The 55573-nt window shown below is 61.5% G+C and overlaps 1 protein-coding gene across 1 annotated transcript; it reads left to right on the top strand.

Moving 5' to 3' along the window:
- Positions 1-650: 650 nt before the first annotated feature.
- ARHGAP33 (Rho GTPase activating protein 33) lies at positions 651-50390 on the top strand. Its single transcript, XM_075122953.1, is given in 25 exon segments — positions 651-822; positions 6266-6367; positions 10481-10575; positions 14113-14197; positions 14755-14841; positions 15204-15341; positions 15820-15912; positions 16590-16712; positions 17022-17099; positions 20417-20483; positions 21450-21518; positions 27650-27811; positions 28376-28478; positions 29334-29478; positions 32540-32622; positions 33042-33149; positions 33400-33545; positions 37019-37217; positions 37408-37505; positions 43132-43206; positions 43588-44232; positions 46659-47011; positions 47634-47882; positions 47884-48741; positions 48743-50390. Coding segments are annotated over 25 exon segments (4365 nt in total). The 5' UTR covers positions 651-696; the 3' UTR covers positions 48821-50390.
- The last annotated feature ends 5183 nt before the right edge of the window (positions 50391-55573 follow it).

Here is a 55573-nt window from a genome sequence, read left to right as displayed (position 1 = left end):
AGGTTTGGGCCCTACACTACAAGAAGGATGTGGAAAAATTGGAAAAAGTTCAACAGAGGGCAACAAAAATTATTAGGGGACTGGAACACATGACTTATGAGGAGAGGCTGAGGGAACTGGGATTGTTTAGTCTGCGGAAGAGAAGAATGAGGGGGGATTTGATAGCTGCTTTCAACTACCTGAAAGGGGGTTCCAAAGAGGATGGATCTAGACTGTCATCAGCTAACAAGGAGTAATGGTCTCAAGTTGCAGCGGGGGAGGTTTAGGTTGGCTATTCGGAGAAACTTTTTCACTAGGAGGGTGATGAAACACTGCAATGCGCTACCTAGGGAGGTGGTGGAATCTCCTTCCTTAGAAGTTTTTAAGGTCAGGCTTGACAAAACCCTGGCTGGGATGATTTAATTGGGGAGCGGTCCTGCTTTGAGCAGGGGGTTGGATTAGATGACCTCCTGAGGTCCCTTCCAACCCTGATATTCTGTGATTCTAACTGGGGGGACTGGCTGGCTGCCGGGGTGGGGGCTTTCCCTCTAGAGACGCCAGCCCTATCTGGCCCCAGGGTAGGGGCTGGGAAGCTCAGTGCCATGTGCTGATGCTGCCTGTTGCCCCCAGCCCCCCCGTGGTGCCCAGGGCAGCTCTCTGCAGGCAGCCTGGGAGGAACGGATCAGCAACTCGACTTCCCCTCTAAGCAGCGCGACAATGTGGTTTAACCTGTGGGTTCCAGCTTCCTGCACTGGGCGGCCCGAGGCAGTGCAGAGTCACAGCTCCCCAGGCCCCACACTGGAGCCCCTGGTGCCCCCGGACACGGGCTCTGAGCCACCACAGGTAGGAGGGCCTGGGGGGATGCTACCAGTACCCTGGATGCCTGGGTCCCATGGGCTGGGCAGCACCAGCTGCAGAGTCCCGAGGGGGTGGAGACACCACCTGAGTCCGAGGGATCCTGGCCCGCTTGTTCAGTGAAGGCTTTCCTGCTCTGTCGCTTCCTGGCTCACGCCCCGCTCGCTTGGTCTGCCGCCTGCACCCATTTGCACTGGCTGCCCATCAGGGCAGTGCCTGGCTGGTCTCCTGCCCCTCCCCATACACCTTCTGCCAGGGGCCTCTGGCTGGCCTCCTCCCCATGCAGCCCTTCGCTCCCCTGCTGCACGTGCCCCTCCATCCACCCTGCCATCTACCCCTCCCAACGTGCCCTCTCCATCCATCCATCCACCTGCCCCTCTCCACACGTCCCCTCCATCCATCTACATGCCCACTCCACCTTTGTGAACTGGTGGGGGACAGGAGAGATCCCAAAGGCCTGGAAAGGGAAACATCGCACCTGTCTGTGCATAGGCACAATCTAGGAGCTCCTAGACCAGTCGGGGAGAGAGATTGGCCCTTAGCAGGTGGGGTAGTGAGACCTGACTGTTTGGGGCACATGGGTTTGTCCAGAACAAATCATGTCCATGACCCACTCTCCTCTGACAGGGCCTATCCTTGGGGAAGGGGGGGTGGTTGACATGAGCTATTGCCCCTTCAGTGAGGCTGTTGATATTGTCCCACGTGACCTACTGAACAAATCAGGGCCACGCAGCCTAGCCGAGTCTGCTTGGGGGCAGGTGCCCATTCCCAGGGGGTCGGGTCGGTGGTTGGCACCGAGTGGGGCCTGCCAGGATCAAGCCTGGCTCCGGTTTTGAGCACTATCTTCATCAGGGATTGGGCTAATGGCAGCTTGTAGCGTCTGCAGACAGCACCCAGCCAGGCGGAGCACCAGTGCTTTGGGGGACAGGATTCGAAACCCAAGTGATCTGGAAAAACGGCCCAGGAGACACCTGCTGAAATTCACGGAGGCCACGTGCAAAACACAAGGCTAAGGCAGGTCGATGCAATGCTGCCTGGTGCCGCTGCACCACCTCCATGAGCGGGGTATGAATGTCCCCGGGAGCACTTTTGAGTCTCCAGGGCACTGTCTGTACTGGGGTTAGGCCAGTGCAGCTGCCTCGCTCGGGGGGATTTTCACACCCCCAGTGGTGTGGTTCTACTGCCGCACGATTTGAGTGTAGCCCTGGTTTGAGGGGGAGCCACTGCCCAGGTGCCAGCTCGTGCTGCCAGCCTAGGAGAGTCCTGCAGAGAAGGAGCTGGGGGAGAGCTGTAGCTCACGAAAGCTTATGCTCAAATAAATTTGTTAAGCTAGATATAGGTCACCAGAGTAACACTAGTGCCAAGCCAGCGCCCGTGGTTCCAGCTGGGCCAGCAGGGGCCTGGGGCCAGACAGGAGCCACTCTGCAGCCGTGCCGAGGAGGCCTCGGTCAGTGTCCTGGGTCCGGTTCTGGGTGCTGCGCAACGGGGGTGAATGTGGCCGCTGGCAAAGCCACAAGGAAAGCAGCAAAGGAGGAAAGGGCTGGACCCCTGGGCTGGGAGGAGAGACTGAAACCTGGGGCCGGGAAGCTGGAGCTGAGACACTGGCTCTGGCGTGTTGGCAGGGCCAGGCGCAAAGGGCAGCAGTGCCGCGAGGCCAGCTAAGGTTGGACATTGTATGTGGGGAGCTTGGCAGGTGCCCTGGGGCAGGACAGGAACCTAAGCAGGGAGTCCTGGCGCAGGAGGCTTCTAAAAGCAGGGCAGACAGAGCCCTGGCTGGGCTGGATGCCCTCTCCAGGTCCCTTTCAGCCCCACATTGCTATGGGTCTATGATCCCTCCATCTTCCCCCCTCCACACATCCACCATCCTCCCACCAATCTACCCTGCCCCACATGCACCCTCCATCTGTCCTTCCCCACACCCACCCCTCCCTCCATTTGCCCCCCATGTGCACCCTCCACCCCCCATTCTTCCCCACACCCACCCCTTTCCCTGACACATATCCTCTACCTCTCAATCCATCCGTCCATCCTTCCCCACATCCACCTCTCCCTCCATCTGCCCTCCCACATGCACCCTCCACTCACCCACCCCTCCGCCCCTGCCCACACATATCCTTTACCCCTCCATCCATCCATCCCTCCATCTGCCTGTCCATCCATGCCCACGTGCAGACGTCTGTCTATCCATCTGCACATGTACACCGCCCCCATTGGCCCTGCTCCCAGACATCTACCAGAGTCACTCTGGTTCCTGACGCAGCTTCTTCTTGCCTCCCCGGGCCACAGGGGACCCTACTCCACGGGACTGGGGTTTCCTTCCACCCCACGTCTGTGCAGCTGGCATGTGTGTGCATGTGAACACTGCCCCCCCTTATAGGGGATGAGCCCAGCTCTGTGTGTGTACTGACCGCTGCTGGAGGAGCTGAGTCCCCCTCCATATGTGTGTCTGTCACTCACTGCCCCCCAGCCCCTCTCCTGCGAGGGGGTCCTTTCTCCCCCAGCCTCCTGGGAAAGCCCCAGCCCAGCTGTCAGCCCATCTGCCTTCCCAGTGGGCGGGGTGGGGGGGGGCGAGAGGGAAATCCCTTGTCCCCACCCCCCTTCCCTATACAGCCTTTTTTTTTTGTCTCCCTCCTTTCCCACCCTCCCCACTTGCACTTCCCCCTCTGCCTGTCTCTTCCTTTTGCATTTCCTGCCCTGCCCTCCACCCAGCCTTTGCGCCCCCTGCCACCAAGATCACCAGTGGGGAAACAGTGAATGTCAGGGACACTGGACTTTGGAAATCATGAGGAGGCTGGCAGGCCAGCTCCCCCCCCAATCCAACCCCGTGATTGGCTCAGGCTCTCAGCAGACCCAGGCAGCGTTGCTGGGTTGGTCACAGGTGGGGAAGCTCCCCATTCTCTCAGCGACGGGCACAGGCTCTCAGCAAACCCAGGAAGCTTCTATCCCAGGGGTTCTCAAACGGGGTTGGGACCCCTCAGGGGGTTGCGGTGTTATTACATGGGGGGGTGCGAGCTGTCCGCCTCCACCCCAAACCCCACTTTACCTCCAGCATTTATAATAGTATTAAATATATAAAAATGTGTTTTTAATTTATAAGCGGGGGATGCACTCAGAGGCTTGCTGTGTGAAAGGGGTCACCAGTACAAAGGTTTGAGAACCGCTGGTCTGTCCCAACCACTAAGGCCAGAAGCTTTAGCAGCCCGTGAAAGCTGAAGTTCTGTGGGACGTGATGGCACCAGCACAGCCAGAGACCACGTGGGAGGTGACGGAGCTAGCTCACAACTGAGACTCTGACAAGCAGCTGGCTTGGGGGGTGGGACTGGGGCATGAGGCCTTTCCCTTCCAGGGGGCACCAGCTTCAATCCAGCCCCAGCCTGTGCTAGGGGGTTCTGCTCTCTGACCCCCCAGCCTTGTTCCATCTGCAAACTTGGTGCGCAGGGCACTGTGCCCATGACAGTGGGACAGGCTCAGCCAGGCCCCCAGACATACCTGGCAGAGCCCCACAGTGCTACCGCCCCAGCCCTGCTCTCTGAAACCTGCTGCCCTGCTTGGCGAGTCTCAATCCAGCTGGGGCTGCCCTGGCGCTGATCTTGCAGCCTCGGGCTGGGCAGGGATGTGGGTGGGGAAACCTCCAGAACAACCTGCAGGGGGCTGCAGGGACCAGGGTGGGGGATCAGCAGGGGACGCTCTCCCCTTGCAGTCAGGGCTGGCCCCAGTGTGGTGTCGCTGGGTGGCTCTTCCCCAGCTGCCCCATCCCAGAGGTGGCTGCATCTCATTAGTGGACGAGCATCCCTGTGTGGAATTATGTGTCGCTATTCCCTGGCTGCCCTGCCCCAGAGGTGGCTGCATCTCAGCGCCAGGAGAGCCTTCTATGTAAGCAGTGGTGCTGGACTATTGATAAAGAGGACAGTTGTGGTGAGCACGAAGGGCATCCTAGTGCAAAAGGCATGGGGGGATGTGCATGGCGGGGCAGAGTAGCCTTGTTCACTGGGCACAGGTGAGTGTACCCAGGAGGATGTAGGTCAGGGGTGGGCAAACTATGGCCCGCAAGCTGTTTTAATCTGCTCCTGCTGGGGACTGGGGTCTGGGGCTTGCCCCGCTCCAGCCAGGGAGCAGAGACGGGGGCTGCTCCACACAGCTCCCAGAAGCAGTGGAATGGCCCCCCTCTGGCTTCTACGCATAGAGGCAACCTGTGCCGCACCCTCAGCTCCCTTTGGCCAGGAACTGTGGCCAATGGGAGCTGTGGGGGAGGTGCCTGCGGATGGGGCAGCAAGCAGAGCCACCCGGCTATGCCTCCGCGTCGGAGCCGGAGAAGGGCCATGCCGCTGCTTCCAGGAGCTGTTTGAAGTAAACGCTGCCTAGAGCCTGCAGCCAGAGCCTCCCCCCGCACCCCAACCCCCTGCCCCAGCCCTGATCCCCCTCCTACCCTCCAAACCCCTTGATCCCAGCCCAGAGCACCCTCCTGCACCCCAAACTCATCATCCCCATAGAATCATAGAATATCAGGGTTGGAAGGGACCTCAGGAGGTCATCTAGTCCAACCCCCTGCTCAAAGCAGAACCAATCCCCAAATTTTTGCTCCAATCCCTAAATGGCCCAGCCTCACCCCAGAGCCCGCACCCCTAGCCAGAGCCCTCACCCCCCCCAGCACCCTTCCGTCCCAGTCTGGAGCCCCCTCCTGCACACTGAACTCCTCGTTTCTGGCTCCTTCCCAGAGCCTGCACCCCAACCAGATCCCTCACCCCCTCCCGCACTCCAACCCTAATTTTGTGAGCATTAATGGCCCACCATACAATTTCTATTCCCAGATGTGGCCCTCGGGCCAAAATGTTTGCCCACCCTTGATGTAGGTGCACAGGGCCCAGCCCAGCGTGTGTGGCAGGGAGGCGCTGGCGCGAGACTTGTGAGTAAGCATGCACAAGGGGATCTCAGTGCCAGGAGCACAGCCGTGCCAGCCTGCACCCAGCTCACACTTAGCTCAGAATACAGTCCCCAGATTTAAAGCGCCAACAGGATCTGGCGACCCCCAGCCACTTCCTTCTGCAGTTCCCAAATGTGGGCAGGAAGCAGAAGCAGTATCTGCAGGAGGAGCGAGATCTGATCCAAGCAGCTTAGACCTTTGGGGATGCTCACCCAGCACTGATGTGCAGTCACCTCAGGGGCAGCTGGGGAACAGCCGCACTGCTGCACAGGGACGACTTGCCCAGTGCTGAGATGCAGCCACCTCTGGGTTCAGGGCAGCTGGAGAACAGTTGTGCATAACACCACACAGGGACAGCTCACCCAGCGCTGAGAGGCAGCCACCTTTGGAGTGGGGCAGCTGGGGAACAGCCACATGTAAGGCTGCACAGGGACCTCTTATTAGTGTCCCTGTGTGGCAGGGACCCTGGTCACAGCTGGACCCCATCAATTGACCCCCACCCTGCTTCAGGGTCTCCAGCCCCCCACCATGGAGCCCCGTGTGCGGCGCCGATTCTCCTTGGTGGACAACAGCCAGCAGAAGTGGATGCCTCGTCTGCGCTCGCTCTCCACGGTAGGGAGCAGAAAGGGAACTCGGCATCCCCCGGCCCCACCATGGGCACAGTGAGTGCTGGGGGGCAAGGCAGGGATTCCTGGAGGGGTCTGGGAGCTGCACCCCAATGCTGCTCCCTGATCTCTCCCCAATGCACAGCCCCCCAACTTCTCTGCCCTGAACCAGATATGCAGTCCCCCTCCCGATGAGTCTCCCCAGATTGGTAACTCCAAACCCAGACAGCGCACCCAGCCCACACAGAGCAGACCCCCAGACGGAGGCAGCAGGGACTCCCTCACTGACTCACACAGGCCCCCTTCCCTGCACAGCCCCCCAATCCCTCCACAAATCCTCCTGACCCTCAATACTTTCCATCCCCCCAACTGTTAGAGACTCCATGACCCACCCCATCACTTGCAGCCCTGCTTGGAATACTCTGGCCACCCCGTAGCCTCCATCCCTCCCCTTCCCTTCACCCTGATCTGTTCCCCCCACAGCCCCCTCCTGCACCCTACAGCTCCTTACTCCCCCCACCCTCATGCCCCCCATGCAGCCCCCAATTGCCTCACTTGTGTCATCCCCTCTCCACACCAAATACCCCTGGCACTGACACCCCCCACACCCTAAACTGTCCTGTTCCTCACACTGGGTAGAGAGTGGGCTGGGGGGGGCTCAGGTGGGGAGGAGGATTTGGGGGGGTCAGTCTGTGGAGGGCTGGGGTCAATCTGTGGGGCACTGGGGCTCAGTCTGTGGGGCACTGGGGCTGGGGGTCAGTCTGTGAGGGGCTGGGGGGTCAATCTGTGGGGGGAAGGGGTTGGGGTCAGTCTGTGGGGGGCTGGGGGGTCAATCTGTGGGGGGAAGGGGTTGGGGTCAGTCTGTGGGACACTGGGGCTGGGGGTCGTCTGTGGGGGAAGGCTGGGGGGGGGGGTCCTGATGTATCCTGTGCTGAGAACGCAGCCGCACACAGTGACCTAGGAGCATCCTCCCCCGGGGATTCCCACCCCCGACACTGCCACCAAGGGCCTGGGCCTCAGGAGGGGAGTGGGGGGCTGGGACTCCAGGGTTCTCTCCCTGGCTCCGGGAAGGGAGTGGGGTCTGGTGGTTACAGCGGGGGGGCTAGGACTCCTGGGTTCTCTCCCTGACGCGGGGGGGGGGCTGCGCGAGCCGGGCTAACAGAAGCCCCTTTGTGCGGGTTGCCCAGCTGCTGGCGCCTGGCCCATTGTGCCTCTGCCCCTTTGCATCTCAATGGGAACGTACCAGCGGGCGCGGCCCTCCCAGCCCCCCGGCCCCAGGGGCGCTCCCTGGGGCACCTTCCCGGTGGGGCCGGGCGTGGGGGGCACCCCTGCATCCTGCCCCCCGCCCTCCTCTCCCAGGAGCTTTTCCGTTCTCTCCTTCCCCAGGCGTCGGGGTGGGGGGCTGCCAGCGCGCGCGCGCTCCCCCCTCCCCGCCTCCTTCCCCGGCTCCCCTGTCTGTCTCCGTCCGCCTCCCCCTCCACGCCCCTCCCTCCGCCTGGCTCCTTCCGTCCCCCCATCCCTCCGCCTGGCTCCTTCCCCCGCTCCGCGGCTCGGAGCCCGGCGAGGCTCTGTTCTGGGGGTAGGAGCGCCCGTCCGTCCCTCTGTCCGTCCGTCTCCCCCCCCCGCCCCGGTGTGTGTCTCCTCCCCCTCCCCGTCTGCCTCCTTCCCTCTCTCTCCAGCTTCTCCACCCTCCCGCCCCATTGTGCCGCTCTCCACCCATGGCCAGTGGGAGCTGACCCCCCCACCCACGCTCCCTCCCTGGGGGGCTGCGGATGGGGGTCCTGTCCCTGCTAGATGCCGCCCTCCCCTCCGCATGGCTCCGGCCCTCACCCCCGGCTCCTCCTAGCGGTCCGGAGACACAATGGTGGTAAGTGGGGGGGGGGGGGGTTATTGTCTGGGCTGACGGGGAGGGGTCCCCATTGGATTGTGCCCCCATGTTTGTTTAACCCTCTACCCACCCCAAAATGCTGCTCGCCCTTCCCGGCTGGCTTCGGCGCCAACGCTCCCCACACATGCACCTGTTCCTTAGTCCCACCCCCATCCCAACCCCCATATATATATTTAGGGTCCCCTCCCCTGCACCTCTAATCCCTCTTCGGGGCATCTCTCAGGTTGGGGGCTCTATTCCAGTGTGTATTTAGGGTCCCCTCCCGTGACCCCACAATCCCACCTCGGGGCATCTCTCCGATTGGGGGTTATGGAGTTTTAGGGGTGTCTTCGCCCCATAAACCTCCCTGACCATAAAGATTTGGGGGGAAGACACAGTGCACACCTCTCACACTTTTGTGAGGAGATTTTGCAGGGAATCCCAGTTCCAAAATCCCCACACCCTCAAAATCCTCTTTTGGGGGGCCAGGGGAATCTCCCCTATAAATGCTCCAAGATTTGGCAGTCCCACTCCCATGCTGTAAGTATTTTGGGGCACCCAGTTTCTCTCATCAGTTTTTATTTGGGAGGGGGCTATAATTTTTCCAGCTGTCTTGCTCTGTATTTTGGGGTCTTGGCCCCTTTCTGCCTGAAATCACCTAGCAGCCAATCTTAGCCTCCCATGAGGGGTTGTGCACCCCACTTTTGCACAGGAAATGAGGGTCTCTGTTAATCCAGTGCGGGGATATTCTGCCCCCTAACCCTGAATGATGCAGCTAGATGGGGGAAATGAGTACGCACACCAGAGTTGTGCAGGGAGAGAGCCCCAACCCCAAACTATTGGGGTGGGTTATAAGGGGGCCAGATAGGCTGGGGGTGGGTTATGGGGGAGCAGCTCACCGAGGTATCGGAGATGCAGCTAGGTAGGGGTGGGAGATAAGGGGGTCAGCTGGGCTGGGGAAGAGGGAGCTGGGTTATGGGGGGCGCCTTGTGCTTTTCCTGGGTCCCCGTGGGAGGAACTGGGCCATTGCAAGAAGCTGTTATGTAACCCCCACCACGTGTCTTAACCCCCCCCCCGCCCCAACGTGGAGGTGGCGGGAGTGTGGGGGGGTGTCTCCTACGCAACCTCTTGTGAGAGGAAGGGAGGCAGTGGGGGAGCAGGGATATGGCCAGGTGTTTGGGGGGGTCAGTTCCTTGCGGGGAGATGGGAAGATAAGGTGCGGGGGTGGGGGTGTTACACTCCTGTGTCTGTCTCACCCTTTGTCTTCTTTCTCCCTTCCCCAGATCTGGTCTGTCGGGCTATGCCCCACAGAGCCCAGGCGCCCCCTTCCCCCCATGGCATCCCCCACTCCCACCCCCCCTTACACCCATCCCACTTGGAGAGAAGGGCCAGGCCGGGGTTCTGGGCCTGACTCGGTTCTGAGGCCATTGGGGCTCCCCCACTTGCAGTCAATAACCGGAGCATCCATGCAGCTGACAGAGAGGATGTGGTCTCCGATCCAGCCCCAGGGCAGGGAATGGGGCCTTTCCCCGCTAGTGGGACGCCAGCTCTGATGCAGTCCCAGGTTGATTTGGATTTTGGGTTGCAGTTTGGGGCTCCGTATGCATTTGGGGCTGTAGGGTGTGGTGACTTCTACCCCTCCTGAGCTGCCTTTGCCCATGCCTGTACCCCTACCTCTCCATCCCTCAACAAGGTCCTGCCCCCAAATCTGTCTGGTGGAAATAGAAGGGGAGATGTCCCTTTCCCAGCAATCCCCCAGCCTCTCTGCACAGTGCCAGGGATTTGGGGTTGATGGGGTGCTTTCCCAAAGGGTAAAATGGGGAGCTGCAGGGAGTGGTGGGGGTCATGGCAAAGAATATCTAAGCAGGCAGCTATTGACGGGAAACCTGATCCATGGAGATTGTTGCTCCGCAGGCTGCTAAAGCTAAAGGGGATGGGATTACATGGCGCAGGGGGGAGAACTGGGATGGTTGGCGTGTAGCAGGGATGCAGCCACCTCTGGGGTGGGGCAGCATCTCAGTGCTGGGTGAGCTGTCCCTGTGCAGCATTATGTGCAGCTGTTCCCCAGCTGCCCTGCCCCAGAGCTGGCTGCATCCCTGCACCAGACAATCTGTCCCCGTGCAGTGTTATGTGCGGCTGTTCCCCAGCTTTCTCCCCTGTGAGGTGGCTGCAACTCAGCACCAGGTGAGCACTTTGGGCTCCTTTTGGGGGATGGTAAATTGGGGCTGAGGTCTGTTTGATTTGCCGTTGCAGGCCCGCAGCACGGACAGTCTGGATGGGACAGGGGATGGGCCGATCCGCCCCCTGGGGAACACAGCCACCAGCGTCAAGGGGAAAGCCCCCAAGAGGTAAGCAGGGGGAGCCCTGCTCTGGGAGGGGCACCCCTATTGGTGAGTGTGGCATGACGTGTGCCTAGCCCGTCCATGCAATGGGGGAGTGAGTGGGTTCTCCGCTGGGGTCCCTGTGGGCTGAGCGGTCACCGATGGGAAAGGAGGGTTCAGATCTCAGGCTCCCCTCTTGGGGGCACGTGTCCCATGGGAGTCCAGCTAGAGAAACAGACAATTAAAGGGACAATAGAAAGGACAGCATCCTCTAATATGTGGGCTGAGATATAGCTCCAGGGGAAGGATGGGGCTGTGTCTGGGTGCCAGAGAGTCCGAGGGGCTACGGTATAGTGCAGGGCCAGGGACATGTCTTGGTGCTGGGAGGCCCGGGGAGGGGGATGTGTCTTGGTACTGGGAGGCCTGGGGGTCTGGGATATAGCAGAAGGGAGGATGTGTCTCGGTACAGGGGGTCCCAGGGCTGGGATATAGCTCGGGGGAGGAAGGGGCTGTCTGGATATCGGGGAGTCTGGGGCGCTGGGATACAGCGCGGGGACGGGGATGTGTCTCAGTGCCATGGGGGCTGGGATGTATGGGGGGGTTCTAGGTCCTGGGGTTCCAGGACTGGGATATAGAGAGGGGGCGTGTCTAGGTGCTGGGAGTGTCTGGGTGCTGGGAGGTCCCAGGGCTGGGATATGGGGGGGTGTCTAGGTGCTGGGGGGTTCCAGGCCTGGGATATGGGGGGGCATGTCTGGGCACTGGGGGGTCCCAGGGCTGGGACATAGCGCGGGCTTGTCTGGGTGCTGGGGGGTTCCAGGGCTGGGATATAGAGGTGGGTATCTGGGTGCTGGGGGGATCCCAAGGCTGGGATATAGCAGGGGGCAGGGGAGAGACTGGGCTCTGTCTCGCTGTTGGGTACATGGCTGTTACCTGATTAGGATATTGTGGGTGCTTGGAGTATTCTGGGGGTGCTGTATGCTGGGCAGTTGGAGTTTGAGATATAACAACAGTGGGATATAACAACAGGATAGTGTTCTGTCTGCTGTCGGGGTCCCCAGTTGGGATTGGGGTACAGCTGAGGGGGGATGGGTTCTGTGGGGTGGGGTACAGCAGAATGGGGATGGGTTCTGGGGGGTTGGGGTACAGCCAAGGGGGATGGGTTCTTTGGGGGGTTGGGGTACAACAGAAGGGGGATGGGTTCTGTGGACAGTTGTAGTCCCTGGTTGTGTATAGCAGGGGGTTGGGATATCATGGGGGGGTGGAGTACCCAGTGCTGTGTGGGTGTCAGGGTGTCAGGTTACTCTATGCTACCTGGCATACCACGTGGGGTTGGGTACCTCATGGTGAATAGGATATCATGGGGAGTTGGTACCCCATGTGTTCTCTGGGGTACAGCGGTGTTGGGGTTCCCTGCGGGTGGGTATGTCGTGCTGTCTGGTGTACAGTGGTGCTGGGGTACCCTGTGCTGTGTCCAGTACCATGGGGGTGGGTACCCCATGCTGTCTGGGGTACAGCAGTGTTGGGGTACCCCAAGCTGTGTGGGATACCATGGGGTGTGTACCCTGTGGTGTGTGGGGTACAGCAGTGTTGGGGTATCCTGTGCTGTCTAAGTGTTGTCATAAGAACAGCCCGGCTGGGGCAGCCCAGAGTCCGGGGCCTGGCAGGGGCCTGGGCCAGGGAAACAGAACAGGGCCAGGAGCCATCCAGCCCCTGGCTGCCAGTCAGCGGCTCAGGGACAGCGCGTGCCCGGCCCCTCCTCCAGGAACTTAGCTCGTTCTTTGAACCCTGTTACACTTCTGGCCCCCCCACAACTGGCGGTGAGTTCTCCAAGCTGGCTGTGCGCTCAGTCCATCCTTCTGTTTGTCTGAAACCTGCTGCCTGGTAATTTCCCTGGATGCCCTTAGCCCATGTTAGCTGAAGGGGTAAATAACACCCCACAGTCTCTCCCTCCACCCCAGACAGGCTTTTAGAGCCCTCTGGCCTACCCCCTCAATCCGCTCATTTCCAAGCTGAACAGTCCCAGGCCTTTGACTCTCTCCTCGTCCCCTGTTCCCTTCCCTGCACTTTGCCCAGGTCTCTGCTAGGCAGGGGCCTGGATCTGCAGGCAGGCAGTGTCCCCGGGGTGGTGTCCTGGGATAGTGTCCCCAGGCAGTGTCTGTCACAGAGTCACCGGGCGATGCTCTGGAACTGCTCCGTATGAAGCCAGCCGGGACTCTGAAGGAGCCTCCTCTCTGTGAGCTACGCTGTCTCCAGGGCAAGAAGCTTCGACCTTCTCGGAGCATTCAGCATCCCCTTCCACACCGTGCACTTCCCGCAGTGAGTCTGCTGGGGCAGGGCTCCCGGGGAAGCCAGAGGGCCCTGCATCCCAACTCCACAGACAGCAGTGACTCGCAGCCAGCCGGTAAAACAGGTTTATTATTCGACAGGAACACAGCGTAGAACAGAACTTGTTAGCAAGTCCATTTTGGGAGTCTTGGGCCAGACTCCCTGGACTCCCCCTCTTCCAGTCCCCGCAAGTAGAGTTCCAGCTTCCAGCGACCCGAACTCAGATACCCCTGTTGCTCCTCCTCCTTCTCTTTGTCTCGCTTCCCGGCCAAAGAGTCAGTTGGTTGCATCCCCCTCCTGGTCTCAGGTTAGGAAGGGCACCGGCCATAGCATACGTGCAGGCAGCTGGAGCAGCCTCACCTGCCCCAGAGGTCTCAGCCAAAGTCACACACCCCTATTCCCACCACTGAGGTATTGGTGCAGCACACAGGGAAACTGAGGCACACACAGTATTCATGCAAAACAGTAAGACTCACATACAACATAATAAGGGAAAATCCCCCCTTGGTGGTGGTGTCCCCAGCGGTGTCCCCGGGCAGTGTCTGGGGCGTGTGCACCCGGGGTTCACACGGCGCCGGTGTTACGAGATTTTTCTCTCTGATGATCTGTCCCCGTCCCAAGGGTTTCTGGTGCTGCGCAGTTGCAGAGAGCAGCCCACATGGATGCCTGGCTCTTGCTCAGTCACACCCCACCCTCCTTCTAAATAGTGGGATTATTTATCGTTGGGTACCACGGCATGTTGGGGTAATCTATGCTTTGAGGGGTACCATGAAGGGATCAGGGTACCCAGTGCTGTGTGGGGTACAACAGGGATGGGGTACAGTGGGGTGCTTCATGAGGCACACTGGGGTACAGTGGGGACAGTGGGGTACAATGGGGGTGCTGTGGGGTGCAGCGGGGGTGGGGTACAGTGGGGTGCTGTGTGGGGCACACTGGGGGACAGTGGGGACAGTGGGGATGGGGTGCTGTATGGGGTACAGCAGGCGTGGGTTACAGTGAGGTGTTGTGTGGGACACACTGGGGGACAGTGGGGATAGGGTGGGGTGCTGTGTGGGGTACAGCGGGTGTGGGGTGCTGTGTGGAACACACAGGGGGACTAGGGACAGTGGGGGTGGGGTGCTTTGTGGGGTACAGCAGGGTGGGGTTCAGTGTGGTGCTGTGTGGGTTGCAGCAGGGGTGGGGTACAGTAGGATGCTGTGGGGGCACAATGGGGTACAGTGTGGTGTCCTCTCCCCCCAGGCTGTCCATCACCCGAGCCCATTTCCCCAAGCTGGCTGAATGCGCCCACTTCCACTACGAGGCCGTGGACTTTGGACACATCCAGGTGAGCAACCACCGTGGCCCCCTGGGGAGCCCCAATCCCTGATGCCTGGGTCCCCCCTGGAATCCCTCTTCCTGTACCCCTGGTCCCCTCCCCAGAGAGCCTCTTCCCCGACTCCTAAGTCCCATCCAGGCAATCCTCTTCCCAGGTGCTGCCCGAGTCCTTTCTGGGCGAGGATGGTTGGTCACCCGGATGCCTGGGTCCAATTTGGGGGGCTTTTCTGGTTGCCTAGGTCCCATGTACAGGGACAGGTGGGGGGTCATCTCCCAGACAGCTGGGTCCTTGGGGAGGTGGGAGCGTCTCTTGCTGGAGCAGAAACTGTGGAGGGCTACCTAGACATTGGGTCCCAACTGGGGATCAGATGCAGGTTTGGTGTCGGGTTGGGGACTGAACTCCCAAACGCTTGGGTTCTCTCCCAGACACTTGGGTTCTCTCTCCTGGGATAAGGGGGGACATTCAGGGGATCTGGACTGAGCATGCTCCAAGTGATGCCGGGGAGACAACTTGCCCCGGATGCCTGGGTCCCTCAAGGGCACCTCTCACCCACTGTATGCCCACAGCTCCTGCTGGCCTCCGAGCAAGGGGAGGGGCTGCCTGGTACCCTGGGGGACGGGGAGCTGCTCTTCATCGTCCAGGTCACCTGCCAGGTGAGTGGAGCCCCCCTCCCAGCCCCCCATTCCCAATCTTCCCCAGAGCCCCCCCTTCCTGACCCTCCCATTCCCAACCTGGGTCCCTCCTCTCCAGCTGGGGTCCCCTCTGCCATGCCAACTGCTGAGGGGGAGAGGGGACCCACCCCCTCCCCTTTCCCCTGCAGTCCCCCCTTGGTCCATCCTGTCGTGCCCCACAGTGGCACCCCACACAGTGCCACTGCTCCCCACTTTCCTTCTTTAGACCCCCAGATCCATCCCCCACTCCGTCCTCAGCTGCCACAGCACCTCCCAGCCCCACCTCACCAGTGTCCCCCTCCCTCGCCCCCAGCTGACATCCCACTTTGCCTCCCACCCCGCAGGGGAAGACGTGGCCCGTTCACCGCAGCTATGAGGAGTTCTGCAGGCTGGACGGGCACCTGCACTGCTGCATCTTCGACCGCCGCTTCTCCCAGCTGCCCGAGCTGCCACCGCCCTGCCAGGCCCGGGAACAGGCTGAGGTGAGTCATGGGGGGTGCTGGGCAGAGCTTGGGGACTTGCTCTGTGCCTGTTCCCAGGCTGCCCCAGCCCAGAGGTGGCTGCATCTCAGTGCTGGGCGAGCCATCCCCGGGTGGCATTATGTGTGGCTGTTCCCCGGCTGCCCTGCCCTAGAGGTGGCTGTATCTCAGCACTGGGCGAGGTGTCCCCAGGCAGCATTACATGTGGCGGTACCCCGGCTGCACAACACCTGAGGTGGCTGTATTTCAGCACTGGGCGAGCTGTCCCTCAGCATTATGTGCAGCTGTTCCCCGGCTGCCCCACCCCAGAGGTGGCTGCATCTCCGTGCCAGGCAAACCTTCCCTGGGCGGCATTATGTGTGGCTGTTCCCCAGCTGCCCTACCCCAGAGATGGCTGAATCTCAGCACAAGACGAGCCTTCGCTGTGGGGCAGACATGAGGGGGGTGGTTGCCAGGCCCTGACTCTGCTTCTGCCCCCTAGATGCTGGCCCCAGTCCTGCGGCAGTATCTGGAGAAGCTCTCTGCCATTGTGGACAGCAACATTAACTGCGGGCCCGTCCTCACCTGGATGGAGGTGAGATGGGGGGGCAGGAAAGGTAGGGGCTGTTCAGCACGGGACCCGCACCCAGTCAGACCCATGGGCCTGTTCTGCCCACCATCCACCCCCACACCGGCCCCCAGCCCTGTCCAGGCTGGTAACCCCACACACCCCCGTCAGACCCACAGGGCTATTCTGCCTGGCATCCACCCCCACACCGGCTCCCGGTCCTGTCCAGGCCGGTAACCCCACACACCCCCGTCAGACCACAGGCCTGTCCCGCCCCGCATCCACACCCACACCAACCCCCGGCCCTGTCGAGGCCAGTAACCCGCCACCCCCGCACCAGACCCGGCCCCTGTCCAGACCGGTAATCCCACACCCACACGGCCCAGGCCGCGCAGCATCCCCCCACCTCCTCATCAGACCCATGAGCCCATCCAGCCTGGCATCCACCCTACCCCTGGTCAGACCCACAGCCCCTCCTGCCCTCCCCCCTGCCAATCAGACTTACAGTCCCCCAGCCCTGTATCCCTCCCATCAGACCTATAGGCCTTCCAGCCCAGTATCGGCCCCACCCCTGACCACCTACAGCCCCCTCCTGCCCTCCCCCCCATCAGACCCAAAGCTCACCCCACCCCCCCAGATCAGACCCACGCCCCATCCAGTCTTCCCCTTGCCACATGCTCATCCTTGCACCTCCTCTGTTGCAGATCGATAACCATGGCAACCGGCTGCTGGTGAACGAGGAGGCCTCTATCAACGTCCCAGCCATCGCGGCCGCCCATGTCATCAAGCGCTACACGGCCCAGGCCCCTGATGAGCTGTCCTTCGAGGTGAGGTGTGGAGGGGCACCACCAACCCCACAGCCCCCTTCCCCTCTGGCTGGAGCACTGTCCTGGGGAAGCTCACAGCACTGGAGCCCCCTTCCAACCCAACTGGGGCACTGGCCTGGGGAATCTCACAGCACCAGAGCTCTTTCCCCTTCTGACTGGGGCACTGCCCTGGGGAAGCTCACAGCCCTGGAGCCCCCTCCCGCTCTGGCTAGGGCACTGCCCTGGGGAAGCTCACAACTCCAGAACCCCCTCTGGGGCACTGCTCTGTGGGGCTCGGGGTCCCCCTGACTGTCTCTCTGCTCAGCGCAGGTCGGGGACATTGTGTCAGTAATCGACATGCCCCCCAAGGAGGAGATCAGCTGGTGGCGAGGAAAGCACGGATTCCAGGTGGGTGTGGGGCTTGGGGAGGGTCTGCGAGGGGGAGGGGGAGGGCTTCCTGCTGGACATTGCCCCCCCATGCCTGGGTCACCGTGGGGGGGGGGGCTGCATGGGAGAGCCAGGGGCATGGGGGCACATGGGGGGGTGGGAATGCAGGGTGGGGGGCAGCTCGGGGCATGGGGAGTCGCCGCTCCGGCTGAGCTGCCCCACTGGCTCCTGGGGTCTGGGCAGTGTCTGGTCCCTGGTCCTGCCACTGGGTCCCCCCAGCACGCACCCCATGGCTGACTTCCCCCCCGGCTACGGCAGTGAGCCCCCATGGCGCAGATGCCTGGCAGGCCTGGCACGGGGCGTCACGCAGGCTTAACCATTGCTCACTAGCTGTCCAGGTGGATGCTTGCCATCTGCACTGCAGTTGCCTGGCCCCAAGGAGGCGAACCCACTTAGCAAGGGAATGAAGCTAAACGGAATTCAGGCTGCTTCAGTTTGGGAGGAGGAACTGAATGCGATTTAACTTGGGCTTGGTCTACTCTGAAAATTGATCCTGGTACAGCTCCCTCAGTCTGGGGTGTCAGACCTTCCCATCCCAGGCCAGAGCAGAACAGACCCAGCCGTGTCGACAGAGGAGGGCTTCCATCGGTGTGCCGTGCTGGGTGTGTATGTATGCGCCTGCAGAAGAGCCTCTGTTGGCGTAGGCTGCATCTACACCAGGGGGCTCTGGGGGCAGAGGGTCTGTCATAGCCATTGGCACGCAGGAACGGGCATCCAGATTCACGGGTGGAGGGTTAATTCGGATTTAGTGTTGGTAAATTAATTTGGATTTGCTGTTGTTAGGTTAATCCGAATTCGCAGTTAAAGTGGTTTAGGAAAGGAAATCTGGATTCACTGGTGATGGTTTAATACAGATTCATTATTAAAGTGGATTAGGTCAGGAAATCCAGATTTGCTGTTGGTGGGGTAATATACATTCACTCTAGGTTGGTTAATCCAGATTCACTGTTGGTGGGTTAATCCAGATTTGCTAGGAAAATGGATTAGGAAAGAAATCCAGATTTGCGATTGGTGCGTTAATCTGGATTCACTGGTAGTAGGTTAATCCAGATTGGATGTTAAAGTGGATTAGTTAAATGGCGGTGTGGAAGTTGTGACGGAGTCACAGGCCCGATGTGCCGGACATGCTCTGTATGAAGCCAGTCAGGACTCTGGGGTGGCGTGACTCCCCTCAGGGCACACTGCCCACAGCAAGGAGCCTCCTTGGCTATGGCCTTCCTGGTCTGACCTCAGAGCATGCAGCATCCCTGTTCATACCATACACTTCCCCTTGGCGAGTCCAGCTGGACAGGACCTCTGGGGAAGTCAGAGAGCCCTGCACCCCCACGCTGCAGCCAGCAGTGACTCTCAACCAGTGAGTAAAACAGAAGGCTTATTAGTCGACAGGAACACAGCAAAGAACAGAGTTTGTTAGCACAGAAATCAGTGACTTTCAGCAAAGTCTATTTTGGGGGGACCCCGGGCAGGATGCCCTGGACTCCCCCGTCTCCAAGTCCCCCAAAGCTGACTGCCCAGCTACCAGAGACCTGACCTCCAACACACCTGTAGCCCTCCCTCCTGGTCTTTGTCTCGCTTCCCGGGCAATGTGTCCCCTGGTCACACCCCTCTACCGGGTCTCAAGTTATGAAGCCATAACATATGTGCAGGCAGCTGGAGCTGCCTCAACTGCTCCAAGGGTCTCAGCAAAAGTCACACACCCTTATTCCCACTACCAAGGCATTGGTGCAGTACACAGGGAAACTGAGGCACACACAATATTCATGCAAAACAGTAAGACTCACATAGGCTCATGTACAATGTAACAAGGAGGAAAACTCCACTTCATCACAACGTTTTCCTTCCGAATGGGAGTGGGCAGCAGCTGGGTGAGCGTCACTCCCTTTGGAAGTGGATTAGGAAGAACTGCTGCCATTGGGAGGCTAAGCACCCACCCAGGGGCTTAATTCAGTTTAAGGAATGCACATTGAGTTCACACCTTTGGCTGCTCCAGATTCAGCCCTGGGGTTCATCGTGTCCAGTGGCCTCCATCATGTCACATGGACAGATCCCCATGCCATCCGGGGGGTGGGGCAGGAATTTACCACACGGGACGAGTGGGTGTCCGTCTTGGGGTAGCGTGTGGGGATCCTCCTGTAACAAAGCAGCCTTTGGCAGGACACACTGAGAGTATCAGTTCAGGACAAATTGCTTAGAGCAGGGCAGTCACAGCCCGAGGCTGGAGGTTCCTTCACTACTAAGGCACACCAAACCAACCAAACAGAGAGGACTTTGGTTTCACCGCACTGGCTAACCAGAAGTCACACAAGCAATTCCCTCAGGCACTCCAGTTTCTTCTCAGTATCACCACCAGTGCCCCTCATTGTGGGGACAAATGGTTATGAAAACCAATACCCCAGTAACCAAAAAAAGGTTCTCCCGATCCCAAAGGACCAAGCCCCAGACCCAGGTCAATATACAAGTCAGATCTTACCCACAAATCACGCTGTTGCCAATCCTTTAGAATCTAAAGGTTTATTCATAAAAATAAAGAAATATAGATGCGAGTTAAAATTCGTTAAAGAAATCAATTACACAAAGTAATGGCAAAGTTCTTGGTTCAGGCTTGTAGCAGCGATGGAATAAGCTGCAGGTTCAAATCAAGTCTCTGGAGAACATCCACAGCTGGGATGGGTCATTCAGTCCTTCGTTCAGAGCTTCAGTTTGTAGCACAGTTCCTCCAGAGATAAGAAGCAGGATTGAAGACAAGATGGAGAAGATGCAGCTGCCTTTTCTAGTCCCTTACCATGCAGCCTGTGCGTCCTTTGTTTTAAACACAAGCTGGCCAGCACACGGCTTGAAAGCCTCAGAGTTCTCTCCATAGGCAGGTCCCTGCTGCCTTGCTGAGTCCTAAGGTGTATCCACCTTCTCTCAATGGGTCAGTTGTGTAGCTGATGGTCCATAATGGGCCATCAAGCAGGCTAGGCTGTGCTGATGCCACACTGTCTGGGGTGTCACCCAGCATAGCACAAGTTTGAAATACAGACAGTATAGAGCCAATACTTATAACTTTAAATTAAAAAATGATACAGGCATATAGACAGCATAATCATAACCAACAGATCATAACCTTTTCATAGACACCTTGCTTGACCTCCTTTGTACAAGATTTGGTGCCACTATAGGACATTGGTTGCAACAATGATCTACACAGTCACAGTTCATGTCAATACATCACACCCCCATGTTCAGCTATTGGGGGTGGGGCAGTGGACCCTGACTCCATCTGTCTGTCTCGCCAGGTCGGCTTCTTCCCCAGCGAGTGTGTTGAGCTCTTTCCGGACCGCCTGGCGCTAGGGCTCAAAGCAGGTGATGCCTGGGTCCCACAGCTGGGGTGCTGCTCCTCCTGGCCTTGGGGACTTGGGGGGGTAGGGGGCAGGGTGTTTAGGGGGAGACAGGGTGAGGGGTGCAGGTGTATGGGGGATATTGGGAAGCTGGGGTGGGGGCAGGGAGTTGGGAGGAGATGGTGTGTTGGGGTAAGGAGGGGGTGGGGTAAGGGGTGCTGGATTGTGAGGTATAGAGGAGGCGGGTAAGGGGTGCTGGGGTTTGGGGGCACGGAGGGGACGGGGTGTAGGGGTAGGGCAGGAGTGTGGGGGGACAGGGTGTAGAGGTTGGGCAGAGGGTACTGGGGTGTGGGTGCATGGAGGGGATGGGGTGTAGGGGTGGGGCAGGGGGTGCTGGGTTATGGGGGTATGGAGGGGACGGTGTTAGGGGGTGCTGGGGTGTCAGGGTACAGAGGGGATGGGTTGTGGGGTGTGGTAAGGGGGTGAAAGGGTGTCCGGGGGTTTGGGTTGTAGGGGTGTGGCAGAGGATGTGGGGGTATGGAGAGGACAGGGGTTAGGGGGCACTGGGGTGTCAGAGTACGGAGGGGATGGGATGCAGGGGTGGGGTAAGGGGGTGTTGGGGTATGGAGGGGACAGGGTGTAGGGGTGTAGCCAGGATTGTGGGTTATGGAGGGGATGGGATATAGCAGTGGGGCAGGGGGCACTGGGGTGTCAGGGTGCAGAGCGGATGGGGTTCAGGGATTGGGTAAGGGGGTATATGGGGGTTGGTATATGGGGGCATCCTTTCCCCCCTAGCTGGGGTCTCCCCAAGGACTCCAGGGTCTTTCCGGCACTCTGCAACACGTCTTGGGTTCTGGTGCTCAGCAGGGCTGGGCCATGTCTGCTCCATGGAGGGGCGACCCAGGGTGACCCTTATCTGGGGTGCTGGGGGGGGGGGGGCTCTGTCTCCACCATCCCAACCCCTTTTCTTCCCCTCTGTTCCCCCCAACAGACACAGACGGGATGGGCACCAGCATCCCTGGGGTCCTCACGCCTCAGGGGCCCCTCTCCCCGACGTTGGGTAAGTACAGCTGGTATAGAGGGCCTAAACAAGGGAGGCAGGGGGAAACACTACAATAACATTCTGCATCCCAGCGCTGGGCAAGCTGTCCCCATGCAGCATTATATACAGCTGTTTCCACTTGCCCCGCCCCAGAGGTGGCTTTGTCCCAGCACAGAAAGAGCCGTCCCCATGTGGTGTTGTGTGGCTGTTCCTGTCTGCCCTACCCCAGAAATGGCTGCATCCCAGTGCCAGGTGAGCTGTCCCCGTGTGGTGTTATCTGTAACTGTTCCTGTCTGCTGTGCCCGAGAGGTGGCTGTGTCCCAGTGCTAGGCGAAACTCCCTGTGCGGGTTTCTGTGCGGCTGTTCCCGACTGCTCCGCCCCAGAGGTGGCTGTGTCCTAACGCTGGGCAAGCTGTCCCCGTGTAGCGTTATGTGCGGGTTTTGCTGGCTACCCCACTCCAGAGGGGGCTGTATCCCAGCGCCAGGCGAACGGTCCCTGTGAGGTGTTATGTGCAGTTGTTTCCGGGTGCCCCACTCCAGAGGTGGCTGCGTCCAAGCACCGGGCAAGCCGTCCCCATGTGGTGTTATGTGCAGTTGTTTCTGGATGCCCCGCCCCATAGGCGCTGACTTCTACTGGTGCTGGTGGGTGCTCGACCCCCTTCTGCCCCCAGTCCCACCCCAATTCCACCCCAGCCCTGCCCCCTCCTGCCCCCATTCCAACCCCTTCCCCAAATCCCCACCCTGGCTCCGCCTCTTCCCTGCCTCCTCCCCTGAGCGTTCCACGTTCCCCTCCTCCCCCCTCCCTCCCAGAGCTTGCTACAGCTGTTTGGTGGTGGCAAGCACTGGGAGATAGGTGAAGGAGCAGGGATGCGGTGCGTTCAGGGGAGGAGGCAGAGACGGAGGAGGAGGAGGTGAGGTGGCCTGGGTGCCTGGGAGCTTGGCTGCCTCCCAGCACCAGCCGAGCTGTACCCGTGTGGTGGTATGTGCGGCTGTTCCTGGCTGCCTTGCTCCAGAGGAGGCTGCATCCCAGCGGTGGGCAAGCTGTCCCTGTGAGGTGTTACATGCGGCTGTTCCCAGATGCCCCAACCCAGAGGTGGCTGCGTCCCAGTGCCAAGCAAGCTGTCCCCGCGTGGTGTTATTTGCTGCTGTCCTTGTTGCCCTGCCCCAGAGGTGGCCAGACAAGCTGTCCCCAAGTGGTGGCGTGTGATGCTGTTCCTAGCTGCCCTGCCCCAGAGGTGTCTGCGTACCAATGTTGGGCGAGCTGTTCCCATGTGGTGATTGTCACAGACTCCCAGGTCGTACCCACTCTTGGCCCTGTACGGTCCCTGGGGGGAACCCCCTTCAGTGAGACAGCCCTTCACAGGGGTCCACTCTGTCTTGGGGGTTAAGCCCCTCCACATCCTGGAACCGCACCTCTGAGCCTTAGCACGCCTGACTCTCTCCATGGGCCCCCTCAGGGAGTCCATTCGCTCTGGACCCCCAGGACCTCCGTGCCCAGAGGGAGTAATGCCCCCCGTTCTCTAGACCGGAGCGACTCTCAGCCAGTGTAACACAGGAGGGTTTATTGAGCGTCTGAACCCAGCAGAGGAAACTCTCAGGGCCCTCAGGCCTGGCCTCCCCCAGCACAGCACATCTAAGCCTCCCCTGCATCCAGGGGGGCTCTGCCTGCTCTCCACTGCCAGCCCAGAGAACTCCTCCTTCCAGCTGGGCATCCGATATCACCTGCCCCCAAGCCCCGCCTCTGTCCTTTGTCTTTTGTCCAGGTAAATAGGGTCGCCTGGGGCTCCTCTCCTCTCAGCCCTGCTTTGTACCCCTCTGGCTGGTCAGCTGACCAGGGTCCACTTTGCACAGCCCACTGGCTGTGGCGTCTGAGCTGGGCATCCCGGTCGCCAGGTCACCAGTATCTGGGGTACCCATTCTCCCGGCCATTGGCCAAGGTCCCAAGTTCTGTCGGCTGATCCTCTGTAACAACAAACTCCCTCTTCCACCACCTCGTTAAACCAGTAATGCCCAGGGAAACTGAGTCCCACCCCCTGTGCATGCAAACCATTGAAAAAACCACGAAAATCCCCCACTTAGTCACATCTCTCCCCCCTTCGAGTCTGAACTGAGCGGGGTCACTTAGCCAGTGACCTGGGGAAGTTCAGGGCCCCCGCCCCATGATAAAGCATGGGCTATAACATTGGCACTCCCCCACACATGGACTTCCTCCATGTCATAACCCTGGAGGAGAAGGCCCCATGTCAGCAGCTTGGCATTAGCCCCTTTCATTAGGTGCAGCCACATCAGGGGTGAATGGTCAGTGTACACAGTAAAGTGCCACCCAAATAGATACGGCTTCAGCTTTTTAAGGTCCCACACCATGGCCAGGCGTTCCTTCTCTATGGCTGCATAGTGCTACTCCCGGGGCAGCAGCTTCTTGCTCAGGTACACAATGGGGTGTCTCTCCCCCTTAGTATGAGTTTGCATCAGCACCGCACCCAGCCCGGTGTCTGAGGCGTTGGTGAACACCAGGAAGGGTTTGTTAAAATCCAGGTTTACCAGCACCGGGCTTTGGATAAGTGCCCCCTTCAGCACACAGAGAGCCCTCTGGCACTGCTTGGTCCAGACCATCTTGTCTGGCTTTCCCTTCCTACAAAGCTCCGTGAGGGGAGCTGCCAGGGAGCTAAAGTGGGGCACAAACCTCCGGCAGTACCCTGCCATCCCAATGAAAGCCTGGACCTGCTTCTTAGTCTGGGGAGCAGGCCAGTCCTTGATTGCCTTCACTTTGGCCGGCTCCAGCTTCAGGTGGCTGCTCCCCACCTTGTGGCCCAGGTATGTCACCTCTGCCATCCCTACCTTGCACTTTCCAGCTTTTATGGTCAGCCCTGCATCCTGGAGGCAACCCAGCACCCTCTTCACTTGGGACACGTGGTCCTCCCAGGTCTGGCTAAAGACACAGATATCGTCAATATACGGTAGAGCAGTGCTACTCAAAGTTGTGGTCCACGGACCAGTGCCGGTCCGCGAGCCATCAGCTGCTGGTCTGCGCACACGTTGGGGGAAAAAATTGCTGGTCCCGCACATCAGAGAGCTTGAGAAGCACTGGGCTAGAGCAAAGTCCTCCATCCCCCTTAGTAACTGATCCACCAGGCGCTGGAAGGTGGCAGGTGCCCCCTTGAGGCCAAAAGGCAGGACTAGGAACTCGAAGAGCCCGGGGGTGGGGGAGGTAAAGGCGGATGATATTAAACTGGGAGGAGGGTAGATACGCTGGAGGGCAGGGATAGGATACAGAGGGACCTAGACAAATTGGAGGATTGGGCCAAAAGAAATCTGATGAGGTTCAATAAGGATAAGTGCAGGGTCCTGCATTTAGGACGGAAGAACCCAATGCACAGCTACAGACTAGGGACCGAATGGCTAGGCAGCAGTTCTGCGGAAAAGGACCTAGGGGTGACAGTGGACGAGAAGCTGGATATGAGTCAGCAGTGTGCCCTTGTAGCCAAGAAGACCAATGGCATTTTGGGATGTATAAGTAGGGGCATAGCGAGCAGATCGAGGGACGTGATCATTCCCCTCTATTCGACATTGGTGAGGCCTCATCTGGAGTACTGTGTCCAGTTTTGGGCCCCACACTACAAGAAGGATGTGGATAAATTGGAGAGAGTCCAGCGAAGGGCAACAAAAATGATTAAGGGTCTGGAACACATGACTTATGAGGAGAGGCTGAGGGAACTGGGATTGTTTAGTCTGCAGAAGAGAAGAATGAGGGGGGATTTGATAGCTGCTTTCAACTACCTGAGAGGTGTTTCCAGAGAGGATGGTTCTAGACTATTCTCAGTGGTAGAAGAGGACAGGACAAGGAGTAATGGTCTCAAGTTGCAGTGGGGGAGGTTTAGGTTGGATATTAGGAAAAACTTTTTCACTAGGAGGGTGGTGAAACACTGGAATGCGTTACCTAGGGAGGTGATAGAATCTCCTTCCTTAGAAGTTTTTAAGGTCAGGCTTGACAAAGCCCTGGCTGGGATGATTTAATTGGGGATTGGTCCTGCTTTGAGCAGGGGGTTGGACTAGATGACCTCCTGAGGTCCCTTCCAACCCTGATATTCTATGATTCTATGAAAGGCAGACTTTGCCCTGGCCTCTGGGTCCAAAGGCACCTGCCAGTAGCCTTTGGTGTGATCCATAGTAGTGAGGTACCGGGCACCCCACAACTTGTCAAGGATCTCATCGGACCTAGGCATGGGATAGGCATTGGACATGGTGACGGCATTGAGCTTCCGATAGTCCACACAAAACCAGATTGATCCGTCCTTCTTGGGGACCAGCACTATGGGAGAGGCCCAGGGGCTGGAGGACGGCTGGATCACCCCTAAATCCAGCATGTCTCCGACCTGTCTCTCCAAGTCCTGGGCTGCTTTCTCAGAGACCCTGAATGGGGAACACCTGATGGGGGGGTTGGCTCCCGTCTCCATCTGGTGAACAGCCAGGTTAGTGAGCCCAGGCCAGTTGGAGTTTGGGGGCACACAGGGGACGGGGTATGAATGCAGCACCCGGTGGACAGTTCCTCTACACAGTTCACCTCGTTTACCTGTCTGATGACCAGGCAGCTTGCAGATCATTCTTCCTCATGGGGATGAGAAGCATCACCTGGTCCCCGGTACCATAGGAGCGGGCATGTGCTGAGTGGTCGTACCAGACCTTCTGCTTCCTCTGTGCCCTGGCTAGGTTTCCCCTGGCCAAGCCCATAAGCTCCACGAGCCTTTCCCAGAAGGTCAGTACATACTCCACCACTGATTCTCCATCGGGGGAGGCCTTCCCTTCCCACTCGTCCCTCATCAAGTCCGGGCTCCCCTCACTCTCCTCCCATACAGCAACTCGAATGGGGAAAACCCTGTGGATTCCTGGGGCATTTCCCTGTGTGCAAACAGCAGGTGGGGTAAATACTTGTCCATAAAGGTTTTCAGCATCATCTTTAGGGTCCCATTGAACCTCTCCACCAGCCCATTGGACTGAGGGTTATACGCTGAGGCCGAGAAGTGCCGGACCCCACACTGCTCCCACAAGCACGGGAGCAGGGTTGACATGAAGTTGGACCCCTGGTCTGTAAGGACCCACTTGGGGAACTCCACTCTGCTGAAAATGGTCAGCAGTGTGTCTGCCACGGTGTTTGCCTTGATAGAGGACAAGGCCACTGCCCTGGGGTAGCACGTAGCAATATGTCCCCATGCAGCATTATATGCCACTTTTCCCACCTGCGCTGCCCCAGACATGGCTGTATCTTAGTACCGAACGAGCTGTCCCCATATGGTATTATGTGTGGCTCTTCGTGACTGCCCCGCCCCAGAGGTGGCTGCGTCCCCGTGCGGGTTTATGTGCGGCTGTTCCCAGCTGCCCTGCCCCAGAGGTGGCTGCGTCTCAGGGCCAAGTGAACCATCCTCTTGTGGTGGTTATGTGTGGCTGTTCCCCTCTGCCCCGCCTCAGTGGTGACTGCGTCCCATTACTGGGTGAGCTGTCCCTGTGTGGTGTTATGTGCGGCTGTTCCTGGTTGCCCTGCCCCAGAGGTGGCTGCATCCCAGCGCCGGACGAGCTGTCCCTGTGTAGTATTATGTGCGGCTGTTCCAGGGTGCCCCGCCCCAGAGGTGGCTGCGTCCCAGAACCAGGAGATCTGTTCCTGTGTAGGGCTATGTGCCACTGTTCCCAGCTGCCCCACCCCAGAAGTGGCTGTGTCCAAGCACCGAGCGAGCCGTCCCCATGTGGTGTTATGTGTGGCTGTTACTGTCCGCCCTATCCCAGATGTGGCTGCGTCCCAGGGCCAGGTGAACCATACTCATGAGGTGTTATGTGCGGCTGTTCCTGGCTGCCCCGTCACAGAGGTGGCTGCATCCCAGTGCTGGACAAGCTGTCCCCATGCAGTGTTATGTGCCACTGTTTCTGGCTGCCCTGCCCAAGAGGTGGCTGCGTCCTAGCGTGGGGTGAACTATCCCTGTTCGGTGTTGTGTGGCTCTTCCTGGCTGCCCCGCCCCAGAGGTGGCTGTGTCCCAGTGTCGGGCGAGCTGTCCCCGTGCAGTGTTATGTGCGGCTGTTCCCAGCTGCCCCGCCCCAGAGGTGGCTGTGTCCCAGTGCCGGGCAAGCTGTCCTCATGCAGTGTTATGTGCGGCTGTTCCCAGTTCGTGACACAGTGTGTAAGAAGCACGGGAAGCTCCTCGGTTTCCTTCGCACCTTCATAAAGTCGCGGCCCAGCAAGCAGCGACTGAAGCAGCGCGGGATCCTGCGTGAGCGTGTCTTCGGCTGCGACCTGGGGGAGCACCTCCTGAACTCGGGGCACGATGGTGAGACCCCTGGCATACAGGGTGTTATCTCCATCCACCTGCCACGCTGCTTCTCCTGGCCTTGTGCTGTGAGGGATTGCCTCCCATCCCCCTGGCCAGATCTCGGCTCCCTGCCCGGGGTTATGGGGCACTTCCTCCAATCCCCCGGCTGTACCCCGTCTCCCAGCCTGTTGCTATGGGGTGCTGCCTCCCATCCCCCTGCCCACACCCCTCCCACAGCCTGGCGCTATGGGGCACTGCCTCCCATTCCCCCTGACCACGCCCCATCCTCCGTCCATGCCCCATCTCCTGGTATGGCACTATGGGGTGCTGCCTCCCATCCCCCCCGGCTGCACCCCGTATCCTGGCTGCACCCTGTCTCTAAGCCTGGCACTACGGGGCACTGCCTCCCATCCCCCCTGGGTGCGCCCTGGCCACGACCCATCTCCCGGCCTGGCGCTACAGGGTGCCACATCCCATCCCCCAGCTATGCTGCCCCCCCGCCACCCCCTCCCGGCCTGGAGCTGGAGGTCTTGGTGCCGCCGTCCATTCCCATGACATCTGCTTACCTCGTGCCTCCTGCAGTTCCCCAGGTCCTGCGCTGCTGCTCAGAGTTCATCGAGAAGCATGGCCTGGTGGACGGGATCTATCGCCTCTCGGGTGTCGCCTCCAACATCCAGAAGCTGCGGTGGGGCCCGGGGAGCTGGGGGTGCCTAGCGGGGGGGGGGGCACAGGGGAGTGGCAGGCAGCGGGGGGATTTGGGCACAGGACAGACGCAGGGCACAGCAACAGATAGGGAAGGGTTGGGGGGTTCAGGGCACTGTGTGGGGTGGTACCAGACTGGCCCCCAAGGTTAGGGGGTAAGGTGAAGAGGCAGGGCAAGGGAAGAAGGGTGCAGGGAGAAGAGTTAGGGGGCTGGGCCCGGGGGAGCTGGCTTAGGAGGCAGGGCGGCACGGTCTGGGGGCAGACTGTAGGGCACAGGGGGGCAGAGTGTAGGGTGTAGGGGGCAGGGCATGGGAGAGCAGGGTTAGAGGGCAGCATTGGGGGGCAGAGTGTAAGGAGCAGGATTGGGTGGCTGGGTTAGGAGGCAGGGCGGCAGGGTTTGGGGGCAGACTGTAGGGCACGGGAGCAGGGTGTAGGGGGCAGGGCATGGGAGAGCAGGGTTAGAGGACAGGGTTGGGGGGCAGAGTGTAAGGAGCAGGATTGCGTGGCTGGGTTAGGAGGCAGGGCGGCAGGGTTTGGGGGCAGACTGTAGGGCTCAGGGTGTAGCGGGCAGGGCACAGGAGGGCAGGGTTGGGGGGAGGGATTGAGGTCAGGGTGTAGCGGGCAGGGCACAGGAGGGCAGGGTTGGGGGGAGGGATTGAGGTCAGGGTGTAGCGGGCAGGGCACAGGAGGGCAGGGTTGGGGGGAGGGATTGAGGTCAGGGGGTAGGGGGCAGGGCACGGGAGAGCAGGGTTGGGGGGCAGGGTTGGGTGGCTGGGTTAGGGGGCAGGGGTTGGGGGCAGACGCTGGCCCACCCATACCCGCTCTCCCCTTCCATCAGGCACGAGTTCGACAGCGAGCGGGTGCCAGAGCTGGGCCGGGCGACCTACCTGCAGGACATCCACTGCGTGAGCTCCCTGTGCAAGCTGTACTTCCGCGAGCTGCCCAACCCGCTACTCACCTACCAGCTCTACCACAACTTCGCGGTGAGCCCGGGCTGCCCCCCGCCTGCCCCCCATTCCCCTACCCCTGCATCCCCTGCCCCCCAACCTCCCACCCCCGCAACCCCTGCGTTAACGCCTGCCCCCCAATTCCCCAACCCCTGCATCCCCTGCCCCCCATTCCCCTACCCCTGCATCCCCTGCCCCCCATTCCCCTACCCCTGCATTCCCTGCCCCCCATTCCCCTACCCCTGCATTCCCTGCGTTAACGCCTGCCCCCCATTCCCCTACCCCTGCATTCCCTGCCCCCAACCTCCCACCCCCGCATCCCCCTGCGTTAACGCCTGACCCCCAATTCCCCTACCCCTGCATCCCCTGCCCCCCAACCTCCCACCCCCGCATCCCCTGCGTTAACGCCTGACCCCCAATTCCCCTACCCCTGCATCCCCTGCCCCCCATTCCCCTACCCCTGCATCCCCTGCCCCCCATTCCCCTACCCCTGCATTCCCTGCCCCCCAACCTCCCACCCCCGCATCCCCTGCGTTAACGCCTGACCCCCAATTCCCCTACCCCTGCATCCCCTGCCCCCCATTCCCCTACCCCTGCATCCCCTGCCCCCCATTCCCCTACCCCTGCATTCCCTGCCCCCCAACCTCCCACCCCCGCATCCCCTGCGTTAACGCCTGCCCCCAATTCCCCTACCCCTGCATTCCCTGCCCCCCAATTCCCCTACCCCTGCATTCCCTGCCCCCCAACCTCCCACCCCCGCATCCCCTGCGTTAACGCCTGACCCCCAATTCCCCTACCCCTGCATCCCCTGCCCCCCAACCTCCCACCCCCGCAACCCCTGCGTTAACGCCTGCCCCCCAATTCCCCAACCCCTGCATTCCCTGCCCCCCATTCCCCTACCCCTGCATTCCCTGCCCCCCAACCTCCCACCCCCGCATCCCCTGCGTTAACGCCTGCCCCCAATTCCCCAACCCCTGCATTCCCTGCCCCCCAACCTCCCACCCCCGCATCCCCTGCGTTAACGCCTGACCCCCAATTCCCCTACCCCTGCATTCCCTGCCCCCCAACCTCCCACCCCCGCATCCCCTGCGTTAACGCCTGACCCCCAATTCCCCTACCCCTGCATTCCCTGCCCCCCAACCTCCCACCCCCGCAACCCCTGCGTTAACGCCTGACCCCCAATTCCCCTACCCCTGCATTCCCTGCCCCCCAACCTCCCACCCCCGCATCCCCTGCGTTAACGCCTGACCCCCAATTCCCCTACCCCTGCATTCCCTGCCCCCCAACCTCCCACCCCCGCATCCCCTGCGTTAACGCCTGACCCCCAATTCCCCTACCCCTGCATTCCCTGCCCCCCAACCTCCCACCCCCGCATCCCCTGCGTTAACGCCTGACCCCCAATTCCCCTACCCCTGCATTCCCTGCCCCCCAACCTCCCACCCCCGCATCCCCTGCGTTAACGCCTGACCCCCAATTCCCCTACCCCTGCATTCCCTGCCCCCCAACCTCCCACCCCCGCATCCCCTGCGTTAACGCCTGACCCCCAATTCCCCTACCCCTGCATTCCCTGCCCCCCAACCTCCCACCCCCGCAACCCCTGCGTTAACGCCTGACCCCCAATTCCCCTACCCCTGCATTCCCTGCCCCCCAACCTCCCACCCCCGCATCCCCTGCGTTAACGCCTGACCCCCAATTCCCCTACCCCTGCATTCCCTGCCCCCCAACCTCCCACCCCCGCATCCCCTGCGTTAACGCCTGACCCCCAATTCCCCTACCCCTGCATTCCCTGCCCCCCAACCTCCCACCCCCGCATCCCCTGCGTTAACGCCTGACCCCCAATTCCCCTACCCCTGCATTCCCTGCCCCCCAACCTCCCACCCCCGCATCCCCTGCGTTAACGCCTGCCCCCCAATTCCCCTACCCCTGCATTCCCTGCCCCCAACCTCCCACCCCCGCATCCCCTGCGTTAACGCCTGACCCCCAATTCCCCTACCCCTGCATTCCCTGCCCCCCAACCTCCCACCCCCGCATCCCCTGCGTTAACGCCTGCCCCCAATTCCCCTACCCCTGCATTCCCTGCCCCCCAACCTCCCACCCCCGCATCCCCTGCGTTAACGCCTGCCCCCAATTCCCCTACCCCTGCATTCCCTGCCCCCCAACCTCCCACCCCCGCATCCCCTGCGTTAACGCCTGCCCCCCAATTCCCCTACCCCTGCATTCCCTGCCCCCCAACCTCCCACCCCCGCAACCCCTGCGTTAACGCCTGACCCCCAATTCCCCTACCCCTGCATTCCCTGCCCCCCAACCTCCCACCCCCGCATCCCCTGCGTTAACGCCTGACCCCCAATTCCCCTACCCCTGCATTCCCTGCCCCCCAACCTCCCACCCCCGCATCCCCTGCGTTAACGCCTGCCCCCCAATTCCCCTACCCCTGCATTCCCTGCCCCCAACCTCCCACCCCCGCATCCCCTGCGTTAACGCCTGACCCCCAATTCCCATACCCCTGCATTCCCTGCCCCCCAACCTCCCACCCCCGCATCCCCTGCGTTAACGCCTGACCCCCAATTCCCCTACCCCTGCATTCCCTGCCCCCCAACCTCCCACCCCCGCATCCCCTGCGTTAACGCCTGACCCCCAATTCCCCTACCCCTGCATTCCCTGCCCCCCAACCTCCCACCCCCGCATCCCCTGCGTTAACGCCTGACCCCCAATTCCCCTACCCCTGCATTCCCTGCCCCCCAACCTCCCACCCCCGCAACCCCTGCGTTAACGCCTGCCCCCCAATTCCCCTACCCCTGCATTCCCTGCCCCCCAACCTCCCACCCCCGCATCCCCCTGCGTTAACGCCTGACCCCCAATTCCCCTACCCCTGCATTCCCTGCCCCCCAACCTCCCACCCCCGCAACCCCTGCGTTAACGCCTGACCCCCAATTCCCCTACCCCTGCATTCCCTGCCCCCCAACCTCCCACCCCCGCAACCCCTGCGTTAACGCCTGACCCCCAATTCCCCTACCCCTGCATTCCCTGCCCCCCAACCTCCCACCCCCATGTTAACACCTGAGGCCCCCCCCCAGATAACAGCCCATTTGCCCTGCAGGAGGCCATGGCGGTGCCCAGCGAGGAGGAGCGCCTGGTGCGGGTGCATGACGTCATCCAGCAGCTGCCCCCGCCCCACTACAGGTACCTGCCCCACAGGGCCGTGGAGGGGGTCGGTGCCCCGCAGACCCGTGGGTGACAGCTGGGGGGGTCGGGGTAGTGCGTGATGGCTGGGTGGGGATGTCGGGGCCCTGCAGACCCGTGGGTGACAGCTGGGGGCTCGGGGCCATGGGTGACGGCTGTGGGGGGGGGGAGGTCAGGGCTCCGCAGCAGTGTGGGTGACATCTGGGGGTGGGTGGGTGATGACTGGTAGGGTCGGGGCCCCATGGGGCCGTGGGTGACGACTGGGGCAGGGCTTAGTGCCCGGCTGGGTGGTGGTTGAGGGCTGGGGGACCCCAAGAGGTGTAGATAACAGTTGGAGGGGGTCAGGGCCCTGTGGGATTGTGGGTAATTGGAGGGCAGGCTGGGGCCGGGTCCCCCTCACCAGCTGCCGCCCCCCTCAGGACCCTGGAGTTCCTGCTGCGGCACCTGGCACGGGTAGCCACGCACAGCCCAGACACCAGCATGCACGTCAAGAACCTGGCCATCGTGTGGGCCCCCAACCTGCTCCGGTAAGCGCCCCCTGGCTTCCCTCTGGACCCCCTGCCAGTCCCCTGCACCAACTACCATCCCCCCAACCTGCTCCGGTAATTGCCCCTCTGACCCCCCTCTAGCTCCCTTCTGGATCCCCTGCCCATACCCCACCTACAATCCCCCCAACCTGCTCCACTGAGTGCTTCCCACCAGCGCCCCCCTCCCCCCCCCCAACGCGCCAGCTCCAATCCCCCAGACTGCTCCGCTGAGCGCCCCTCTGCCTCCCAGGTCCCTGGAGCTGGAGGCCGTGGGGCTGAGTGGGGCGGAGGCCTTCCACGAGGTGCGGGTCCAGTCCGTTGTGGTCGAGTTCCTGCTCAGCCACGTCCAGGTGCTGTTCAGCGACAAGTTCACCTCCATCGGCAAGGACAGCGCAGGTGGGGCATGTGGGGGGGCCTTGGGGGATGGTGTGGGGAGGGCACGGGCGGCCGTGTGAGGCAGTGCAGGGGGGCAGCATGGAGGGACAGTGTGGGGTGGACAATGTGGAGAGGGCAGCCGGGGGGAGCAGCGTAGGGGAGGAGACAGCACAGCACAGGCTGGGGGGCAGCGTGGGGTGACTCTGGGCATGCAGGGGGTAGCAAGGTGCTCAGTGGGGGGCATACAGAGACTGGCTGGCTGCTGAGCTGGGGGGGGGTGGGGGCAGGCTGTGCCCTAGAGGAGGCTGGGATCTTTGCTGCCTTGTTTGTGATGCTGCATTGCTGGGCACCGCCCACTGGAACCTGTCCCTTGACCCCCAGCAGCAGGGTTGGGGTGGGGCTGGGTGGGGGCTGCTGCTCTGAGGGTGGGGACCTGCCCCCAGTGGCATTGGGTGGGATGCCTGGGTGGGGGAGGGCCACCAGCAGAATTTGGGGGGTGGTCTCCTTGCCTCACCCTGCCCCAGACCCTGCTCTGCGCTTCGTGCCATCTTGCTGTCTTGTGTCCTTGGAGGTCTCGCAGGAAGGGGATCGGGGGGATGGGGGCAGCAAAGGATGGATGAGACACCTGAGGGATTCTGAGAGGTAGGGGTAGGGGGAGCTGGGGAAGGTTGGCAACAGTGGGGGGGGTGGAGGGGCATTGGGGAGGCTGGGGACAGTGGGGTTTGGGGTGATGGGGATAGTTTGGGGGCAGTGGGGTTTGAGCTCCCTGCAGTGAGTCCACCTGGAAGGGACACCTGGGGACCCTCACCCCCTTCAAAGGGCCCTGTACCCCCACTCCGCAGTCACAGGGACTCAGCCAGAGTGTGACACAGGAGGGTTATTAGTCGTGGGGAACACAGCATAGGACAGAGCTTGTTAGCACAGAAATCAGGAACTTTCAACAGAGTCCATCTGGGGGGGTGAGGGGGAGGCCCAGAGCTCTGGGCTCCGCCCTGCCCCCAGTCCCAAACCAGGAGACTGACCCTTTCAGCTGCCCACTGCCCCTCCTCCTTCCTTTGTCTCTTTCCTGCGCCAGCAGGTCCCCTGGTCTGCACCAGCACCTCCGGCTGGTTCTTGCAGAGGAGGGGGCCTGGCCATCAGTTGCCAGGATACACCGTGTCGTTCTCTGCAGCCCACCGGCAGTCACACCTGCCCTGTAGGGGTCTCTGCAACAATCACTTATTCCACCACCTAGATACTCCCCTTATCCCACCACCGAGATACTCAAGTAACACAGGGGAAACTGAGGCACACCACAGTTTTCAGAGAGAACATTAAGAACATTCCTACTTCATCACACTGGGAAAGGCTGGGGGCAGTGGGGTTTGGAGGGGTGGGAGGCAATGGGCCACTGGGAGAAGTCTGGAGGCAGTGGGGAACGGGGAGCTAGTAAGGCAGCCAGTGCCGCGACCCCCGCCCCATGCTTTGCTCCCTGTGTAGCAAGCCAGTCTGTTCTCAGCAGCTACCTCCCGGTCCCTGGTCTGGGGGCTGGTCCCCCCCTCCCCTGCTGTGTGTCAGGGTCCCAGGCCCAGGGAGAGGGGGCCCTGCTCTGGGCATGGGGGTGCCCCTGGGCTCTGGCATGCTGCCCCCCCAGGCCACCCTCTAACCCTGTTCTCTCTCCAGCCCCCCAGCCGGCGTCCCAGAAGCTGGCCTGGCCCCCCAAGACCGGCCGGCTGCTCACCCTGCCCGAAGCCCTGAGCAAGGCCCAGAGGGAGCCGGAGACGCAGCAAGACAGGGTGGAGGGTGTCCTGGAGGTGCAGGGGGACTGAGGGGTTGGGGAGGTCATCCCCCCGCCCCGGATCAGATTCATGGACCCATGCACCCCGGTGTCCCACTCCCTCCCTGCCACACACGGGCCCCTCTACCCCGGTATCCTGCCCCCTCCCTGCCGCCCGTGGGCCATTCTACCCTGGCATCCCACCCCCTCCCTGATGCCCACGTGTCCCTCTACTTGGGCTGTGTGGCTCCGTGACCCCCTGAAATCCTGGTGCAGTCAGCTGCATCCCCAGATAAGCATCGATCCCAGACACTATGGTGGGGAGGTGCCCAGTGGCAGGGGGTTCCAGTGGCCCAGGTCGCTGATTGCGGGGCAGGAGCAGGGCGGTACGGCTCTCCTTGCATGGGGCCCTGTGGGCTCTCAGAGCTTGGGTGGGGCAGGGCAGGACAGGGGCATTGCCCATCCGGGGAGGGAGGCTCAGGTCCTGGGTTTAACTGGCTCCCGTTGAGCACAAGAGAACATTAAATGCCCAGCTGGCAATGCCCCACATTGGTGATTCATGGTGCCCGGCGCCCAGCGGCTCGCCTTGGGGAGACAACTTGCTGGGGGGGGGGGGCTGACATTGACTGGGCCTGATGTGGGGGGACACTGAGCCCAGCAGGGGTGGGGGTGGGAGGTTGCTGAAGTGGGGGGCTTCCAAGGCAGACTGGGGAGGCAGGTGCTGGGGGCATTGAGACAGGCTGGGGAGGGGGGTGCTGAGATGAGTGGGTGCCAAGGCATGTTCGGGGGCAGCGAGGTAGGCTAGGGAAGGGGGATGCTGAAGTGGAGGGGTGCCCAGACAGGCTGGGGAGGGGGGTGCTGAGGCAGATGGGGGGCCTGAGGTGGGGGGTGCCAAGGCATGCTGGAGGGGTGCTGGGTGGCACCACAGAAGGCTAGGGGGTGCCACGGCAGGCTGGGAAAGGGGGTGCTGAGGTGGGGCAGTGCCAAGACAGGCTGGGGAGGGGGGTGCTGGGGATGCCCAGACAGGCTGGGAGGTACCCAGACAGGCTAGCCCTGTGGTGGGAGGGGGGGTGGACAATCCTGTGACCAAATGCAGTGGGGTGTGGAATTGGGGGGCCCATAGAGTGGCTGGGCACGAGGCCGACGTGAGCTGCAGTGAGGGGGGCAACCCCCCAACACACATCCCAGGGAAGCTGCCTTCTGCCCCTGACCAGCTGGGACCTGCGGAGCCCAGCGCCCGGCCATGCTAAGTGGGATGGGCCCTGCACTGGCACCTGGCTGCCCGCCCCTCACCCAGGTAACAGCTCCCAGTGCCCAGCTACGCTGCTGCTTCTCTGCGGGGTTGAGCCTCTCCCTCTTCCCATGGGCTCACAGTGCCCTCACTGGTGTGAGGAGTGGGATCCCTGCGGCCTGCCAGGGTGTTAAATCCTGTCCTGCTGCTAGCACTAGGGGGCACCATAGTGCTTAGGGCTGAGCAGGGGGCGCTGTGCTGTGGGGAGCGGGGTGGGGGGCTCAGCAGGGGGTGCTGCGGGGGTGGGGGGCTCAGCAGGGAGTGCTGTGCTGCAGGAAACAGGGTTAGGGGTTAGGCGGGGGGCACTATGCTGTGGGGAGTGGGGTGGAGGAGCTGCAGAGAGGGGCTTGGGGGCTCAGTAGGGGGCGCTGTGCTGCAGGGAGGGACTGAGGTTCCTGTGGGGCAGGCCCAGCTGACCCCCCTTCTGTCTGTCTCCCTGTCCCCCAGGTCGCTCCTGCCTCCCGCGCCCCAAGTCCCTGCTGGGCAGCTGCCCCTCGACCCGCCTGCTCTCGCTGGAGGAGGCTCAGGCCCGGACGCAGGCCCAGGCCCAGCATGCGGCCCCTGGCCAGGCCAAAAGCCCTGAGGCCAAGCTTGGACGGGGTCCCCCAGGGAGGCTACCCCTCATGCTGGACTCGCCCCATGTCAGGTAATCCCGCACTGGGGTTGCTGACTCTGGGGTAGGGGCTGGTGAGCTCAGGGGGGCAGGGGATGGGGCATGGGGGCCTTTCCTCTCAGGGGGTGCCGGCCCCGATCTGGCCCCAGGAGGTGGTGGCCTCAGGGGTGTGTGGAATGGGGCTGACAGGGCCATGGATCGGGCTGACACTGACTCTCCACAGGCGCCAGACGCGGGGCGGAAGCTGGAAAACCTTCTTGGCCTTGGGCAGGGCACCCGCCATCAGCCACAAGAGAGTGCAGTGCCCGGGCAGGCAGACAGGTGAGTGAGCCCTGCCCCACGCAGTCCCCCTGACTCCTGCCCCACGCAGCCCCTCAGCTTCCCCCAGACCCACACAGCCTCCCAGCTTCCCCCTGCCCCACATAGCCTCCCATTTCCAGCCCTGCCCCACAAATCTCCCCCCAGTTCCACACCAACCTCCCAGCCCCACATCTCTCTTCCTCCTGTTCTCTTTGTCTCTCCCCCTGCCCCATGGAGTGGGGATGAGGGGTGTAAGTTCGAGTGCTTGCTCATGTCCATTCCATGCTAGGTGTGCGCAAACCCACGGGCCCAGCTGTCGGAGATTTTTCCCTTAGCAGTATCCGTAGGGCCGTCTCTGGTGCCCTATGGAGCCCTGCACCCATGCTCCGGTATATGGGGTGCCGCCGGTATATGGGGTGCCTCAGTTCCTTGTCTCCCTTTGCGATTCCAAAGTGCTCCGAGCAGTGTAACTTTATAGTTGTTGGATATATTTGGATCTAGATCATGAAGTAGTTAGTTAGGTGAATAAGTAGGTTAGATAGTTGTGTAAGCGGGGGATGGTCCCGCTATTGTGGGGAACTTTCCTGGCTTATACACGACCCCAGTATATGGGCTAGCGAAAGGATCTGAGTCCTCACTCCCACTCCCTTTACCCAGAGGCCTACCTGACCTCAAAGGCTCCCCTTCCACTCTCCTGTCTGGCAGAGTCCTCGTAACACCAATAAGGCTGGGCCCAGGATTCCTGGGGGGCTCCACCCCCACTTTGGGCAGGGGCTAGGGTGTCCCCACTCTGCATGCTCTCTCTGCACTGGACACTTCCCTGACCCACTGATTGTTACAAACAGTTCAAAGCAAATACAATTTATTAAACAGCAACCAATTAAAAAAATAAGGAAAAAATGGGAAAGGTGAAAGGAAAACCCGTCGCCCCGCTCTGTGGCACGGGGACATCACAGCCAGCGTCTCTGGGATGTCAGGGCAGTTCAGTCTGTTCCTCACACGTCCCAGGCCCCTGCCCAGGCCCTGGCTGTGCTGCAGGGATGCTGCGGGTCGGACACTTGCTCTGGCAGTGGCCACACGACTCCAGGCTCTAGGTGGCAGGACCCTTCTTCCCAGCGTCGCCCCCGCCCCATCGGGGTTACGATCCCCCCCCAAATCTGGCCTGCCAGGCGTCTTGGCTGGGGGTGTCTCCCTGCGCTGGGCCCACTGCCCAGGGTCCCCCTCGCTCTCCCCAGCTGCTTCTGGCTCTGGACAGACAGCTCCAGCTCCAGCCCCAGCTCCACCACTCTGCCTCAGCACTGATGCTGCTGCTGCTGCTCTGCCTCCAGCCCCCTGGGCTGCTTCTCTGGCCCCTCTGGCTCCAGTTGCTGCAGCTCTGCTCCCAGCACAGGTCTGCTCTGTGGGCTGCTTCTGTGGCTCTGCTCCCAGCACTGACCTGCTCCCTGGGCTGCTTCTCCGGCCCCTCTGGCCAGCGCGGCCCTGCTCCCCCACTCCACTCGGGCCCCTGCTCTCTCCTGAGCTCAGCCCCACTCTGTCTGACCCAGGCAATTCTAGCTCACTAGGGGGACTGGACCCCCCTGGCCTCCTGACTCCCTCATTAGCCTGCCCGCCCTGTCAATCAGGCTGACCTGGAGCATTGGCCTCTCCCCATTGCCCCGGGGGACTGTCAGTCTCAGGGTCCTGATTTCCCATTGACCTTCTCCTTCCTTTTGGTTCTGAGAGCTAGCCAACCAAACCACCCCCACTGAGTTTTAGTAAGGGGACAGTTAGTGCCCTTAGGGACTTTGTCCCCGGCACAGGGCTTGCCCCCTTCCCCGGGATCCCAGCCGTCTGCCATAGACCTATGCCGGTCAGTGAACCCCGCACCAGCTGTCTGATTCTGGGGGAATCGCACATCAAAGAGAAATGCCAGATCTGTCAGGGCTTCACGGCACACTTGGAAGAACAGGGCCATTCATCTCCAAGCCCTTCTCTCAGACGGGCCTCGGAACCCTCCTGCTCAGACTCAACACCAAATCCCTCTGCCTACAGCGAGCCCCACCAGCTCCGGGTTCCTCCCAGCACTGCTCACCATCACCGGGGCTACCACAGTGCTAACACCTGGGACTGCAGCCAGCAGGCATTGCTGGGGAGACACGGTGCTAACATCTGGGACTCCAGTTGCATAGATTCTCCGGCCCTCAGTGGCAGAGCCAGGGGCTTTAGATGCCGCTGCCCAGCCAGGTCCTGTGCACTGCTCAGGAGGCCGTCGGCAGGTATTCTGAGGGTGTGCCCGAGGCCGGAGTTGCCGTCTCCTCCCAGGATCCATCTCCCCGTTTGTTTCGGGACCGCCTGTCTCCCTTTCTCCTGCATGGGCCAAGGTCACCTCAGGCCGCTGGGTGCTCAACACCATAGCCGTTGGCTACACCCTGGAGTTTTCCTCCATTCCCCCCTCACACCCCAGTTCCCTGTCCCTCTTCAGGGCCCCTTCTCACAAGCAGCTCCTCATCCAGGAGGGGGATTCCCTCCTACGTCTGCGGGCCGGGTAGGAGGTTCCCCTAGACATGAGGGTAAAAGGGTTTTACTTCCGGTATTTCCTAATCCCGAAGGCCAAGGGGGGGCCTCAGACCCATCTTAGGCCTGTGTCGCCTCAACAGGTATCTGAAGACATCAAAGTTCTGCATGGTCTCCCTGGCCTCCATCATCCCCTCTCTGGATTCGGGAGGCTGGTACGCTGCTCTCGACTTAACGTACGCCCACTTCCATATTCTTAACTTCCATGGCCCCAGGAGATTCCCCCATTTGGTGGTGGGACAGCACCTCGACTAGTTCACGGCACTGCCCTTCAGCCTCTCTTCTGCTCCGAGGGTCTTCACGAAGTGCATGGTGGTGGTGGCCACTTCCCTTAGGTGCTGCGGCATTCAAATCTACCCATCTCTCGAGGACTGGCTAGTCAGAGGCAGGTCCCAGGCTCACGTGCAGCACGTGTCGGGATCTAGGCCTGCATCTCAATGACCAGAAGTCGACTCTGTCCCCCGTTCAGAGAATAGAGTTTATAGGAGCAGTGCTTGACTCCACCCACGCCAGAGCCTACCTGCCAGAGTCCTAATTCCTGGCATGTCAGAGCCCAGCCGCTCCCAGCCACCCGAGTATGCCACCAGCGGCTGGCTCACATGGTGGTGTGTACCGACGTGGTGCAACATGCATGGCTGTGGCTCAGTGTCCAGATGTGGCTGGCGTCGTTCTTCTCACGACTTGTAACTAATGGTCACAGTTCCGTCGAACGTCCTGTTGTCTCTGGTTGGGTGCCCAGCCCTGTGACTGTTCTGGATGGGGTCCCCTTCGTAGCACCAGTCCTATCGGTAACGTTGGTCTCTGATGTGTCGGATCGGGGGTGGGGAGCCCAGCTTGGCAGCTGCAGTACCCAAGGTCTCTGGTTCTCTTCACAGAAAGGCCAGGGAGCTTAGGGCGATATGCTCGGCTTGCCATGCATTCCTTCCTATCTAAGAGGCAGAGTGGTGCAGATCTTGACGAACAATACAGCAGCAATGTTCTTCTATGAGCAAGACGGGGCCTCATCTGCCCTGTGTCGAGAGGCTCTTCGCCTGTGGGACTTCTGTATGCAGTAGACTGGTCATCTCAAGGCTTCACGCTCCCGAGCGCCCGAAATGCGGAGGCAGATCTCCTCGGCAGGTCCTTCTCCTCTCACCATGAGTGGTCACTCCACCTGGAGGTTGTCAGCACGATCTCCCCCAAGTGAGGGACTCCCCAGGTGGACCTCTTCATGGCCACTCAGAACAGGACGTGTCAGCAGTTATGCTCATTTCACAGGCTAGCTGGCTGCTCCCTGTCCAACGCTTTCCTGCACCCTTGGATGGAACCCTGCTGTATGCCTTCCCGGGGACAAAGCAAAAGGCATCCTGGTAGCTCCAGCATGGCCATGGCAGCTTTGGTGCGGCAGGCTTTCGGACCTCTCGATGGCAACCCCACTAGAGGTCCCACTTTTCCCAGACTTGCTCTCGCAGTACCAAGGCTGTCTGCTCCATCCAAACCTAGCGTCACTGCATCTGATGGCGTGGCTTTGCATGGCTGAACACAAAGGAGCAGGCCTGCTCGGAGCAAGTCTAATACATCCTGTTGAGTGTCAGGAAGCCCTCCACCAGGGCAACCTACCTGGTCAAGTGGAAGCGCTTCATCTATTAAGGGCCGCAGATTGAGGTCTTTCTCCCTCCCGGTCATTGCTACAATCCATCTTGGACTACCTGCTCCACCTCAAGCACCAGGGTCTGGCAATCAGGGTTCACTTGTTGGCCATCTCAGCCTTTCACCCGCCGATCCAGGGCAGGTCAGTCTTTGCTCATGACATGATGATCAGGTTCCTGAAGGGTCTGGAGAAGCTATACCCACAAGTTCGGGATCCTGTCCCTCCTTGGGACCTAAACCTGGTGCTAGCGAGGCTCACGGGTCCCCCTTTTGAGCTGCTGACTTCGTGTTCTTTGCTGCTTCTCTTGTGGGACGTCTCCTTCTTGGCGGCTATCATGTCAGCCCACAGGGTCTCTGAGATTAGAGCATTGATGTCAGAACCCCCTTACATGGTATTTTACAAGGACGAGGTCCAGCTGAGCCCCCACCCAGCCTTCTTACCGAAGGTGGTATCACAGTTCACAGTAATCAGGACCTCTTCCTACCGGGTTTCTTCCTGAAGCCTCACAAGGCGAACAGGAAGCATCAGTTACACTTTATGGATGTTAGGCAGGCCTTAGCCTTCTGCATCGTGGACAAAACCCTTCTGTAAATCAGTGCAGCTCCTCATCGCAGGGCGGACAGGATGAAAGGTTTGCCTGTGTCTGCTCAGAGAAGCTCCTTGTGAATAACTGCCTGCATCAGGCTCTGCTGTGAGCAAGCAAAGGTGTCACTGCCAGCCATCCTTCCTGCCCATTCCACCAGAGCGCATGCTTCGTCAGCGTTTTTCCTCGCACAGGTACTGATCCGAGGTATCTGCAGAGCCGCCACCTGGTCGTCGGTCCATACCTTCCCGTCCCACTACGCCATCAGCCAGCAGGCCCGGGGCAAGGCCAGCTTCGCAGAGCAGTGTTGCAAGCAGCACAGCCATGAACTCAGAGCCCACATCCAGGGATACTGCTTGGGAGTCACCTAACCGGAATCGACACGAGCAAGCACCCGAAGAAGAAAAAACGGTACCTACCTCTCGTAACTGCTGTTCTTCGGGATGCTCTGCTCACGTCCATCCCACAACCCGCCCTCCTGCCCCTCTGTGGCAGTGTTGGCAGGAAGGAACTGAGGGGGCGACGCCCCATTAATGGGCACAGGGCTCCAAGGGGTGCCAGAGCCTGCCCTACGGACACTGCTAAGGGAGAAATCTCTGGCAGCCGGCCGTGGGCGCACACACCTAGCATGGAACGGACACGAGCAGCGCACCTCAAGGAAGAGCAGTTATGGAAGGTCAGGAACCGTTTTTTCCAGGGGAAGGAAGGAGAGTTGGGGGGCCTGTCTGGGGTGTTCCCGGGAGCAGAGGTGGGGACTGGGGGCAGTGCTGGGGGCAGGAGCAGTGGGAGGGTATCAGTGGGGTCCAGGCAGGGGATGGATACGGGGGTGGCTGAGGGAGGACTGGGGGGCTGACATTCTCACCCCTCCCCTCTCCCTGCAGGACGTCGGGCCGACACCGTCACGCTGCGATCTGCCAAGAGTGAGGAGTCACTCACGTCCCAGTCCAGCACTGCGGGTATGAGGGGCAGCGCCAGGGTCAGGGAGGGGATATTCAGGGGGAAGACAACCCCAGAGGTGTCAGGCAAGCCGTCCCCATGCAGCGTTATGTACAGCTGTTCCCCAGCTGCCCCATCCCAGAGATGACTGTGTCCCAGTGCTGGGCGAGCAGTCCCTGTATGGTGTTGTGTGTGACTGTTCCCAGATTCCCAGCCCCAGAGGTGGCTGCATCTCAGCCAGGTGGCGTTAAGTGCGGCTGTTCCCCAGCTGCCCCACCCCAGAGATGGCTGCATCTCAGTGCCAGGTGAGCTGTCCCCATGCGACATTATGTGTGGCTGTTCCCCAGCTGCCTGCCATCTCAGGGTTGTTTACGCCTGCTGTTTGTCCATCTGTCCCCCAGGCCTGCGCAAACTCCACCGCCTGCGGCGCCCACGCTCCAGCAGCGACGCTTTCCCGGCCCTGCCCGGGGCCCCCCCCGGGTCCCCACCAGCCCCCCTCAAGCCCTGCCGTTCCTGCGAGTCGCTGAGCTCCTCGGCCTCCGGTGGCTGCAGCGAGAGCCTGGCCGTGCTGCCGGACTTGGCACCCCATCGCCGCGCCTCCCTCTGGCTGGATGACGAGGGCGAGCTGGACTCAGACCTGGAGCTCAGTCCCCCGGGCTTCCTGGATTTGGACCCACTCCCCTTCCGGCACAGCCCCCCCCGGCGCCCCTCACTCTCCGCCGCCTCCGACTCGGCCCCCAGCCCCGCCCGCCTTCCCTTCGCCTGCAAGGTGGCCCGGGCACTGTCGCCCCGCGGCCCGGAGCCCCCCACAGCCGCCCTGGAGATCTCTGAGCCCGTGGCCATCTCGCTGCCAGCCAAGGTGCTGGAGATGCTGGGGGGGGGTGAGGCCGGGGGTGTGCTGAGGCCCGGACAGCGCCGGGGGACGCGCAGTCCCCCCCGCATGATCTCCCGACTGCTGCAGGCCGGTGACGGGATGCTGACTGACAGCTGCCAGCGCGAGGTGCGGCGCAAACTGACCCAAGCTGAGAGCGGAAGCCTGGCCCAGAGTGAGTGTGCCAGAACCTCCCAGCCCCATCCGGAACCCCCTGCCGGCCGGATCCGCCCCCCCGCCCCTCCGCCAGAACCTCCCAGCCCCATCCGGAACCCCCTGCCGGCCGGATCCGCCCCCCCGCCTCCCCGCCAGAACCTCCCAGCCCCATCTGGAACCCCCTGCCGGCCGGATCCGCCCCCCCGCCAGAACCTCCCAGCCCCATCCGGAACCCCCTGCCGGCCGGATCCGCCCCCCCCGCCTCCCCGCCAGAACCTCCCAGCCCCATCTGGAACCCCCTGCCGGCCGGATCCGCCCCCCCGCCAGAACCTCCCAGCCCCATCCGGAACCCCCTGCCGGCCGGATCCGCCCCCCGCCCCCACGCCAGAACCTCCCAGCCCCATCCGGAACCCCCTGCCGGCCGGATCCGCCCCCCGCCCCCCCGCCAGAACCTCCCAGCCCCATCCGGAACCCCCTGCCGGCCGGATCCGCCCCCCCGCCCCCCCGCCAGAACCTCCCAGCCCCATCCGGAACCCCCTGCCGGCCGGATCCGCCCCCCCGCCAGAACCTCCCAGCCCCATCCGGAACCCCCTGCCGGCCGGATCCGCCCCCCCGCCAGAACCTCCCAGCCCCATCCGGAACCCCCTGCTGGCCGGATCCGCCCCCCCGCAAGAACCTCCCAGCCCCATCCGGAACCCCCTGCCGGCCGGATCCGCCTGCCCCCCCTCCGCCCCTGCCAGAACCTCCCAGCCCCATCCGGAACCCCCTGTCGGCCGGAACCGCCCCCCCCCGCCCTCCCGCCAGAACCTCCCAGCCCCATCGGGAACCCCCTGCCGGCCGGATCCGCACCCTGCAGCCGCCAGAACCTCCCAGCCCCATCCGGAACCCCCTGCCGGCCGGATCCGCCCCCCCGCCCCCCGGCAGAACCTCCCAGCCCCATCCAGAACCCCCTGCAGGCCAGATCCGCACCCCCCAGCCGCCAGAACCTCCCAGCCCCATCTAGAACCCCTGCCAGCCGGAACCGCACCCCCAGCCCCAGCCGGAACCCCCCGCTATCCAGAACTCCCTAGGCCAGAAGCCCCCAGCCGGATTCCCGCCATCCAGAGCCCCATGGCCGGACCCTCCCAGCTGGAACCCCCCCACAGCTGGAACCCCCGCCCCCACTGAAACCACCTGGCCAGAACCCCCCAGTCACAACTGCCCAGCCCCAGCCAGAACTGCCCAGCCAGAATCATCCGGTTTTGTTCAATATCTTCATAAATGATCTGGAAGATGGTGTGGATTGCACTCTCAGCAAATTTGCAGATGATACTAAACTGGGAGGAGAGGTAGATACGCTGGAGGGTAGGGATAGGATACAGAAGGACCTAGACAAATTGGAGGATTGGGCCAAAAGAAATCTGATGAGGTTCAATAAGGATAAGTGCAGGGTCCTGCACTTAGGACGGAAGAACCCAATGCACAGCTACAGACTAGGGACCGAATGGCTAGGCAGCAGTTCTGCGGAAAAGGACCTAGGGGTGACAGTGGACGAGAAGCTGGATATGAGTCAGCAGTGTGCCCTTGTTGCCAAGAAGGCCAATGGCATTTTGGGATGTATAAGTAGGGGCATAGCGAGCAGATCGAGGGACGTGATCGTTCCCCTCTATTCGACATTGGTGAGGCCTCATCTGGAGTACTGTGTCCAGTTTTGGGCCCCACACTTCAAGAAGGATGTGGATAAATTGGAGAGAGTCCAGCGAAGGGCAACAAAAATGATTAGGAGACTGGAACACATGACTTATGAGGAGAAGCTGAGGGAGCTGGGATTGTTTAGCCTGCAGAAGAGAAGAATGAGGGGGGATTTGATAGCTGCTTTCAACTACCTGAAAGGGGGTTCCAAAGAGGATGGCTCTAGACTGTTCTCAATGGTAGCAGATGACAGAACGAGGAGTAATGGTCTCAAACTGCAGTGGGGGAGGTTTAGATTGGATATTAGGAAAAACTTTTTCACTAAGAGGGTGGTGAAACACTGGAATGCGTTACCTAGGGAGGTGGTAGAATCTCCTTCCTTAGAGGTTTTTAAGGTCAGGCTTGACAAAGCCCTGGCTGGGATGATTTAACTGGGAATTGGTCCTGCTTCGAGCAGGGGGTTGGACTAGGTGACCTTCTGGGGTCCCTTCCAACCCTTATATTCTATGATTCTATGATTCTATGATCCCCGCTGCAGCCAAAACCCCCCCACAAACGGAACCCCCTGTGTCCCCTGCTGGGGGAGTTGGGGAGCGCACAACAACCCCCCAGCCAATGTGCCCCAGCCTCCTACAGTGCCCCCTGCTGGGTGAGGCCAGGGCAGGAGTATCCAGGAGCTCCCCGCACAGCCAGCGCCCTGCTCCACCCCCCTACAGCGCCCCCTGCTGGGTGTGGCTGGCACTGACCACCCTCTTTTCTGTTCTCCCGCTTCAGGTCCTGAGTTGGAGGCTTCCCCCCCACTGCCCGGGGCGCTGGGCCTGCTTCGGCACGTGCCGCCCCCCCCACCCCCGAAGAACCCGGCCCGGCTGATGGCACTGGCGCTGGCGGAGAGCGCACACCGGGCCACCCGGCAGCAGCAGGGGGTGTCACACAGGGAGCAGCGTGCCCAGTTCCGGCGCTCCCTGTCCCTGGAAGGTGGCAGGGAAGGGGCAGCAGCGGGGCCGGGAACCCTGTACTCTGTGGTGCGCCCTGGCCCTGCTGCCCAGCTCCCTGGTCCCTCTCTGCAGCGCCAGGAGAGTGAGGGGGAACCCCGGGGCCAGCACCAGGAGCGGGCAGGGGGCCCCCAGGTGAGTGGGGGTGGAGGGGAAGGGATCACTGGTTGGGGGATAGGGCGGGAGGGACCCTTAGGGTGTGGGAGGGGAATTTGTGGCTGGGTTGGGGCAGGGGGATTTGCTAGTTCGAACAAGGCAGGTTTGGGGGGGCTGGGAGGAGGGCAGATAGGTGGTAGGGTTTGGGGGGCAGTGGGTTGGCCTGGGGGCAGTAAGTCAGTCAGGTTGAGGTGAGGTTTGGTGGCTGGGGGGATTCAATGGGATTGCGGCTGGGTGGGGGAATAGGGGGTGCAGTGGGGGGGCTACATTGAGGGAATTCAGGCAATGGTGGGTGGATGGGGAGATTGGGGGCTGCAGCAGGGGCAGTTTGAAGGGTTGTGGTTGGGTGGAGGGACTGGAGGATTGGGGTGCAGTGGGGGGCTGTGGCAGGGGTTGTTCGGGGGAATGCAGCAGGGTGGGGGGATGGGATTGGTTGTGCAATGGGAGGGACTGAAGGATTGGGGGTGCAGTGCGGGTGCTGGGGGTACAGTGGGCTGCTGGGGTTGGGGCTGTGATGGAAGGCTGGGGGGTTGACTAGAGGGGGAACTCTATGTGTCTGTGTCAACCCCCCCTTGCTGACCTCCCTTCTCTCTCGCTACAGGTCCCATTGGTCCAAGCCCCTGCCCCGGGTGAAGAGGGGGGCAGGGCCAGCTCAGCAGCCCCTCCCCGTTACAGCAAAGGCCCCCCCGCCACCCACCACTGGGACCCCCCACGCCACCTGCCCTGCCAGACCCAGCCGCTGCCCTTCCCCCAAGTACTGGCCCCTGGCCCCCGCCACCCGCTGGCCCCGCCCAAGCCCCCAGCCCCCCTGCACTTCCATCCCCCACCCGCGGCCTGTCTCAGCGTCACCCCCCCCGTGGATGGGCCCCCCCTCCGCCGCCCCTCCGTACCCTGCGGAGCCGCAGCTGCACCAGCGCCCACGCTTCCTGGCTCCCCACCCCCCCAGCGCTGCCCACCCCCCCCAGCGCCCACTACTGGAGCCCGCAGCCGAGAACCTGTACTACGAGATCGTCCCAGAGCCGCCCGTCCACCGGCCCTGGCCTCTGGGCCCCCCGCAACCCCCAGCGCCCCCCGAGTACCTGGCCGCCCTCAACGCCTCCTACGGAGTCTTCCAGCGGCCCAGGCCTGGCCCCTCAGCCCCCACGCCACCCCTCTGGGCCGTCTTTGAGGATGGGCGCGTCCACTACGAGCCACCAGAGCCCGTCTACGTCAACGTCCCCTTTGCTGGTCCTGCGGGAGGGCCAGAGGCCGGGGGGCTCTGCCGTGGCAGGGCCAGCCCCCCTTCGTCCTCATCCTCTGCCTCGGCCTCCCCTCCGCTGGAGGGCGGGCACCTGCGCAGCCGCTCTGACCCTGGCGCTGCCCGCGCCGCCCTGCGCCGCCCCCCGGTGCCGGCCCTGCCACAGAAGCAGAGGCAGGGCCTGCGGGCGGCACCAGGCTGGGCCTACAGGCCCCCGCCGGTGCCTGGACTTTACCGCCAGCTGCTAGACGTGCTGCCCTGCGGCAGCACCATGCTTCGGTTCTACCGCCCTGCGCCACCTGGCTGGGAGCCAGCCGCCGGCTGCACCACCCCCTTCACTGCCTACGCTGAGCCCTCACCCCGGCCTCCTGCCCTCCTTAGCCCCAGCCTGATGGACGGTTACCGGCTGGGGCCCTGCCCCCCCTACTCCAAGCGCCTGCCCCCCCAGTACGGCAATGTGGAGAGGAAGGAGGGGCCCCCCCCCGCCACCCACGTGCCTGGCTCCCAACTGGACGGTGCGCTCTGAGGGGCAGACTCGGAGCTACTGCTGAAGGGGGGCCCAGGCTGGACCACGAGGCTGGAGGACCTGTGTTGAGCCCCCCCCAGGTGCTGACACACCCCCGCCTCCCCCGGGTGGAGGATCTGAGCATTGGCTGGGGTCCATTGCTGAGACAGTCAGGCTGTGACATCACAGGAGGCCCCAATGACATCACAAGGTCTGTATGACACGCCTGAGCTGCTGCAGGACTGGAGTGACATCACAATGGGCTCATCAATGGCAGGAGGATGGGCACTGTGACATCACAATGAGGCCACCAGTGGCAACACGACTGGTACAGTGACATCACAACAGGCCATCAATGGTGTTGGGATGAACACCTGATGTGATGGCAGCCCAATTGCATCGCTGCTCCCCCATGATGTAACAGCTGTTCTCCAGTGACATCACCACATCCCGTATGATCTCACCAGGCTGCCGTTGCCATCACACCCAGTATGACATCATTGCCCTCCTTGACTAGGCCTCCACCTGCTGAGGCTCAGCGACCGCATCAGTGTGACATAGGGAGGGGGCAGTGGTGACATCACCAGAACCATGATTGACGTCACTACCTGACTCCACACCCCCCGGGGGGCCAGTGTGGGGCATCAAACTATCAGGGTCTTGCCCCATTGCCAGCCCTGGTAATAGGGGGACCCTCCCTGTCCCCCTGTGTGTAGGGGGGAGGAGGGCTTTTCTATAAAGCTGAGCAAGATTTCTAACGTTTTAACCTTTTATTAACCCAATTAAAACACCCCTGCCCTGAGATGGGATCCCCCAGGGAGAGGGGGGGTGCCAAGGGTAGTGGTGGGAGGCTAAAGGAAAAAAATCCCTCCCCAGCCTACCTGTCTGACCTCCCTGGTCAGCATAGGCTGAGGTGGGGGCATACATACAACCCCCACTCCCGCAGAGTATCTGCCTAGATCTAGGGGTGTGGGGGGTGCCTACTGCCCCCTGCTGGAGGCGCTGAGCCCTGCTCAGGGGGCTTGATGGTGGGTGCTTGGTTGTGTTCGTGGCTGTGGGTGTAGTTTTCTGGTTGTGGCAGTACTGCAGGGGGTGTGGGGGGGTATGTTATGGGGTAGCAGAAGGAACCGGGGGCACCCCCTGGCCCACCCAGTGGCTGAAAGCAGCGATTGCTGGGGGAGGGTGGTCTCTGGCTGATTTTATTGCACTAACTCCCACTGTGACTTTGGGGGATCCCCTGGGAGTTATGACCTTTGACCTCCCCATACCCTGTAACCCCCCCCCAACCCCATGATAAAGGGGCAGTGCTGGGCCCAGTGTGGGTGGGGTTACTCTGGGAGTGCTGACCTCCACCAACACCCCAATCCTATAAACCCCGCCCCCCTCCCAGCCAAAGTCCCACCGATAGTGGGGGGGCTAATCCTGGTTCACCTAATTCAGCCCCATCCCCACTGCAGGGCCCTGGGGTGCTGACTGACGTGGGCGGGGGGGGGCAGGGTGCTGCTGTGACTGTTCCCCTGGTGAGTGTATTTGTTGAAGATCCTCCCCTCCCCCCATTCTGTACTAAATGGTTTCAACCAACCCCATTAACTAATAAAGACCAAAAAAAAACCCCACCCCAAACTGCCCATGTAGTTCCTCCTTCTCAGAACACAGGAACTAGGGGGTCACCCAATACAATGACTAAGCAGCAGGTTTAAAACAAACCAAAAGAAGCACTTCTTCACACAACGCACAGTCACCCTGTGGAACGCCCTGCCAGGGGACGTTGTGAAGGCCAAGGCTATAACAGGGTTCAGAAACAAACTAGATAAGTTCCTGGAGGATAGTCCATCAATGGCTATTAGCCAGGATGGGCAGGGATGGTGCCCCCAGCCTCTGTTTGCCAGAAGCTGGGAATGGGCAACGGGATGGATCACTTGTTCTGTTCATTCCCTCTGGGGCACCTGGCATTGGCCACAGTTGGAAGACTGGATCTTCGGTCTGACCTAGTATGTCCGTTCTTATGTTCTTCAATTTGGGGGTAGGGGCTGGAAGCCAGGACTCCTGAGTTCTGTCCCCAGCTCTGGGATCAGGAGAGGAGTGGGGTCGAGTGGTTACAGGGGTGGGGCTGGGAGCCAGGATTCCTGGGTTCTATCCCCAGCTTTGGGAGAGGAGTGAAGGCTAGAGGGTTAGAGTGGGGCTGAGTGTGATGGAGTGGGCATTCGGTTTCCCCGTATGCTGCATTGCTAACTAGGTGGTGGGACAAGGTGGGTGCATCACTGCACAGCCCCAGTGTGGATGCTCAGCTGGTTGGGGCTGGGCCCACTCTGGGCGTACACGTTGCCCTTGGGATCCCACCAGCGGACTTGCTGGAGAGAGCACCTGGTGGGGAGCAGGAGGCCCTAAGGTTCAGTCCCAAGGGATAGAGAAGCCAAGTGGCTTCCCCTGGTGGCTGAGTGAGACCATAAGGGGGGCGGGCCTGTGGGTGCCCACCCCCAGGGCACTAGGCCTGCAGAGCTGTGACAGGTGGTCACAGGTCGCAGTGGCTGGATGGATGTTGAAGGGCCTGGCAGTGGGAAATGGCCTGTAGCCAGTTCCCCCCAGCTGTGCCGGGAGCAAGGGGAGGCACGGGGAGGCTCAGCAAGGTGCAGAAGGGCACACGATCCGAGAAGCAGGTTCCAGGCCCAAGTGGGGGGTCACGAGGCGCTGGGAGCAGGAGAGGCAGCTGCTGGGCTTCCCCCAGACCCGGTTCCCCATCTGGCAGGGGAGTTTCATGCCCTGGCTGCCCCGCCCGGGAGCTGAGAGTGAAGGAGCTGGAGGTGCGGGAGAAGTAGTGGAAGCATAAACTGGCGATGGAGACGCAGAGAGGCAGAGGGACCTACCAAAGGACAAGTTGGGAAAGATGCCACTTCCACAGGGAACCTAGATACCGGCGGTGCGGGGGTGGGGCGGGGGGGAGAGAGAAGGGGGCATATAGACAGCTCCTTGCTGGGGGGAAGGCCTGTGATATGACCCTGGCTGCACCTTCAGCACGGCTCCACTCACTCACCCCAGGTACGTCTCCGCAAATGGGGCAAGGATGCAAGCATTGCTGGGGGGGGGGGGGGGCAGGCATGTTTCACCTGGCTGGGTTGGCGCAGCTGGGTGAAATCCAGCCTCGGGACCTGACAATGGGGTTAGGGGGGCCGTAAGCCCAAGGATCTGCGCAGGGCATGCAGGCAGGCAGCTGTGTTTGCAGACAGTGTGAAGAGACCCACAGGGGACTGGCCTAGGTTGGGGGGGGTCACTCAGGGCACCCCAGAAGTGGGAGTCAGGCAAATCCAAACCAGGGGTGATGGCCACTGGGGACAGACTGCAGAGACCTAAGCTGTAATTAGTCCGGGCAAACAGGGCCCAAGTGGGCACGGTGCCCGAAGGTTAAGGAATTAGTGGCCAAGCAGAAGGGTTAACTGGGGAGGGAGCCCAGCCGGGGGGGGTGGGGGGCGCACCAGCTTCCCAGGGGTGGGCGCCAGGAGCACTCAATTTACAGGGTGGGCAGACCCAGGAAGCAATCGCTACATCCCCCCTTGAGGTGGAAGGGAGGAGGGTCCTGGGGTACCAGGCCATTGGTGCTGAGATGATGGTGGCCTGGCCCCAGGTGGTGGGCTTGGCCCAGTTAGTGCCCAATGATACCTCATTCGGGGGGGATTGGCCCCCGGTTACAGTGCCTGTAGCGAGGGTCTGAGATGGGGCGCCAAGGAGGGGCCCAAAGAGTTGGGATGCAGGCAGGGCTGATGGGGAATGATCTGGCAGCTTGGCTGGGTGATGTCCAGAGTGCCCATGTCCTTCCCTGGAGCTAGAGCCAGACGGCCACCCCGCCTTGGTGCCAGGGGAACGGCTCTACCGGGCTTAGCAAGGCTGAGCTCAAGGCTTTGTCTTAAGGTGGGGAAACCAAGGCACAGCCAGCGAGGGCCAGGACCCCAGGCCAGCGAGGAGGGACAATTCCCACCCTCTACCCCAGCAGCCAAATTTCAGCCGGAGCTGCAGAAGGATCCCTGCTTGGAGGAGCTGAGGGCCCTGACTGGCTGCAGCGCAGCAGGACCCCTGAAGGAGGCCAGCAGGGCTGGATTCCTGTGGGAGAAGTGATTCCTGGAGCGGGTTCCCAAGGGAAAATTGAACGGTGGGGGATCAGGAGGCAGCTGGGTGGGGGGTCCCCCAGAAGGGCCGCTGCTGACTATTGTACATGGCCTTTGACAGGACATCCAGAATCCTGTGTGACACAGTCAGGCAGCACTGCAGGTCCCATGACCCCTGCCAAAGGGTGGGGAAGGCCCAGAATAAGCTAAAGCAGCCTGGAGACCCCTGCCCATCACAGAGGGACCTGTTCAGAAGGTGGCTGTGGACATAGTGGGGCCCCTCAGAAGGGTGACTCGGGCCAGGAAGAAATACATTCTGGTGGCAGTAGATTTCACCACCCAGAGGCGGTGGCTCTGTTCTCCAGCGAGGCAGACACATGGCAGATGTGCTGCTGACCATCTTCATAGAATATCAGGGTTGGAAGGGACCTCAGGAGGTCATCTAGTCCAACCCTCTGCTCAAAGCAGGGCCAATCCCCCACTAAATCATCTTCAGCAGAGTGGGGTTCCCCCAGGAGGTCCTTACAGACCAGGGGTACAGTTTCATGCCAGCCCTCCTTCAGGGCTGTGGGGAAAATATGGGGGCTGGCCCATCCCCCTCAGTCCAACGGGCAGGCCCAGAGGTTTAAGGGGACCCTGAAGCTGATACTGAGGACTTCTATGGCCCAGCACCCACAGGCTGGGGACAGGTATCTACCCCCCCTGCTGTTTGCACACTAGGAAGTGCCCCAGGAACCCACAGGGATCCTTTTGAGTTGCTCTGCTGGGGGAGAGTGAGGGGACCCCTGGACTTGGTGAGGGACGAATTGGAGGGGAAGGTCTCTCCCAACAGAGAACCAGTGGTGGAGTACATGCTGTCCTTTCAAGAAAGGCTCACTGAGCTCATGGTCTGGGCCAGGGAGAACCGAGCCCGGGCCCAAGGGAAGCAGGTCGTCTGGTATGACCGCACAGCACATGTTCGCTCCTCCACACTGGGGACGGTTCTCAGCCAAGTGCAGCAGAATGAGCTACAAGCTGTCTGGGATGGGCCCTTTAAAGGTCCTCACAGAACTGAATGAGGTGAACTACATGGTGGTACTGTCCAAATGGGTCCACAGCCCCCAAGTGTGCCATGTCTACAGGCTGAAGCTGTATTTGGACAGGGAGAGGTTGGTGCTGGTTGTGTGTGGGCAGTGGGAGAAGGAGGAAGATAGTCCTGAGATCCACCAGGGTGAGCCAGCCTCCTGATAGAATCAATTTCCCTCTCTGACCAGCTAACCCCTGCCCAGCAGGTAGAGATCAGAGAGGTGCTGCATTCCTAGCAGCTGCTGTTCTCCAGCTGGCCTAGGCTCACTAACATGGCTGTCCATGGGGTGGACACAGGAGCCAACCCTCCCATCAGGTGATCCCCATTCAGAGTTACTGGGAACACAGCCCAGGCCCTGGAGAGAGGGGTCAGGGACATGCTGGCCCTAAGAGTTTCCCCAAAGAAGGGTCAGTCAGATCCAGTGTGGACTAGCAGCAGCTCAGGGACATCACCATGTCTGACACCTGCCCCACGCCTGGGATGGATGAGATTCCAGGCAAGCTGGGAGACCTGGTTCCTTACCAACACTGACCTCACCATGGGCCACCCGCCAGTGCCCTTGGCCCCAGCCACCTGGCTGAAGTCTGCCTTCATGACCCCAGTTGGGCTCAGTGAGTTCCTGGGCCTCCCTTTTGGGCTCCTGGGGAGGCCTGTCCGTGCCAGGTGGGCTAGTCACTGAGGGGGAGGGAGGACTTGGCCCAGGGCTACACTGACCCTAGCTGAAGCGGGAGCTGGGCGAGGCATCAGACCTCGGTCACAAAATGGGCAGCAGCTGCAGCTGGCCTGAGCCAAGGTGGAGATAATGAGAGACTGGCCTCAAGTAGGCTGGCAGAGGCACTCCTAGAGGTGTGCCCCCAGGAGTGCCCATGGGGAAGCGGGAGCAGGACAGGGTGCTTTGGCCTGAGTAGTGCCAGGGGCTCCAAGCCGGGCCCCATTCTGAGACACCCCCCCCCCCCCCGACTTTGCCACACCCATCCTGGTGTTCACAGCTGCCTCGGGGCTGGGCGTGGTGCAGATGACGGAGCATGTACCCAAGCAAGAGCCAGCTTCCCCTGGAGCAGAGCTGTGCTGCCAGACGGCCTGGGCTCCGAGAGCTGCCGCAGATCAGGGTGGGCAGCACCTGATGGTGCTCCCAGCCACTCTCCAGCTGAACGGGGCTGGGGCCGAGCTCCTGAGCTGGTGCCCCACCCTTGCGGCATTCAGAACTGAGTCACATTAATGGGCAGGGGACCCTATAGCAGCTGCCTTGCCATTGCTAGGAGAGGGTGAGGATGCAGCAAACGCAGTACAAGCTCTGTGCTGGGCAGGGCCAAGGCTGCAGGGCCCCACAGTGCCCTCAGTGGGCTGGGCAGGAACAGCTCAGCACTAGAGGGCAGCATGGTAAGAGCTGCTGTGACACCTAACTTCCTGCCCCCGCCCCAAGTGCTGCAGCTGGGGAGCCCCCCTGGGAGCCAGGGCCCCTAGGGTCCAGCCCTGACTTCCCCACACAGTCTCACCCCAGAGAATGGGGTGGGGGCCACCCCAGGAGCTGCCAGCCCCAAAGGGGGCCTAAGCTGTTGCTGAAAAATTCACAGCCCAGCTGAGGGCAGCCAGGCAGGGGATGTAACTGCTCCCCCTGGGGAGCAGGCAGCTGTTC

Source organism: Caretta caretta, chromosome 24 (genome assembly GCF_965140235.1).
Source record: "Caretta caretta isolate rCarCar2 chromosome 24, rCarCar1.hap1, whole genome shotgun sequence".
Lineage (NCBI taxonomy): Eukaryota > Metazoa > Chordata > Testudines > Cheloniidae > Caretta > Caretta caretta.
This window is presented reverse-complemented; position numbering and strand designations above follow the sequence as displayed.